Below are 72,089 nucleotides of genomic sequence, written 5' to 3' on the forward strand. Positions count from 1 at the left end.
GGTGAGTACATAGAGATTTCACAATGTTATACATACATACATACATATATATATATATATATATATATATATATATATATATATATATATATATATATATATATATATATATATTCACACAATATATGATTTCTCCATATATATAATCAACTCTTACCCCACCCCGTCAGTCCTCACAACGAGACTATCCATACTCACGGACCTTAAATTTTACCTCTTACTCTAGATCTAATCCATGCTCTCGAGTCCTTGATTATACCTATTCCATACTCTCGGATGAGGGACAATTGGTCTGTGTCTAAATCCATACTCCCGGATTAATGATAGATGACTACGTCCTGTCCATACTCCCGGACTAAGGACAACTGACCATGTCTTAATCCATACTCCTAGATTAAGGACAATTGACTATGTCTTAATCCATACTCCCGGATTAACGACGGTTGACTGAGTCCAATCCATACTCTCAGACTAGGGACAAATGACTATGTCTAATCTGTGCTTCTGGATCAATGACATGTTTAAGGGTTCCATTCCCCGTGTATATCTCACTCGTACTCATAAGGAGACCCTACCCAATGACCCTCATAACAAATTTTAGGTTTACTCATTAACCTAATTCATTATAAATAACCAGATATGTTCTTTAACACGTAATTCAGACAACATCAAATAATTCGCACATAAACATATAATTAATACATTCAATCAATACTTGTATTAAAATCATGTTCATGAAAGGGACTATGCACTCACCTGATAAGGTGGTGACTCAGCACTCGGACAGCGCTTCGATACTCTCAAAACAATTTTCCTTCGATAAAACCTAGTATCAATACCACTAGGGTTTAGTCTAACGATAACCGTGACAAATTAATAATCTGACTATTATTACTATTATATAAGCGTTAAATAACACTCAATATAACTCATAATAATAGCTCAAATAATTATTTTAAGGACCTAATAACATTACTATAATTATTTGAAAGCTATATTAAAAATTGTGTAAGCGTAGCTCACTTACAGCGGATTTTAAAGAAAACCGGGCTTTGCTCGGAGCAGCGTTTCTGAAACCGAAAGACCCTTTTTCTCGGGACTCCGGGAGCCTCAGGGCTTCCCTCGGGTGATAGGGGTTCACCTAGACTTTAGGGAGGGTTCAAAACCCTAGAGAGAGAAAGTTTTGAGAGAGAGATATGAGAAAGGTGTGAGAAATTCGGATGAATTTGCATGCTATTTATAGCCTCTGCAGCCTCGGACGTACGCTAGGCGTAGTCCTCGGCTACGCTGGGCGTAGTTCGCATCGGGCTTGCAGATGGCTTCGTATGAGACACGCGTTGGACATCGGCTGGAGCTACGCGGCTGCTTGTGGACCGAGGGGGGCAGCTGTACACGGCGTGTACCGAGCTTCGGACGCTGGGCGTAAGTGAAGGCGACATGTCGCAAATCCGAAGCGAGGCGTGATCATCAAGCAACGGCTAGGATCCGACCACGTTACCAAATCTCGCAAATTTCGCAATTTTCCTTCCCGACTTCTAAAAATCATAACTTTTGCATACGAGCTCCATTTTCGACGTTCTTTATATCCACGCATAGGCGGGAACTTACTCTGCAAGATTCGTTTAGACTCCGTCGGCTATTTTTGACTTTATTTTAAAAGTTATATTATTAACGGGTCGGGACAGGATTGGTCCGTTAAAAATTCATAACTTCTTCATCCGACGTCCGTTTTCGCCCATCTTTTTCTCTTTACGCTACTCTTAATGAGATCTTCGATTCTTGTTTAGGTTGTGTTAGGTTGTGTCGGCCAAAAACCTCTCGATCTAATATTTGAATTTTGGGTTGTACACCGCTAAGCCGAAACTTCGAAAAATCATAACTTTCTCGTACGAAGTCAGATTTGGGCGTTCTTTTTATGGACGCTCTCGGTTTAACGTATTCTATGAATTTCGTTTAGATCTCTAAGGCTAAATCTCTCTCTATCGTAAGTTCACTATTTACGCTTCCCGGTATCGTGCCGGTTCCATCGCGAAACTTCGACGGGTCATAACTTCTTCGTTATAACTCGGATTTCGACGCTCTTTATATGTACGGAAACCTTGTAACATATACTAAAACTTGGTTGAGATTATTTATTCTTAATAATATTTTGTCGAAAAGTCGTTTTCGACCCCTATTATCTCTAAATTGACTGGCCTGGATCTACGGGCGTTACAATTATCTCCCCCTTAGGATGATTACGTCCCGGAATCATCAACGAAACAGGGCTCGTATAATGACTCCATACGTCAACTCTTCATCCTAGGTAATAATTATAACTTCTAGATTCCTTCAAGTCTATCTCTTAGACTTATTGACTGTAAGCAGTACTCGATCGTACACCTGCTCTCTACCTCAGGTTAGACTCCAAATTATGACCTATCATCATGTGATGCACTTTTAGACTCAGGTCTCTTAGATTTAAATTCTAAAATAGACTATGGCTTCCTTCATGTTGTAATGTGATATAATCACACTTTAACATGTAGCATTTTTTAGTTACCAAGTTCTTTAACAACGAGCGTGATACTTCTATTGATCGCTTTTATTTCAATTGTTTGGTTTAAGTCGGACGCTACATCAAACTTGGTTCTCTGAACCACGTAACCTACTCATCATAGTCGGACTCAATGTGATATGACCACTAGGGTTGGGATAACAACAATTTTCTTAATCATTACCGAAATAATGGTAACGACATACTTGAATAAAATGAATTCAATTACTAGCTCATTGGTAACCTTGTGACTTTCCCTAATCCAAGTGTGAGTCATGTGCTTCTGGTAGTATAGGCCTCTACTACCTTTCACACCTACTCATACTCGTCCCAAGTATTGTCACGCAGTTTTCCAAGTCACCATACAAGAAATTCACATAACAACTTAACACATCAAATATCAAAACCAAGGTTTTATATTATTCCTTGAAAATGATTACATAGGTGTTCAAGTTCACCCTAGACTATGCCTCTAACAGGCTATATCACGTGGTACTATCTACACAACTACTTCATAACTCGTTCTCTTGATGTCAAGCCTTTACTCTTGAATCCTTGCATTGTCATATGCTTCGTCAATGATCATTTGAAATGCTCTTGCCTTTGGCTTTGGCGGCACATTTGGCTTCGTAGCCCCTTCTCTCTTTGGGCAGTCTTGCTTGAAGTGTCCCTCTTCGCCACACTTAAAGCAGACTTCTTTCTGGGTTTTGCATTCGCTGGCGTAATGACCAGTCTTCCCGCATTTAAAGCAGGTCATCTCTTTAGAGCATTTCCCGATGTGCTTCTTTCTGCACTTGTCACACCATTGCATTCCTTCTTCGAACTTCTTTGAACCAGACTTCAAGAATTTTCCCTTCCTCGGACTGCCCATCATTCAGTTCGGGCTGTTCAATAGGCATCGTAAGTTCCTCTCGAGTTTGTTGAAGTAAACGCCTTGTTTCCTCCATTTGACGATCCAACATCATCTGGATCAATGCTTGAACTCCGGCCATCGTGATTGGCTCAGGAGCGGCTACTACAACAGGTACTTGCTCAATCACTGGGGGCTGATCTTGGTTCCCATTTGCATTCACGTTTCCGCTATGGGTACTTGCCATCCTGATCTATGCACCGAATAAGGTGAATCTAGAGCTTTATTTAGGATTGACGTTTAAATCATCCTTATCACTCCGAAACATTTATATCCTAGTTCTAATATCGTAGTTAAACGCTTAGAATCCTAAACACATAAGGTTTCCAGATCCGTTCGGCAATAGACCATAGATCCGAACAAATAACAGCATATCAGGCACAAACATTTAGCACATAAAAGCATTTTAGGCACAATTCCTAAAATAAGCTAGTGCTCACACCTCTCAATCATTGCTTAGCATTCTAAGTTTAAGTCTAGAAATAAATCCATATTCCTAGTTCGCTTATACTAATGCTCTGATACCAACTGTGATATCCTCATTTTTACGGCCAGAAAAGACCGATTTTGTTTATGCTTTATAAAAATTAGAGTATCTCTTTTAATAAAAATGTTGCGGAATTTGTTCCCAGAAAAACATGATAATCGCGTTATCAAAACATTTCTAAAGAAATATATTTTTATTCACTTTTAAAACATTTGGGATGTCATCGTTAATACAGAAACATAAGAATAAACAGAACTTACATTTATCTACACTAGTGATATACATCTCTTTTAAATCTCTCAGTGTAATGTGACTTCATATCAACACCTGTGATATAAATAAACTGAGTGGGTCAGGTTGGGAAACCTGGTGAGTACATAGGGATTTCAATCCCACAATGTTATACATATATATATATATATATATATATATATATATATATATATATATATATATATATATATTCACACAATATACGATTTCCCCATATATATAATCAACTCTTACCCCACCCCGTCAGTCCTCACAACGAGACTATCCATACTCACGGACCTTAAATTTTACCTCTTACTCTAGATCTAATCCATGCTCTCGAGTCCTTGATTATACCTATTCCATACACTCGGATGAGGGACAATTGGTCTGTGTCTAAATCCATACTCCCGGATTAATGACAGATGACTACGTCTTGTCCATACTCCCGGACTAAGGACAACTGACCATGTCTTAATCCATACTCCTGGATTAAGGACAATTAACTAAGTCTTAATCCATACTCCCGGATTAACGACGGTTAACTGAGTCCAATCCATACTCTCGGAATAGGGACAAATGACTATGTCTAATCCGTGCTTCTGGATCAATGACATGTTTAAGGGTTCCATTCCCCGTGTATATCTCACTCGTACTCATAAGGAGACCCTACCCAATGACCCTCATAACAAATTTTAGGTTTACTCATTAACCTAATTCATTATAAATAACCAGGTATGTTCTTTAACACGTAATTCAGACAACATCAAATAATTCACACATAAACATTTAATTAATACATTCAATCAATACTTGTATTAAAATCATGTTCAAGAAAGGGACTATGCACTCACCTGATAAGGTGGTGACTCAGCACACGGACAGTGCTTCGATACTCTCAAAACAATTTTCCTTCGATAAAACCTAGTATCAATACCACTAGGGTTTAGTCTAACGATAACCGCGACAAATTAGTAGTCTGACTATTATTACTATTATATAAGCGTTAAATAACACTCAATATAACTCATAATAATAGCCCAAATAATTATTATAAGGACCTAATAACATTACTATAATTATTTGAAAGCTATATTAAAAATTGCGTAAGCGTAGCTCACTTACAGCGGATTTTAAAGAAAACCGGGTTTTGCTCGGAGTAGCGTTTCCGAAACCGAAAGACCCTTTTTATCGGGACTCCGGGAGCCTCGGGGCATCCCTCGGGTGCTAGGGGTTCACCTAGACTTTAGGGAGGGTTCAAAACCCTAGAGAGAGAAATTTTAGAGAGAGATATATGAGAAAGGTGTGAGAAATTCGGATGAATTTGCATGCTATTTATAGCCTCAGCAGCCTCGGATGTACGCTGGGCGTAGTCCTCGGCTACGCTGGGCGTAGTTCGCATCGGGCTAGCAGATGGCTTTGTACGAGACACGTGTTGGACATCGGCTGGAGCTACGCGGCTGCTTGTGAACCGAGGGGGCAGCTGTACGCGGCGCGTACCGAGCTTCGGACGCTGGGCCTAAGCGAAGGCGACATGTCGCAAATCCGAAGCGAGGCGTGATCATCAAGCAACGGCTAGGATCCAGCCACGTTACCAAATCTCGCAAATTTCGCAATTTTCCTTCCCGACTTCTAAAAATCATAACTTTTGCATACGAGCTCCGTTTTCGACGTTCTTTATATCCACGCATAGGCGGGAACTTACTCTGCAAGATTCGTTTAGACTCCGTCGGCTATTTTTGACTTTATTTTAAAAGTTATATTATTAACAGGTCAGGACAGGATTGGTCCGTTAAAAATTCATAACTTCTTCATCCGACGTCCGTTTTCGCCCATCTTTTTCTCTTTACGCTACTCTTAATGAGATCTTCGATTCTTGTTGAGGTTGTGTTGGCCAAAAACCTCTCAATCTAATATTCGAATTTCGGGTTGTACACCGCTAAGCCAAAACTTCAAAAAATCATAACTTCCTCATACGAAGTCAGATTTGGGTATTCTTTTTATGGACGCTCTCGGTTTAATGTATTCTACGACTTTCGTTTAGATCGCTAAGGCTAAATCTCACTCTATCGTAAATTTACTATTTATGATTCCCGGTATCTTTTCGGTTCCATCGCGAAACTTCGACGGGTCATAACTTCTTCGTTATAACTCGGATTTCGACGATCTTTATATGTACGGAAACCTTGTATCATATACTACAACTTGGTTGAGATTATATAGTCTTAATAATATTTTGTCGAAAATTCGTTTTCGACCCCTATTATCTCTAAATTGACTAGCCGGATCTACGAGCGTTACATCTCGCACCTCTGCGTAGACATGAACTGTCTGATATCCCTCTAGAGCATACTAAGATATCGAGACATATGAGCCTGCTCTGAAGCAAACTCAGTGAAAAACATCGTTCTTTTCATGAACATCCTGGTGATCTCTGTCACCGACTCTGAATCCTGCTTCAGCTCTAGGAGCTCCTGAGCCAACCGCTCTCTCTCAACTTGCGGAACATAACGAGTACTGAACATCTCGTGGAACTGATCCCATGTAACTGCATCCCTTTGCGCATCATAATACGATCTCGTAGTCAACCTCCACCAATCCTTTGCCCCGAGCCTTGAAAGGTTCAGAGCACACCTCACCCTCTGATCCGCAGGGCATGAACACGTGAAGAAACAACCCTCCATGTCCGACAACCACCTCATAGAAATGATCGGATCCTGTACTCCATCAAAAGTAGGGGGCTTCGTATTATCGAAGTCCCGATACTGAAACCCCCGACTGGCTCCTCCACCTGTCGCTGCTACAGCTTCCGCGGCAGCCGTCTCTACAAGAGCCGCATAGCGCTCATCAAAATACTCAACCATGGCGGTCTTGATCGACCCAAACATCTCCGGCATCTCTGCCCTGAACATAGCGGCAATCTCATCATGCAGTATCTCACGAATCCTAGCATCCAACTCATCCGTACTCATCTGACCAATGACCTTGGGTGGCGCTGATCCACCCTGATTGCCCTCTACTGCTCCCGATCATGACCCGGATCCACCCCCAGCATGCCCCGTAACCACCATACTGGAAATACACAGCCCGAAAATTAGATGCTTCCCCACTAACCTGGGAACCAACTCCCAACCCGACCCTAGGGGTTGTGACTTCCTTGATACGCGTATGGGTCCTGTGCTTTCAGTAGTATGGGCCCATACTACCTTCCACACCTACCCATATTTATATCAAGTATCACCATAACACCCTAGTGATAAACATATACATGGAAACACTCAATCCTCACCTCCAGAGGAACTGCTAACTACTCCACATAACAGGGAACCCTAGGCTAGCAGGCATTATATAATCAGGCAACTCTATCATGCAATTCTTGAAGATCCCTAGCCTAGTACTAGCATGTTGTTCTAACATATCACATAATCAAATAACTTGTATGGTATTTTAGGGTCTACTTATTGGCTCTGGCTGATCGTACCTCCGCATCCTCCTCTACTTATTTTTTGAAAACCATTTCAATTTCACTTTGAAAACTCTCCTTGATTTGAGACTGGATTCACACGAATGTTCTTCCAATTCACTCAAACCAAGGCTCTGATACCAACTTGTAACACCGTGAAAATTTACAACCAATTTAAACTTTTCAAAAACAACCCATATTCATTAAGTTATTACAAAAAGGTTTTCAATTCATTTATTATCAGGGTATCCCAGAAACATCAACAGAAAACTGAGGAGCGGTACGATTACACCTTCGCCTTGCCACGGTCTCCTGAAGTACCTGAAACAATACAATGAAACTGTAAGCCCGAAAGCTTAGTGAGTTACCCCCAAAATACCAACCACAATACCATACACATATCATATCATAAAAAGAACAACCATGCATATCGAGTCTACAGTGTGACTGGTCCGCCTGCACCCGGCCTTCAATCCACCCGGTCCACTCTTTCTCTGAGTCTACAGTGTGACTGGTTCGCCCGCACCGGGACTTCAGTCCACCTGGTCCACTCTCCATCCGAGTCTACAGTGTGACTGGTCCGCCTGCACCGGGCCTTCAGTCCACCTGGTCCACTGTCCGAGTCTACAGTATGACTAGTCCACCCGCACCAGGCCTTCAGTCCACCTGGTCCACTCTCCGAGTCTATAGTATGACTGGTCCGCCCACACCGGGCCTTCAGTCTATCTGGTCCACTCTCCGAGCCTCGGTATGTCTAGTCCGCCCTCTTGGGGCCTTCAGCCTATCTAGACCGCTTGTCGGGCCTTCGGACTAACCGGTCCGCCCTGGGTATGTTGGCCTACAACACAAAGCAGGACCTGCCTCAACCCAACCCCAGTCCAACAACCATGTGCACATAAACATATAATCATATAACAGTTCACATCTAATCAAACTGATCTAGCAGATCACATATCATAACAACATCCTAACCAGGATACCGACCTAACCGGTCACTAACATAGCACTATCCTATATACCAGGATACCGACCTTAACCAGGTCTCTAACATACACCATACTAATTACCAGGATACAAACATAGCAAGCAATAACATATCAAACAGATACCCAGATTTCAATCCGATGAAGGGCCGGCCTTGGTGCCTTAGACCCTATTGATATAGTGAGGATAACTCACCTGCAACTGTCGGCTGAAGAAATAAGATCATGCTGCACCAATCACAGACACAAACTCCCCCAATGGTCAACACCAATTCATTGAACTCATTAAATGCCAACAATTACCAAAATACCCCTGGAAGTCACTGGTCAACCCTTGGTCAAGGTCAAAGTCCTCAGTCAAAGTCAACCTTCTTGTGTGACTCTACTTGTTGAGTCACCCCGTTGACTCGCTGAGTCCCTATACTCAGAAACTCCCAATCCACGACTCAACTCGTCGAGTCGCCCCAAGACTCGCTGAGTCCAACAAACTCTGAGTCCCTTCATGCTCAACTCACCGAGTCATCCTTCGACTCACCGATTCACAGCTCAACCAAAAAAGGTTAGGACTCCACGACCAGACTCACTGAGTCCAAGAACAGACTCGCCGAGTCTAAGGCAATCTTCAACGGACTCGCCAAGTTGTTCTTCCAACTCGTCGAGTTTCTACCTATCTTCATCCAACTCGCCGAGTCCACCCATGCGACTCGCCGAGTATCTCAAGTTCTTAACCCATGCAGTGGCTTTCCGAGCCATACAGGGGTTCCAATCCATAGATCTACTCCTCTTTAGACCCTCCATCACATAAAGTGGCAACCTTTACGTGAATCCCAAGAGATCTAAGCCTAAAACACTCTAGGGCTAGGGTTTGGGACAAAGGAACTTCACCAAAAACTCATGGGCATAGACTTTATGGCTTCTTGGATCATTACCAACCTAGATCTAAGGTAGCATCCTCAGATCTAACTCCAAACTCGAGATGGACCTTATTTATGCCCCAAAACCCCACAAATGATAGATCTAGGTGCACAAAAGCTTCAAGAACAAATTATTACCTCCAATACAAGCTTCCACTGGATTAGATCTCGGATCTAAGTCCCTCCCTTGCTATAATCCCCTTGCTCTTCAAGTTCTCTTTCAAGATCCCCCTTCTAAAGCTTCAATCTCTCTATCAATGGTGATCCACTCAATTTCTAGGGTTTGTAGGCTCTCAAGGGTGGTAATGAGGCTAAAGAAAGGATGTTATGTTCTTTATATAGGGCACAACCCCTAGATTAGGGTTTACAAATTTCAAAAGTTATCTAATCTCTAAAACTAATATCATCCTTTAGCCCTATGCACCTCGCATGTTGAAGATGCTTAACCCTACCCAGTCCCTTCGCGAGGGGATCTGTTGGGTTCTCATCTGATGATACCCTCTTTGCCACGAGGAGTCCTTTTTCAATTCGATGTCTAATGAAATGGTATTTTCTGTCGATGTGTCTGAATCTCCTGTGATCCATTGGTTCCTTGGCTAAGGCATCTGCACTTTCAATATCACTATTAATCTCTATAGGCTCCTTTATAGTTGGTACTAATCCAAGGTCTCCAATGAAGTTCTTCAGCCATATAGCCTCCTTTGTTGCCTCGCTTGCTGCTATATACTCTTATTCGCAAGTTGAATCAGCCACTGTCTCCTGCTTGGAACTTTTCTAAGTAACTGCTTCTCCGTTTAAGGTAAAGACCCATCCTGACTGAGAGTGGAAATTATCCCTATCAGTATGGAAGCTAGCATCACTATACCCTACTACTCTCAAGTCATCACTCCCACCAAGGGTAAGGACCCAGTCCTTAGTCCTCCGTAGGTACTTGAGAATGTTCTTTACTGCAGTCCAGTGAGCATTGCCAAGGTTCCCCTGATATCTGCTGACCATGCTCAAAGCAAAGGTTGTTGGATAAGGTGTCTAAGTCCATAACTATTTCTGGTATGTACTTGACCCGACCCGGCATGGTCCATTTGGGTTGCATGGCATCATGTATTTGGATAGACTAAATGAGAGAAGTAACACTTATGGTTTATTAATATATTATAAGTTCTAATATATTAATAGTATTATTTAATTAGTATTGATCAAGAATTAATCTAGAATTAATTAAGTGATCAAATGGTGACTAATTAAATATATGGATTGATTATGTAAATCATCCATAACTTATATAGTGGGCTTAAAAGCTCCATGGATAATCAAGTTGGGTTAAACCCATTGGATGCTCCATGGAGGCTCCATTGGAGTTACAAACCCATGGGTCATGGAAATGAAGAGTCATGCCACATTAGGGTTTACATGGTGTAACCCTAGATGTGACACACTATATAAAGAACATCATACTCACCAAAATCGGCTACACATAGTGACAAGAGCGCTTGACCAATTTTTTAGTGTTACACATTCTCTCAAAGTTATTCCAAAGCATTTGGTGTTGTGTGAAGCATTTGAGGCATCACACTTGGGGTGCTAGGCTCTCAAGCTTTCAAGGAATAGTAACAACAACAAGGTATGTGTTTCTAGCTATCTTTTATATTATAAAGTTCCCCATGTATGCTAGATAGGTTTACGAACCTTGGAAAAAGTATTTTGCATGTATCTTAGACAAACATAGATCCAAGGTTTTCTAGGGTTGAATGTACACTTAGGAGTGTTAGAATTGCTCAAAACCCATCAAAGGCTACATCAGGACGAGTACAAGTCCTAGCATACATGATCGATCCTACAGCGGAAGCATACGGTACTCAACTCATCTCAGCTATCTCAGCCTCTATACTCGGGCTCTGATTCTTACTCAATCTGGCGTTACTCTGGATCGGTAACTCTCCTTTCTTGGAGTCTTGCATATATGGGTTGATTATGTAAATCATCCATAACTTATATAGTGGGCTAAAAAGCTCCATGGATAATCAAGTTGGGTTAAACCCATTGGATGCTCCATGGGAGTTACAAACACATGGTTCATGGAAATGAAGAGTCACGCCACATTAGGGTTTACATGGTGTAACCCTAGATGTGACACACTATATAAAGAACATCATACTCACCAAAATCGGCTACACATAGTGACAAGAGCGCTTGACCGATTTTTGAGTGTTACACATTCTCTCAAAGTTATTCCAAAGCATTTGGTGTTGTGTGAAGCATTTGAGGCATCACACTTGGGGTGCTAGGCTCTCAAGGTTTCAAGGAATAGTAACAACAACAAGGTATGTGTTTCTAGCTATCTTTTATATTATAAAGTTCCCCATGTATGCTAGATAGGTTTATGAACCTTGGAAAAAGTATTTTGCATGTATCTTAGACAAACATAGATCCAAGGTTTTCTAGGGTTGCATGTACACTTAGGAGTGTTAGAATTGCTCAAAACCCATCAAAGGCTACATCAGGACGAGTACAAGTCCTAGCATACATGATCGATCCTACAACGGAAGCATACGGTACTCGACTCATCTCAGCTATCTCAGCCTCTGTACTCGGGCTCTGATTCTTACTCAATCTGGTGTTACTATGGATCGGTAACTCTCCTTTCTTGGAGTCTTGCATGTTGAACCTATTCATGACCTTATCCAAGTAGGTACTCTGACTAAGTCCAACTAGTCTCTTACTCATGTCTCTCAAAATCCTTATCCCTAGGATATAGGCAGCTTCTCCAAGGTCCTTCATAGCGAAACACTTCCCAAGCCAGGACTTCACTTCCTACAGAGTTGGGATGTCATTTCCTATGAGTAGTATGTCATCCATATACAATACCAAAAATCTAACTATACTCCCACTAGCCTTGACATATACACAAGATTCATCTTCGCTCCTCGAAAAACCAAACTCTTTGACTTTCTCATCGAAAGAAAGATTCCATCTGTGAGGTGCTTGTTTAAATCTATAGATGGATTTATCAAGCATACACACTCTATTAGGGTACTATGTACTGACAAAACCCTCTGGTTGACTCATGTAAACATCCTTAGCCAACCTTCCATTAAGGAAAGTGGTTTTAACATCCATTTTCCATATTTCATAATCATGAAATACATCAATGGCTAACATAACCCTAATAGACTTAATCTTTGCTACTGGTGAAAAGGTCTTGTCATAATCAACTCCCAGATTTTGAGAAAATCCCTTTGCAACTAGTCACGTCTTATAAGTGTGTACATTACCATCCATGTCGGTCTTCTTCTTGAAGATCCATTTGCACCCGATTGTCTTACGACCTGGTACATTGTCAAACAAGTTCCAAACTTGATTTTCATGTATGCACTGTATCTTGTTGTCCATATCCTCTTTCCACTTGGCAGACTCAGGGCCTGCCATGGCTTCCCTGTAGCTGTTAGGTTCATCTAGACTTACCAGTGTATTATCATTGATAAGTGTATTATCACTGATAAGTGTATCACCTTCCACAGTAATATGGAAAACATAGTAATGCTCATGTGCATTGCCAACTCTCGAGGAACGCCTCAGAGGTACGGACTCGTCAGTCGGATCAACAGGAGTTTCCTCCACAGGTTGATTGCTAGGGTTTGAGGATCCTTCACCATTTTACTCTTGAATTTCTTCAAGGTCAATTTGTCTCCCACTGTTTCCTTGGCTTATGAACTCTCTCGTGAAAGACCCTTCTCCTTGCTACAAAGACCACATTATCAATGAGTCTATAGAAAAGATAACCAAAGGATTTATATGGGTAGCCGATGAAAATACACCTCTCACTTCGAGGTTCGAGCTTATCGTGAGTCTCGCACCTCACGAATGCCTCGCAACCCCAAATCTTGATGTGGTTCAGATTGGGAACTTTTCCAGTCCACATCTCGTGAGGTGTTTTGGCAACCTTTTTGGTAGAGACTAGACTAAGAATATGGGCAACAGTCTCTAAGGCATACCCCCAAAATGATATTGGTAGCAAAGCTCGATTCACGATGGAACGAACCATATCCAACAAGGTTCGATTACGCGTCTCAGCCACACCATTAAGTTAAGGTGTTCTGGGAGGTGTCAATTGTGAGACAATCCCACATTCTGTAGGATAGTCAAGGAACTCTGTACTAAGATACTCTCCACCTCGATCGGATCGAAGCATCTTAATGTTCCTGCCCAACTGATTCTCCACTTCCTGTTTAAACTCCTTGAAATTTTCAAAGGTTTCTGGCTTATGCTTGATTAAGTAGACATATCCATATCTACTATAATCATCAGCAAAAGTCACATAGAAGCGGTTAACATCCCTTGTGGCCGTTCTGAAGGGTCCACACACATCAGTATGTATGAGATCCAACAAACCCTCATCCCTAGCACAAGAACCAGTGAAGGGTGATTTTGTCATTTTTCCAAGTAAACAAGATTCATAACTATCATCCGACTTTAGGTCAAATGACTCCAAGACTCCATCCTTTTGGAGTTGGCTTATGCGTTTCTTGCTTACATGTCCAAGACGACAATGCCATAATGATGCTTTATCCAAGCTAGTGGAATAATCGATACACAACACATTATTTCCTAGGTTATCTACAACCGACACAGTTTCATACACACCATCACAAGGTAATGCTTTAAAATAAAGAGCATTATTAAAGAAAGCATTAATACCACCGCATTCATTATCAAACAAAAAGCTAAACCCTTGTTTGTACAAACCATGAAAGGAAATAATATTTCTCGCCATTTCAGACGAGTAACAACATTTATTCAAATCTAATGTTAACCCACTACTTAGCAACAAAGAATAAACTCCAATCTTGGTGACAGGTGAAGCTTTCCTATTCCCCATGATTAAGTTTATCTTTCTATGCTCCACATTCTCACTTCTTCTTAGTCCCTACTAATCAGAACATATGTGAATACCACAACCTGTATCAAGGACCCAAGAATTAGAATAGGGTGAGTTATTAGACAATATAGTGTAAATACCTGCATGGTTGGGTTTTACTTTCCCATCCTTAACATCTTGCAAGTACTCTAGGTAGTTTCGCTTCTAGTGCGCCTTTTCATGGCAATAGAAGCATTCGGCCTCTTTAAGGTTGGCAGAAGGAGTGACAGAACCAATTTGGTTCTACTTGAAGAGGATCCATCAAGAGACTTTCCCTTGGTACCCTTCGAAGGGCTCTTCCTCTTCTTCCCTTTACCTTGCCCGATAGCCAGAACAGGGGCGACGGTAGGAGTAGGATTGGTAACAACCGATTTACTTTTAAGACCACTTTCTTCGGTCCTCAAAAGTCCTTGAAGTGTGCTGAGTGTGACCTCCTCCTTGTTCATGTGATAGGTCATTCTGAATTGATCATAACAAGGAGGTAAGTAGTGCAATATGATATCAATTGCCAACTCCTCGGGGAAGTTCACATTCAATTTCAGTAAACGGTCCACGAATCTTTGCATTTTCTGCATGTGGCCCGTGATGGGCTCACCATCCTTCATTTGGGTTGTTATCATGGAGGAGATGATTTCATACCGCTCTTGACGAGCACTCTGATGGTATTTGTCCATCAAGTCCTGGTGCATCTCAAAAGGGTAATAATCCTCATAGGACTTTTGGAGCTCGACTATCATCATAGATAAGTCCATGCCACTTTGGTAGCATCTCTCTCATGTGCCCTAAAGTCAGCGATCTCCTCGGGAGTAGCAGTAGACTCATCAAGATCCTTAAGCTCCTTGTCGAGGACATATTCCTTGTCCTCATATCGCGTGACCATCCTGATGTTCCTGATCCAATCATTGAAGTTGGATTCATCGAAGATGACTCTCCCACAAAGGTTCATGAGAGAGAAGGAGTCGATAGGGTTTAAGCTAGAAGCAGCATTGTTGGAAGACATCTGAAAAAGAAGCAAGACAAGTTTAGATTAGATATAAAGATAGTCCTTGAGAAGACACCCAAATGTAATATTAAGGCTAGGACCCAACACAATATTTTATAACTTAGAAGAGGGATGCCGTCATCCAAGCTACAAAATATTTAAAGGTAGGTGAATGACGATTCACCAATTTCCACCATGAAAACGAAATGTATTATTAGGTTTTAATTGGTTTTGAAACTCCTATATTCTTTTGAGATTCATTGAACTTTTCAATGGCATGTTTCAATCTCGAATGTTCCCTTCAAGTTTTGTGACTGGGATACCGATGATCACATAACAAGGTGTGAATAACCATGCAAATTACTTGGTACTCTTAGTGTTTATCACCTAACCAATGTACTGGTTAACCACATGCGCTCCACCAATCTATGATAAACCTTAAGCAACCCTGTGTGTATCTTGTTAAATCCAAGTTAGTGTGTCGGTTAACCACACACACTCCACTAACGACTTAAGAAAAGTGCAAAGTGTAATTTCATGGGTTGGCACCAAATTCACATTTTCCAAAAGTAACTAAGATTGGGAATTTAATAAACATTTAGTTATTTTATAATCATTATACTTTTAATGAGGATTAATGTCATTGTCCTACCCGTTCGGCTAACGACCCTCCACTAGTCAAGGAAGCGATGGGTGAGAGTGGACACCCATTAAGCTGCCATTTTATAGGCAACAACCTTATACCCCCCTTATAGACCGGCTTCGTGAATGAGGCCTACTAACGGTAAAACGACTTGATCTTATACATATATATATATATATATATATATATATATATATATATATATATATATATATATATATATATATATATATATACATAGAGAGAGAGAGAGAGCGCTAGGTTCAGGTATTTAAACTAATTATTGTGTTATTGTATAAATAAATGTAGGCCAATCATTTCAAAAGGGTAAATATGTAATCATACATTTAATTATTTATGGTAAATATATAAATCAATTAATATTCCTTTAATTTAGGAATATCAGTTTTAAAACCCCCCTCCCCCCTAAGAGAGAATACAGATCCATTACCACCACCTCTACGTACCACTCCTTAAGTCGTGCTCGGCCAAACCTATGGCTCGTGAGCCGATGACCACCTTCATAATCGGCGTCCGTAACGTTTGGCTAGGTTCAGGGGTAGACGTCGGAGTTTCAAGGAGAATAGATGAGGGACGCAGATCCGAAGAGACTTTATGGGTTGTCGGGAAATGATTTATCCCCTTTTCACGATCCAGATATGATTTTCAATTAGGGTTCTTATTATATCAATTTGGGGTTGTTGGAAATCTTTTTCACACACACAAATCGGGAATTCCTTGAACATCAACTTGAAACCCGTTTTCTTATTCTCTCTTGCGATACCACTTCTCGATCAACATAGCTTGTATGAGAATCCATGGACTATTCCTCGTTCTCACTCTCAGCTTCTCTCCCTCTCTCGATTCTAGTCGCACGCAAAACACACACACAATCCACCCATACCCTCTCTCTAATTCTTCACGGTTATTAGGGGAGAAAAAGGAAGGTGTTTGACTCCTAAAAAGGCATAAATAATCGAGAATGGCAGGAATCATCTAACTTTTGGAAGTATTTCATCTAGTAGGTTTAAAAGGGTAAGAAGGCAAGTCTCCCTCTGATGCGTCGATTTCAGTGGAGAAGAAGTTATTAAAGCTGATTAATTGTTGCAATTTAATACAGTTTGATTTAAAATTGATTTTTAAATGCCTTAAGTTGTTAGGAACTTAGGATAGTTTGATCTTTATCTTGAATTTTACTAGAGTTCATGGGCATTATAGAGAAATGTTTGAGTTGATTGTTTGTGTTGGTTGAAATGTTCTGTTTATCGCAACTGAATTCATGAAGACTTATGCAGGGATTGTGGCCATATTCCACAAGCATAAAGAAAGCTGAAAAAGATGTAAAGGAAATGGCCAAAAGGATCAACGATTTATGTGGTAAGCTAATTCTATCGGAATAGAATCACGAATTCAAATTCTATTGCAATGGAAACACGGTTTCTAATTCTGTTGGAATGGAATATGGGTTTTTTCTCATTGATTATACATTTTCTATAATTTTTGGTTATTGGTTTTGGTGCAGTTAACAAATCCGTTTTTTTTCAAAGGAATATAGTTTTTTATTTATCATTTGCTAATGCGTTATTGGATTCTAAACTACACTTGGATTTGTTTTCACAGAAGTTGATGCTTGAAGAAGTTGATGCTTGAAGAACAGACAACAAAATTAAAAGTGTTTCTTAGCAACATTATTCTTTTAGAATGAATTAGTGTATTTGTTAGATTTTGATGTTTTTTTTCCCGATTTGAAGGTTTTTTAGTTTTATTCTTTAACAATATATGTAATTCTTAACAATTGTTACATGTATTCTATAAGAATTAATGTAATTTTTGTTTTAATTCTTCAATTGCTGGTTCGAGAATTTGTTATTCTACAAAAAAAAATTAAAGTCATGATCAAGAAAATTTTATTCTAGAATATTATTAGTTTTGAACATACTCAAACATATTCTATCAGAATGTCTGAATTAAAAACCTTATAATTAGTAAGAATCAGATTTTTAAAATTAATATAATCTATGATCCCTTAAAATATGCAAATTTCCTTTATTAAATATGTATTAATTAACTAAAATACTCTTCTAGTTAAATTGGATGGTATTTTTCAATTATTTTTAATTCAATAATATGTATTAATCACTTTCTTAAAATAAGTAAAATGATTGGCCTACACTTATGCATACAATGCCCCGATTCTCAGGTATTGATTTAAATAAAAGGTTCTTTGGTTTTAAGTCTTACTCGACGATTTGGTTGCCCAACTCGTCGAGTAGAAGCGGGGTGGGACCGCATGTTTAGTGACCTACTCGCCGAGTCTAGGGAAGGAATCGACGAGTAGGAGATGGCAGAGGAAACCCTAAATCTCGAGGTTTTTCACCCTATTTAAGGAGGCTTAAGCCTCTTTTGGCCTCTTTACAGTCTGGGAGAGCTCAGTAAAACCCTAATTCGTGTGGTACTCTCTTTAGTGTGTTTTAAGCCTTGGAAAGAAGGTTGGCTAGGAGGGAAAAGCTTGAAGAGCAAAGGGGTTGAAGCAAGGAAGGTGTCGGAAACAGAACTTACCTCAGCTAGCATCTTTTGGAGGTATCAAGTTGCAATCTTTACTCCCCTTCTCTTCTAGATCTCTTCGTGGTTGAGTTTTAGGGTTTTATGGATTTTTGGAGTCAATTTGGTGAGCTGTGGGCTAGATCTGAAGTTGTAACTTCAGATCTGGACCCTTCTCAAGTTCTAGAATCATAAAGTTTTTGTTTTAGTCGTGGATGAGGCCCTCCTTGTGCATGAAACCCCATTAAGATCTTAGACTTGGCATTAAGATCCTTTTCAGTCATGCATGCACGTAAAGTCTGCAGCTTTACGTGAAAAGCATGCCCTAGAAGCTTGGATCTGTAATTTGGAGCCATTGCATGGCTTAAATGAGTCTGTATGGCTTAAGGACTGAAGGAAATCGCCGAGTCTCAAGGTTGACTTAGCGAGTCACATGAAGATGGCCATGAACTCGACGAGTTGGATGAACAACTCGACGAGTCCGATGAAGATTTCCATAGACTCGACGAGTTGTATGAACAACTCGGTGAGTTGGATGAGTTTTCCCCAAGTTATGAATGCGTGTGTATCTGTCGTGTTGCCAGAAGGAAACTCGACGGGTGGTCTTAGGGTTTTGATCGAAAATTGTAGGAACTCGATGAGTCACCCCGGTGACTCGGCGAGTGGGAAAGAAATTCAAGGAACTCGGCGAGTAGCCGAGGGTACTTGGCGAGTCAAGGTCAACATGGACTGTTGACCTTGACTGAGGACTTTGACTTTAACCAGGGGTTGTCTACCTGGTTTATGGAGTACCTTGTGAGGTTGAGGACTTATGAGTATATTCTTACTATGGTAATAGGTGGTGGAGTCTTTGGCAAGTGATCCAAGAGTTGGGATTTATCTATCAAGTCGACAACTGCGAGGTGAGTTATCCTCCATGTATCAAAAGGTTCTAAGGCACTAAGGTCGGCCCTGTAGTTTTTATTGTTATGATATGATATATGTGATTATGATCTGATAGATTGAAATCAGGATAGACAGCATGTTATGTTTTTTGATCCTCAGGGATTGGTATGTTAGTGGCCTGCTGGGCCTGTGCTCTAGTCATGAGAGATTGTCATGATTGATGATCCGTAAGATAAATATATTTGATGTCTGTATATGCCAGTATATGGTAGTTATGCGCACATGATTACTTGCTTGTTGGTTGGGTTGAGGCGGTCCTGCTTTGTGCTGAAGGCCAACATACCCTATGAGCGGTCCGGGGAGACTGTAGGCCCACGTGGGGGCCCAGTCATGTCGATGGCACGGTATATATTCAATTAGACTGTAGGCCCTATAGGGCGGTCCAGTTAGGCCGATGGCCCAGTATGCATATTAATTGATTGATTATTACTGATACGATATTATCAATGTGGTATTTGTATTTTGGGGGTAGCTCACTAAGCCATCGGGCTTACAGTTTACAATTATGGTTTCAGGTACTTCGGGAGATCATGGCAAGGCGAAGGCGTGACCGTATCGCTCTTCATCCTTATGATCTGACTTTTGGGACGCTCTGATTGAATAATGATTTGAAAACATTTTTGTAAACAATACTATTGGGGTTTTATTTGTGATTGAAAAAGTTTAAATCTAGCGTAAAATTTATGGATGTTACAAGTTGGTATCAAAGCCTTGGTTTGAGTGAATTGGAGGAACACTCGTGTGAATCCAGTCTCAAATCAAGGGAATTTTCGGAAAATTATTTTTTTAATGGTTTTCAAGGTAAAGGATGGAAGATGCAGAGGGTACTATCAGCCGGAGCCTGTAAGTAAACCCCAAAATACCATACAGTTATTTGATATTATGATATGTTAGAACAACATGCTAGTGCTAGGCTAGGGATCTTCAGGAATCGCATGATAGACTTTCCTGATCATATGATGCCTACTAGCCTAGGGATTCTTGTATATGGAATTGACATCATTACTGTAGTTGTTATTGTATGCATCACGGTTGTGCGTAATCAAGATCTTATAGCCTGAGAATGTTGGATTCAGTCTTCGGATAGGATTGGATATTCGAAAGTCTATTGGGTCCAGTGTTATGTGCGACTAGCATGCACTAGCACTGCAGGGGTTGATGGAAGTTTCATGGATGTGTGAGTTGTGGGAGCAGTGAGGTCAGTTGCAAGGTAGGCGATGCTCCCCTAGGAGCGAGGGTTGACCACATATTATGTTGATGATAATATTAGGGTGTTTTGGTGATACTTGAGACAAATATGGGTGGGTGTGGAAGGTAGTATGGGGCCCTACTACTGAAAGCACAGGACCCATACGCGTAGCAAGGAAGTCATAACCCCTAGGGTTTGTGGGTTTTGCTCTCTCGATATTATGTTGTTATCTGATGTCTTGAGTGTATCTTTCAATATGGTGGTGACGAGATGTTTTGCTGCTGGGTCCGGATCAGGTTCAGGGTCGGGAGACGGAGGGTCAGAGGTGCCAGTAGCACTTGAGCCCATGGTTCAGATAGGGACAGAGGAGTTGGATGCCAGGATCCGGGAGATTCAGCACGATGAGGTCATTGTGGCCTTTCAAGCACATCTGTCGGAGATGTTTGGGTCGATTAAGACCGCAATGGTCGAGTATTTTGATGAGCGATATGTAGCTCTAGTTGAGACAGTGGCCGCTGCAGCCACACCGGCTGTAACCGCGGCAAGGATCAGAGGAGGAGCAGGCCGGGCTCTCCAGTACCGGTACTTCGATAACACGAAGCCCCCGACATTTGATGGTACACAGGATGCGATCAGGGCTATGAGGTGGTTGTCTGACGTGGAGGGTTGTTTCTTCACGTGTTCATGTCATGCTGATCAGAAGGTCAGGTGTGCCCTGAACCTGCCGAGGCTTAGGGCAAAGGATTGGTGGAGATTGATGACAATGTCATACACTGATGACCAGCAAGCTGCTGTTACTTGGGAGCAGTTCCGAGATATGTTCCGCACCCGCTACGTTCCACGTGTTAAGCGGGAGCGGCTGGCTCAGGAGTTTTTGACTTTAAGACAAAATGGGGAGTCTGTGATGGAGATTACTCGTATGTTCACGGAGAGGGCTATGTTCTGCCCGGAGTTTGCCTCAGAGCAGTCTCAGATGCCTCGTTAGCTGAGTATGCTCAAGACGGATATTCGACTGTTTCTGGCTATGCAGCGTTCTGATACCCTCCTGGATCTTCTAGAAGTCCCGAGGCGGCGTGAGTAAGAGATTGAGCTGCAGTTGAGGTGGTAGCGTCAGGTTCCGGCATAGTCTCAGCCGGCACCGAAGCGGTCTAAGACCGTTGATACTCGGACCGGGGGTCAGCAGTGCCGCGCTTGTGGAAAGTGTGGTCGGGGTCATTCCGGGGTTTGTCGAGCAAGAGGTGGTTCCCACAAATGTGGCAAGGAAGGGCATTATGCCAGGGACTGTCGTCAGTCCTCCCCTCCAGCAAATATGAGGATTTGTTTCCATTGTCATCATGTTGGTCATGTGAAGACCAACTGTCCGCAGCTTGCCGCCAAGCTGGCGCTGGGTTTCGCATCGACTACTTTGAGGATTGGGGATGGGAGGCCAGTCAAGGTGGAGCCTCCGAAAGCTCAGGGGCGCCCCTTCCAGCTTACGTCCGAGGAGGCCAAGGTAGCACCGGATGTGGTAGCTGGTATGTTTCTATTTCTCTATTTCAGTTATTATATCTGTGTTATGCTTATTGGTTGTACCTGTGTTTAGGTACGTTTTTAGTAAATTCTTTTTCTGCTTTGGTATTATTCGACTCGGGGGCGAGTCGATCGTTTGTATCTCAGGCTTTCAGTAGAGGGTTCAGTGTGTCAGTGGATGAGCTTGAGTTTCCGTAGCGAGTGTCGATCGCCAACGAGCACGGGGTTTCTGCTTCTTCGGTCTACCGTGGATACGAGTTGGAGATTTTCGGGGTATCCTTCCCGATATACTTGATCCCTATTCCCATGAGGGAGGTATGCGTGATAGGAGGGATGGATTGGCTCAGTCGATTTGGTGCCATGATTGACTGTGAGGGACATCGAGTGGTGGTTCGAACCCCAAGTGGGGGAGAACTGGTGGTATATGGCGAGGGCACAAGGATCGGATCAGGGTTTTGTTCGGCAGCTAGGGCTCGACAGTATATTCAGCATGGGTGTGCCGGTTATTTAGCGTATGTGGTGGATACACGGGATAGGGGCAGCCCTCAGTCTCAGAGGTCCCAATGGCTAGGGAGCTTGTTAACATGTTTCCGGAGGAGTTGCCCGGAGTGCCTCCGGAGAGGCAGGTTGAGTTCAGGATTGATCTAGTGTCGGGTTCAGCCCCTATCGCCAAGGCACCGTACCGTCTGGCACCACCTAAGATGCATGAGCTATCATCTCAGCTGCAGGAGCTGCTGGGTAAGTAATTTATTCATCCGAGTAGTTCACCTTGGGGAGAACCGATCCTCTTCGTCAGGAAGAAGGATGGTTCGCACAGGATGTGCATTGACTACAGGGAGTTGAACAAGTTAACGGTGAAGAACTGTTATCCACTCCCGAGGATAGATGATTTTTTTGACCAGCTGCAGGGTGCATCTTGGTTCTCCAAGATCGATTTGAGATCCGTATATCACCTGGTCAGGGTGAGGGAGGAAGATGTGGAGAAGACCGCATTCCGGACTCGTTATGGTCATTACGAGTTCGTGGTGATGCTGTTTGGGCTCACCAACGCGCCGACTGTGTTCATGGATTTGATGAACCGAGTCTGCAGACCGATGCTCGATCGCTTGGTTATTTTGTTCATAAATGATATCTTGGTGTATTCCAAGACCCGAGAGCAACACGAGGAGCATCTCAGGGATCTGCTGGAGATTCTGCGGTGAGAACGGTTGTATGCCAAGTTCTCGAAGTGCGAATTTTTGTTACAAGAGGTCCAGTTCCTCGGACATCTCGTTAACCAGGAGGGGATTTTGGTCTATCCGGCCAAGGTGGAGGCGATTATGCAGTGGGAGATTCAGAAATCTCCCTCAGACATCAGGAGTTTCTTAGGTTTAGCAGGGTACTACCGGAGATTCATTTGAGATTTCTCCAAGATTGCAGTACCCCTCACTTGTTTAACGAGGAAAGGGGTGGATTTCCGGTGGGGCTCTGAGTAGCAAAGGGCGTTTGAGACCCTCCGGTAGTATTTATGTGAGGCGCCGGCGTTGACACTCCCCGGGGGAGTTGAGGATTTTGTAGTATTTTGTGATGCATCCATCTCGGTTTTGGGGGCAGTCCTTATGCAGAGGGGATGAGTGATAGCTTATGCATCACGGCAGCAGAAGCCGCATGAGACGAGATACCCTACGCACGATCTTGAATTGGGAGCGGTGGTTTTTGCTCTCAAGATTCGGAGGCATTATCTGTACGGTGTCCGTTGCACTATATATACGGATCACAAGAGTTTGAGACACCTCATTGATCATCCAAACCTGAACATGAGGCAGCGTAGGTGGCTGGATGTGGTCGAGGACTATTATTGTGAGATCCTTTACCATCTTGGTAAAGCGAATGTGGTTGCGGATGCTTTAAGCCGCAAGTCAGCTGGGTCTTCTACCCCAACAAGGTGTATGAGGATAACGGTGTATTCCCCTCTTGTGAGCTTGATTAAGGATGCTCAGGTTGAGGGTATGAGACCGGAGAACTGGAAGTTGGAGAGAATTAAGGACGAGAGTGCCCAGTTTGTTCAGGATAGTCGCGGGTTGTTGACCCGATACATGGAGGAGGCCCATAAGTCTCACTTTTCTATTCATTCGGGGGCCACCAAGATGTATCGTGATTTGAGTTTGAGTTATTGGTGGCCCGGAATGAAGCAAAAAATCACTGGGTATGTTGAGAGGTGCTTGACCTGTAGGATGGTCAAGGTCGAGCATCAGAGGCCGCATGGTAAGCTGCAGCCTCTGGAGATTCCCATGTGAAAATGGGAGCAGATCACGATGGATTTCATTACGAAGTTGTCGAGGACGGCGAAGGGGTTTGATGCTATATGGGTGATCGAGGATCGGTTGACCAAGAGCGCCCATTTGTTGGCCATATGGGAGAGTTTGCCGGCTGAGAAATTGGCCGACATGTATGTCAGCGAGATTGTCTCTTGCCATGGGGTTCCATCTTCTATCGTTTCCGATCGGGATGTCAGGTTTACTTCCCGTTTTTGGCAGAAGTTCCATGAGGAACAGGGTACGCGACTGCATTTTAGTACAACATTCCATCCGCAGACCGATGGGCAGAGTGAGCGGACCATCCAGACCCTCGAGGATATGTTAAGGGCGTGCGTCATTGACTTTGGTGGGAGATAGGATTCCCACCTACCGCTTGCGGATTTCGCCTACAACAACTGTTGGAATAGTGTCTAAGGCTGCAACTATATTAGGCAAGTATTTGACCCGGTTGTGCATGGTCCTTTTGGGTTGCCTTCACCATAGCAACTTGATAGGATGATTTATTAAGAGAGAATAAATATTATTAATATATTATGAGAATAATATAAAGAATAATAATATTGTTATTTGATTAATATAACTGATAGAATTAATTAGAATTAATTTGGTGACTTAAAGAGATTAATTAAATAAGAGGGTATAAACTGTCAATTGTTTGATAGTTAAACTTTAGACTGTAAATCCATATTGGATAGGGGTGGACGGATTATAGAAGCTAAGGATAGCTTAAATCGTCCAAGTCTATCTAAGGAATGCATTTGGATTGCTTTAAGAGAAGATTATCCAACTAGGGTTTAAGCTGTAACCCTTAAGGAGTCTACAAGTATAAATAGACCCTATGGCAAAGGGAAATCGGCACTTCATCTAAAGTAGAGAACCCCTGGCCGAATTCCCTCCCCTCTCCTCTCTCCCAAATCATCCTCCTTGCTATTTGGTGTTTGTAAGCCATTAGAGGAGTGACAATTGTGACTCTAGAGCTCCAAGACAACAAGATCAAACAAGAGATTCAAAGGTATGATTCTAGATCTGATTTAGTATTGTTCTTATAGCTAATTAGTCATTAGAAGTCTTGGATTCAAAGCATGTTTAATTAGAAAGCCTAGATCCAAGCATTAGGGTTTTGCATGCACACATAGGAAAGTTCTTATTGCTAAAACCCATCAGTGGTATCAGAGTCCAGGTTTGGTTTTCATTAAATTGTTGCTTATTTGTTTGAAACTTAACTGCAAAATTCAATTTTTGTGTTTCTGAGTCATGGACTCAGCGAGTTCCATAGTGGACTCGGCGAGTCACTTGGTGCACTCGGCGAGTCCAAGCGTCAGGAATGGCCAGATTCGGGATTTCTTCATGATTATCTTATGGAAACTTACCTTAATCATATTAGATCAACCCTAATCCGATTTTTTGATATATATAACTATTATCTTGATCTAATTAAAGATATTTATCAACTAATAAAATATTTAATTTCCTTATATGATAATTAATTAATTATTTTGATTATTTGGTAATTATCTTGGAAGAAATCTTGAATAAATCAAATATAGATAACTAGGAAATTAATTGTTAATTAAAATTATTTGTTATTTGATCCTCCATGTTTTAAATGTTTAAAACTTGTCCTCAAGTTTTGAAATTTATATTTTGTGATTAAAAGTTTTAATTTAGACAATTTAAATCTCAAACCCTAGATTTTTAAAAGGTTTAAAAAACAACCCTATACTAATATAATATTACAAGAATAATATATATATATATATATATATATATATATATATATATATATATATATATATATATATATGTATAACTAAAATGCTAGTCTTACCGTTAGTAGGCCTCATTCACGAAGCCGATCTATAAGGTGGGTATAAGGTTGCGGCCTATAAAATGGCGCTTAATGGGTGTACACTCACACCCACCGCTTGCTTGATCGGTGGAGGGTCGTTAGCCGAACGGGTAGGATAGGGCAACCTCATCCTCTCATTAAAAGTATAATAGGAAATACAAAGTAACTACACATATTTTAAAATTTCCCAATCTTAGTTACTTTAGGAAAAGTGAATTGATGCAATCCCATGAAATTACACTTTGCACCCTTGCTAAGAAGTTAGTGGAGCGTGTGTGGTTTACCGGCACACTAATTGGTTCTAAGCAAAGATGGCAAAGGGTGATTCATTGTTTATCATAGTTCGATGGAGCGTGTGTGGTTTACCGGCACATCGAATAGGTGATAGTTACAACGAAGGCACCATGTGAATTTGCATGGTAATTCACACCCGCTTTATGATCCTCGGTATCCCAGTCACAAACTACAGGGGCATATCGAGATTTAAACATGCCGTTGAATAGTTTCAATGAATCTCATCCAATCCTAGGATTTCTCAATACATTTAGGACTAATAGTTAGGTTTTATGGTGGAGAATTAGTGAATCGTCATTCACTTACCTTCAATTTATTTGCATGTTAGATTACGGCATCCCTTTTCTAATATGTAAATATTGTTGTTGGATCCTAGCCCTAATTTTTCTTATTGGGTGATAATTAGGGATTCATATTCTAATCTATCTTTGTCCTTTCTATTTGTAGATGTCGAACGCCAACAACGCTGCTGCTAGTTCTTTCACGTTGATGAGCCTTTGCCAAAAGGTCACCTTCGATGGAACGAACTTTAGCGAATGGATAAGATTCATTCGCACCATTGCTCGCTATGAGGATAAGGAGTATGTCCTCGATGAGAAGCTCGAGAAAATCAACCCTGAAATTGCTACTCCGGCTGAAATTACCGCTTTCGAAACTCATGAGCGAGATGCAACGAAGGTACATTGCATCATGATAGCCACCATGAACTCTGAATTCCAAAAGTCCTACGAGGACATGTACCCGTACGAGATGCATCAAGACTTATTGGAGAGATACCACCAAAACGCGAGACAAGAGTGTTATGAGATTTTCACTAACATGATTTCCGCTAAGATGGGTCATGGAGAGTCTCTTACCGTTCACCTGCAAAAGATGCAAAGGTATGTCGACCGCCTTCGCAAGTTAAATGTTGACTTTGGGGAAGACTTGGCGATCGACATGGTGCTTCACTCTTTGCCTCCGGTGTACAATCAATTTAGGATGACCTACCACATGAACAAAGAGGAGTTCACCCTAAGCAAACTCCAAGGTCTCTTGAGGGTCGCTGAGAGCAACTTCAAAGACAAGTCTGTTGCACCAACTCCCAATCCACCCGCTGCTCCTGTCTTGGCTATTGGTCAAGGAAAGGGAAAGAAGAGGAAGGCTTCGTCTAAGAACTATCGCAAGGTTAAAGCCTGAGATGGTGCCTCTTCTAGTGGGACCAAAGTTGATCCCGCTAAGCCCTGCCCTAACCCTAAGGAGGCAGAGTGCCACCACTGCCACAAGATAGGACATTGGAAGAGAAGCTGCCCAGAGTACCTACAAGCCATCAAGGAAGGAAAGATCAAGCCGTCTTTCGCAGGAATATACACAATTAAATCTAACGATTCTAATCATGCTATTTCTTGGGTTCTTGATACCGGTTGTGGTTATCACATTTGTTCTAATGTGCAGGAACTAAGAAGAAGTAGGGATGTGGAGCAAGGAAGGATCAATCTAATCATGGGGAACAGAAGATCGTCGCCTGTGACCAAGATTAGAGTGTATTCTTTAGTGCTTAGGAATAATTTGTGTTTAGATTTGAACAATTGTTGTTACTCGCCAGAAATGGCTAGAAATATCATTTCATTTAATGGTTTGTTTAGACAAGGTTTTAGATTTTCTTTTAATAATGAGAATGGTTCTATTTTGGCTTATCTAAATGGTGTCTTTTACTTTGAAGCTATACCATGTAATGGAATATATGAAACCGTTATGATTGTTGATAACTTAGGAAATAATGTTTTAAACATAGATTCTTCCACTAGTATGGATAAAGCATCCTTGTGGCATTGTCGTCTTCGACATGTCAACAAGAAATGCATAGCTCAGCTCCAAAAGGATGGAGTGTTGGAGTCATTCGACCTTAGGAAAGATGACACGTGCGAGTCTTGTTTGCTTGGAAAGATGACTAAATCACCCTTCATGAGTACATGTGAAAGAGGTGAGGGTCTATTGGACCTAATACAGACCGATGTATGTGGACCGTTTAGATCAACCACGAAGGATGGGAACTGCTTCTATGTGACTTTTACTGATGATTATATGGGTATATTTATTTAATCAAGCAAAAGTCATAAACCTTTGAAAAGTTCAAAGAGTTCAAGAATGAAGTGGAGAATCAATTGGGCAGGAAAATCAAGATGCTTCGATCCGATCGAGGAGGAGAGTACCTAAGTCTTGAATTCCACGATTATCTCAAGGAGTGTGGAATAGTTTCACAATTGACTCCTCCTAGGACACCGCAGTTGAATGGTGTGGCAGAAAGGCGTAATCGAACCTTATTGGATATGGTTCGCTCTATGATGAGTCGTGCTTCACTACCTATCTCTTTTTGGGGGTATGCCTTAGAGACTGCCGCCCATATCCTTAACCGAGTCCCTACTAAGAAGGTTGACAAAACACCTCACGAGATGTGGACAGGGAAAGCTCCCTCGTTGGCACATATCAAGGTTTGGGGTTGCGAGGCTTTCGTAAGACGGGATACTCACGAAAAGCTCGAACCTCGAAGTGAGCGATGTATTTTCATTGGCTACCTACAAAAATCCTTTGGATATCTCTTCTATAGACCAAAGGACAATGTTGAATTTGTTGCGAGGAAAGGAGTTTTCCGAGAGCGAGAACTCATAGGCCAAGGAGACAGTGGGAGGCAAATCGAGCTTGAAGAGATTCAAGAATCGATAGATGAAGGAACCTCTACCGCTGGCACTCAACCCGAGGAGGAAACTCCGGTTGAACCGATTGACGAGTCCTTACCTCTTAGACGTTCCGATAGAGTTAGAGTTCATCCACAATTTTATGGTTTTCATATTACTACCGAAGGGGACACGTATATTAGTGATGGTACACTAATAAATCTTGACGAACCTAATAGCTATAAGGAAGCCATGGTAGGCCCGGAGTCTGCGAAATGGAAAGAGGCAATGGATAGAGAGATCCAATCCATGTATGATAACCAAGTTTGGAATTTGGTTGATAATGTGCCCGGACGTAAGACCGTTGGGTGCAAATGGATCTTCAAGAAGAAGACCGACGTGGATGGAGACGTACACACGTATAAAGCGCGATTGGTTGCGAAGGGCTTTACTCAAACTCCCGGAGTTGACTATGATGAGACCTTCTCACCAGTTGCGAAGATAAAATCTATTAGAGTGATGCTAGCAATTGCCGCATTTCATGATTATGAGATTTGGCAAATGGATGTCAAGACCGCTTTCCTTAACGGAAAGTTGGCTGAGGATATTTACATGGCTCAGCCAGAGGGGTTTGTAGATCCGAAGCATCCGAATAGAGTGTGTAAGCTTGAAAAGTCCATTTATGGACTTAAGCAAGCGTCTCGCAGATGGAATCTTTGCTTCGATGAGAAAGTCAAAGAGTTTGGATTTGTACGAAGCGAAGATGAATCATGTGTATATGTCAAAGCCAGTGGGAGTGTAGTTAGCTTCCTCGTTCTATATGTCGATGACATATTACTCATAGGAAACGACATCCCGACTCTGCAGGAAGTTAAGTCCTGGCTCGGGAAGTGCTTCGCTATGAAGGACCTCGGAGAGGCTTCTTACATTTTGGGAATAAGGATAGTAAGAGAAAGAAGTAAGAGACTAATTGGACTTAGTCAGAACACTTACTTAGAGAAGGTACTAAAACGTTTTAGTATGGAAAACTCAAAGAAGGGAGAATTACCGATACAAAGTAATGCCAAGTTGAGTAAGACTCAAAGTCCGAGTATCAAAGCTGAAATAGCAGAAATGAGCCGAGTACCATACGCTTCCGCAGTTGGCTCAATCATGTACGCTATGACTTGTACTCGCCCTGATGTAGCCTTCGCTTTGAGCATGGTTAGTAGATATCAAGGGAATCCTGGCAGAGCCCATTAGATTGTGGTGAAGAATATCCTTAAGTACCTTCGGAGGACGAAGGAATGGTTCTTAGTGATGGGTTTTATCCATAAGAACTTTCCTATGTGCGCATGCAAAACCCTAATGCTTGGATCTAGGCTTTCTAATTAAACATGCTTTGAATCCAAGACTTCTAACAACTATTTAGGTGTAATAACAATATTAAAACAGATCTAGAATCATACCTTTGAATTCCTTGTTGATCTTGTTGTCTTGGAGCTTCTAGAGTCACAATTGTCACTCCTCTAATGGCTTACAAACACCAAATAGCAAGGAGGATGATTTGGGAGAGAAGAGAAGGGAGGAAATCGGCTAGGGGTTCTCTACTTTAGATGAAGTACCGATTTCCTTATTCCATAGGGTCTATTTATACTTGTAGACTCCTTAAGGGTTACAACCTAAACCCTAATTGGATAATCTTCTCTTAAGGCTATCCAAATCCATTCCTTAGATAACTCTTGGACGATTTGAAGCAATCCTTAGCTTCTAGAATCCGTCCAATCCATATCTATATGGATTTACAGTCTAAAGTTTAACTATCAAACAATTGACAGTTTATACCCTCTTATTTAATTAATCTCTTTAAGTCACCAAATTAATTCCAATTAATTCTATGACTTATATTAATCAAATAACAATATATTATTCTCATAATATACTAATAATATTTACTCTCTCTTAATAAATCATCCTATCAAGTTGCTATGGTGAAGGCAACCCAAAAGGACCATGCACAATCGGGTCAATTACTTGCCTAATATAGTTGCAGCCTTAGACACTATTCCAACAGTCTCCCACTTGGATAAGTCTAGTAACCATATGCACAAGTACAATTCGGTTTGCAATCGTAACTCTCAAAGACGCTGTCAAACTCTGATCTAATCAATCTTGTCCTTTAGGTAAGGGATCGTACAGTCCTCTGTTAGATATCATGCTGACAATTCTATGGAATGATTAGTCAAGCATTTAGGTTTCTCGATCTCTGATTTATTCAACATAGAACTTAATCGAACACATCAATTCAGTTCTGACCGGGCCCGGCACATAAGTCAAATCAAATCATCGAGCGGCCGAGATATCGCTTTTACCTTCTTAGATAAAAGTTACAGATAAACTTCGACTTATATGCATTTACTTATTCTATAATCAACTATACACAACAATGCGTTTTATAACATTGAGTTACCAATGCGTTTTCGCATTATCAATGTACAATCAATTAGCAAATAATAAACCATATATCTAGGTTTTAAGACTATATGATATTATCGTCTTGCGATACCCCTTTTATATCATATTCCATAAGGTGATTCCAGCAAGTGCGGGTTTGTTCCAATGCTCAAAACCAGTTCATAAGCACTCATGAACGTCGCAGCAAACCTTTGCTATGTCTAATACCATTTAGACAATCTACGCACCGATTCATGACAATCTTCATTCATATCTACTTCCAACATATGAACGATTGTGGAAAATTTGAACAATTCGATTATTCCTAATAAACTCAATTATTCTGGAAGTCAAAACATGCAAAGTGAAACAATAGCTAAACAATTAACATAAGATAGTAACATTACTCATAAATAAAACTCCTTTATTTAATCATCAAATGTTAATTACATTTATCTATTATACGTTTCTAATACTATCTAATCTATGCTAATATCATCCTTCAGCCCAATACTCCTAGCATGCTGCAAGTGCTTAACCCTACTCAGTCCCTTCGTAAGCGGATCTGCTGGGTTATCTTCTGATGATATCCTCTTCACTACGAGTTGTCCTTCTTCTACACGATGTCTAATGAAGTGATATTTTCTGTCGATATGCCGTGATCTACCATGATCCCTCGGTTCCTTGGTCAAGGCAACCGCTCCTTCGTTATCACAGAAAATCTCCATGGGCTCCGTTATGGCAGGTACAACTCCTAGATCACCGATGAAGTTCTTCAGCCATATTGCCTCCTTCGACGCTTCGCTCGCTGCAATGTACTCTGATTCGCACGTTGAATCAGCTACGGTTTCCTGCTTGGAACTTTTCCATGTCACTGTTCCTCCATTTAGGGTAAAGACCCAGCCCAACTACGAACGGTAGTTGTCCCTGTCGGTCTGAAAACTGGCGTCACTATACCCTGGCACCTTTAAGTCATCACTCCCTCCTAGGACTAAGAACCATTCCTTTGTCCTCCGAAGGTACTTAAGGATATTCTTCACCGCAATCCAATGGGCTCTGCCAGGGTTCCCTTGATATCTGCTAACCATGCTCAAAGCGAAGGCTACATCAGGGCGAGTACAAGTCATAGCGTACATGATTGAGCCAACTGCGGAAGCGTATGGAACTCGGCTCATTTCTGCTATCTCAGCTTCGGTACTCGGACTTTGAGTCTTACTCAACTTGACATTACTTTGTATCGGTAATTCTCCCTTCTTCGAGTTTTCCATACCAAAACGTTTTAGTACCTTCTCCAAGTAAGTGTTCTGACTAAGTCCAATTAGGCTCTTACTTCTTTCTCTTACTATCCTTATTCCCAAAATGTAAGAAGCCTCTCCGAGGTCCTTCATAGCGAAGCACTTCCCGAGCCAGGACTTAACCTCCTGCAGACTCGGGATGTCGTTTCCTATGAGTAATATGTCATCGACATATAGAACGAGGAAGCTTACTATACTCCCACTGGCTTTGACATATACACAAGATTCATCTTCGCTTCATACAAATCCAAACTCTTTGACTTTCTCATCGAAGCAAAGATTCCATCTGCGAGACGCTTGCTTAAGTCCATAAATGGACTTCTCAAGCTTACACACTCTATTCGGATGCTTCGGATCCACAAACCCCTCTAGCTGAGCCATGTAAACATCCTCAGCCAACTTTCCGTTAAGGAAAGCGGTCTTGACATCCATTTGCCAAATCTCATAATCATGAAATGCGGCAATCGCTAGCATCACTCTAATAGATTTTATCTTCGCAACTGGTGAGAAGGTCTCATCATAGTCAACTCCGGGAGTTTGAGTAAAGCCCTTCGCAACCAATCGCGCTTTATATGTGTGTACGTTTCCATCAACTTCGGTCTTCTTCTTGAAGATCCATTTGCACCCAACGGTCTTACGTCCGGGCACATAATCAACTAAATTCCAAACTTGGTTATCATACATGGATTGGATCTCGCTATCCATTGCCTCTTTCCATTTCGCAGACTCCGGGCCTGCCATGGCTTCCTTATAGCTATTAGGTTCATCAAGATTTATTAGTGTACCATCACTAATATACGTGTCCCCTTCGGTAGTAATATGAAAACCAGAAACTGGGGTAGAACTCTAACTCTATCGGAACGTCTAAGAGGTAAGGATTCGTCAATCGGTTCAACCGGAGTTTCCTCCTCGGGTTGAGTGCCAGCGGTAGAGGTTCCTTCATCTATCGACTCTTGAATCTCTTCAAGCTCGATTTGCCTCCCACTGTCTCCTTGGTCTATGAGTTCTTGCTCTCGGAAAACTCCTCTCCTCGCAACAAAGACAACATTGTCCTTCGGTCTATAGAAGAGATATCCAAAGGATGTCTACGGGTAGCCGACGAAAATACATCGCTCACTTCGAGGTTCGAGCTTGTCGTGAGTATGTCGTCTTACGAAAGCCTCGCAACCCCAAACCTTGATATGTGCCAACGAGGGAGCTTTCCCTGTCCACATCTCGTGAGGTGTTTTGGCAACCTTCTTAGTAGGGACTCGGTTAAGGATATGGGCGGCAGTCTCTAAGGCATACCCCCAAAAAGATATTGATAGTGAAGCACGACTCATCATAGAGCGAACCATATCCAATAAGGTTCGATTACGCCTTTCTGCCACACCATTCAACTGTGGTGTCCTAGGAGGCGTCAAATGCGAAACTATTCCACACTCCTTGAGATAATCGTGGAATTCAAGACTTAGGTACTCTCCTCCTCGATCGGATCGAAACATCTTGATTCTCCTGCCCAATTGATTCTCCACTTCATTCTTGAACTCTTTAAACTTTTCAAAAGTTTCTGACTTTTGCTTGATTAAATAGATATACCCATATTTACTATAATCATCAGTAAAAGTCACATAGAAGCGGTTCCCATCCTTTGTGGTTGATCTAAATGGTCCACATACATCGGTATGTATTAGGTCCAATAGGCCCTCACCCCTTTCACATGTACTTGTGAAGGGTGATTTAGTCATCTTTCCAAGCAAACAAGACTCTCACGTGTCATCTTCCCTAAGGTCGAATGACTCCAACACTCCATCCTTTTGGAGTTGGGCTATGCGTTTCTTGTTGACATGTCCAAGACGACAATGCCACAAGGATGCTTTATCTATACTAGTGGAAGAATCTATGTTCAAAACATCATTTCCTAAGTTATCAACAATCATAACAGTTTCATAAATTCCATTACATGGTATAGCTTCAAAGTAAAAGACACCATTTAGATAAGCCAAAATAGAACCATTCTCATTATTAAAAGAAAATCTAAAACCTTGTCTATATAAACCATGAAATGAAATGATGTTTCTAGCCATTTCTGGCGAATAGCAACAATTGTTCAAATCTAAACATAAAGTATTCCTAAGCACTAAAGAATACACTCTAATCTTGGTCACAGGCGACGATCTTCTGTTCCCCATGATTAGATTGATTCTTCCTTGCTCCACATCCCTACTTCTTCTTAGTCCCTGCACATTAGAACAAATGTGGTAACCACAACCGGTATCAAGAACCCAAGAAATAGCATGATTAGAATCGTTAGATTTAATTGTATATATACCTGCGAAAGACGGCTTGATCTTTCCTTCCTTGATGGCTTGTAGGTACTCTGGGCAGCTTCTCTTCCAATGTCCTATCTTGTGGCAGTGGTGGCACTCTGCCTCCTTAGGGTTAGGGCAGGGCTTAGCGGGATCAACTTTGGTCCCACTAGAAGAGGCACCATCTCAGGCTTTAACCTTGCGATAGTTCTTAGACGAAGCCTTCCTCTTCTTTCCCTTTCCTTGACCAATAGCCAAGACAGGAGCAGCGGGTGGATTGGGAGTTGGTGCAACAGACTTGTCTTTGAAGTTGCTCTCAGCGACCCTCAAGAGACCTTGGAGTTTGCTTAGGGTGACCTCCTCTTTGTTCATGTTGTAGTTCATCCTAAATTGATTGTACATCGGAAGCAAAGAGTGAAGCACCATGTCGATCGCCAAGTCTTCCCCAAAGTCAACATTTAACTTGCGAAGGCGGTCGACATACCTTTGCATCTTTTGCAGGTGCACGGTAAGAGACTCTCCATGACCCATCTTAGCGGAAATCATGTTAGTGAAAATCTCATAACGCTCTTGTCTCGCGTTTTGGTGGTATCTCTCCAATAAGTCTTGATGCATCTCGTACGGGTACATGTCCTCGTAGGACTTTTGGAATTCAGAGTTCATGGTGGCTATCATGATGCAATGTACCTTCGTTGCATCTCGCTCATGAGTTTCAAAAGCGGTAATTTCAGCCGGAGTAGCAATTTCAGGGTTGATTTTCTCGAGCTTCTCATCGAGGACATACTCCTTATCCTCATAGCGAGCAATGGTGCGAATGTATCTTATCCATTCGCTAAAGTTCGTTCCATCGAAGGTGACATTTTGGCAAAGGCTCATCAACGTGAAAGAACTAGCAGCAGCGTTGTTGGCGTTCGACATCTACAAATAGAAAGGACAAAGATAGATTAGAATATGAATCCCTAATTATCACCCAATAAGAAAAATTAGGGCTAGGATCCAACAACAACATTTACATATTAGAAAAGGGATGCCGTAATCTAACATGCAAATAAATTGAAGGTAAGTGAATGAAGATTCACTAATTCTCCACCATAAAACCTAACTATTAGTCCTAAATGTATTGAGAATTCCTAGGATCGGATGAGATTCATTGAAACTATTCAACGGCATGTTTAAATCTCGATATGCCCCTCTAGTTTGTGACTGGGATACCAAGGATCATAAAGCGGGTGTGAATTACCATGCAAATTCACATGGTGCCTTCGTTGTAACTATCACCTATTCGATGTGCCGGTAAACCACACACGATCCATCGAACTATGATAAACAATGAATCACCCTTTGCCATCTTTGCTTAGAACCAATTAGTGTGTCGGTAAACCACACACGCTCCACTAACTTCTTAGCAAGGGTGCAAAGTGTAATTTCATGGGATTGCATCAATTCACTTTTCCTAAAGTAACTAAGATTGGGAAATTTTAAAATATGTGTAGTTACTTTGTATTTCCTATTATACTTTTAATGAGAGGATGAGGCTGCCCTATCCTACCCGTTCGGCTAACGACCCTCCACCGATCAAGCAAGCGGTGGGTGTGAGTGTACACCCATTAAGCGCCATTTTATAGGCCGCAACCTTATACCCACCTTATAGATCAGCTTCATGAATGAGGCCTACTAACGGTAAGACTAGCATTTTAGTTATACATATATATATATATATATATATATATATATATATATATATATATATATATATTATTCTTGTAATATTATATTAGTATAGGGTTGTTTTTTAAACCTTTTAAAAATCTAGGGTTTGAAATTTAAATTGTCTAAATTAAAACTTTTAATCACAAAATATAAATTTCAAAACTTGAGGACAAGTTTTAAACATTTAAAACATGGAGGATCAAATAAAAAATAATTTTAATTAACAATTAATTTCCTAGTTATCTATATTTGATTTATTCAAGATTTCTTCCAAGATAATTACCAAATAATCAAAATAATTAATTAATTATCATATAAGGAAATTAAATATTTTATTAGTTGATAAATATCTTTAATTAGATCAAGATAATAGTTATATATATCAAAAAATCGGATTAGGGTTGATCTAATATGATTAAGGTAAGTTTCCATAAGATAATCATGAAGAAATCCTGAATCTGGCCATTCCTGACGCTTGGACTCGCCGAGTGCACCAAGTGACTCGCCGAGTCAGGCCAACTCGCCGAGTCCACTATGGAACTCGCCGAGTCCATGACTCAGAAACACAAAAATTGAATTTTTCAGTTTAGGTTCAAACAAATAAGCATCAATTTAATGAAAACCAAGCTAGTGTCTGATACCACTGATGGGTTTTAGCCATAAGAACTTTCCTATGTGCGCATGCAAAACCCTAATGCTTGGATCTTGGCTTTCTAATTAAAGATGCTTTGAATCCAAGACTTCTAACAACTATTTAGGTGTAATAACAATATTGAAACAGATCTAGAATCATACCTTTGAATTCCTTGTTGATCTTGTTGTCATGGAGCTTCTAGAGTCACAATTGTCACTCCTCTAATGGCTTACAAACACCAAATAGCAAGGAGGATGATTTGGGAGAGAGGCGAGGGGAGGAAATTGGCCAGGGGTTCTCTACTTTAGATGAAGTACCGATTTCCTTATGCCATAGGGTCTATTTATACTTGTAGGCTCCTTAAGGGTTACAACCTAAACCCTAATTGGATAATCTTCTCTTAAGGCTATCCAAATCCATTCCTTAGATAACTCTTGGACGATTTGAAGCAATCCTTAGCTTCTAGAATCCGTCCAATCCATATCTATATGGATTTACTGTCTAAAGTTTAACTATCAAACAATTGACAGTTTATACCCTCTTATTTAATTAATCTCTTTAAGTCACCAAATTAATTCCAATTAATTCTATGACTTATATTAATCAAATAACAATATATTATTCTTTATATTATTATCATAATATACTAATAATATTTACTCTCTCTTAATAAATCATCCTATCAAGTTGCTATGGTGAAGGCAACCCAAAAGGACCATGCACAACCGGGTCAAATACTTGCCTAATATAGTTGCAGCCTTAGACACTATTCCAACACTTAGTCCTCGGAGGTAGTGATGACTTGAAGGTGCGAGGGTATAGTGACGCCAGTTTTCAGACCGATAGGGACAACTACCGTTCGCAGTCGTGCTGGGTCTTTACCCTGAATGGAGGAGCAGTAACATGGAAGAGTTCCAAGCAGGAAACCGTAGCTGATTCAACGTGCGAATCAGAGTACATTGCAGCGATCGAAGCGTCGAAGGAGGCAATATGGTTGAAGAAATTCATCGGTGATCTTGGAGTTGTACATGCCATAAAGGAGCCCATGGAGATTTTCTGTGATAACGAAAGAGCGGTTGCCTTGACCAAGGAACCGAGGGATCATGGTAGATCTAGACATATCGACAGAAAATATCACTTTATTAGACATCGTGTAGAAGAAGGACAACTCATAGTGAAGAGGATATCATCAGAAGATAACCCAGCAGATCCGCTTACGAAGGGACTGAGTAGGGTTAAGCTCTTGCAGCATGCTAGGAGTATTGGGTTGAAGGATGATATTAGCATAGATTAGATAGTATTAGAAACGTGTAAAAGATAAATGTAATTAACATTTGATGATTAAATAAAGGAGTTTTATTTATGAGTAATGTTACTATCTTATGTTAATTGTTTAACTATTGTTTCACTTTGCATGTTTTGACTTCCAGAATAATTGAGTTTATTGGGAATAATCGAATTATTTAAATTGTCCACAATCGTTCATATGTTGGAAGTAGATATGAATGAAGATTGTCATGAATTGGTGTGTAGATTGTCTAAATGGTGTTAGACATAGCAAAGGGTTGCTGCAACGTTCATGAGTGCTTATGAACTAGTTTTGAGCATTGGAACAAACACGCGCTTGCTGGAATCACCTTATGGAATATGATATAAAAGGGTGATCGCAAGACGATAATATCATATAGTCTTAAAACCTAGATATATGGTTTGTTATTTGTTAATTGATTGTACATTGATAATGCGAAAACGCATCAGTAACTCGGTGTTATAAAACGCATTGTTGTGTATAGTTGGTTAATGAATAAGTAAATGCATATAAGTCGAAGTTTATCTGTAACTTTTATCCTAAGAGGGTAAAAGCGATGTCTCGGCCGCTCGATGATTTGATTTGACTTATGTGTTGGGCCCGGTCAGAACTGAATTGATGTGTTCGATTAAGTTCTATGTCAAATAATTCAGAGATCAAGAAACCTAAGTGCTTGACTAATCATTCCATAGAATTGTCAGCATGATATCTAACAGAGGACTATACGATCCCTTATCTAAAGGACAAGATTTATTAGATCAGAGTTTGACAACGTCTTTGAGAGCTACGATTGCAAATCGAATTATACTTGTGCATATAGTTACTAGACTTATCCAAGTGGGAGACTGTTGGAATAGTGTCTAAGGCTGCAACTATATTAGGCAAGTATTTGACCCGGTTGTGCATGGTCCTTTTGGGTTGCCTTCACCATAGCAACTTGATAGGATGATTTATTAAGAGAGAATAAATATTATTAATATATTATGAGAATAATATAAAGAATAATAATATTGTTATTTGATTAATATAACTGATAGAATTAATTAGAATTAATTTGGTGACTTAAAGAGATTAATTAAATAAGAGGGTATAAACTGTCAATTGTTTGATAGTTAAACTTTAGACTGTAAATCCATATTGGATAGGGGTGGACGGATTATAGAAGCTAAGGATAGCTTAAATCGTCCAAGTCTATCTAAGGAATGGATTTGGATTGCTTTAAGAGAAGATTATCCAACTAGGGTTTAAGCTGTAACCCTTAAGGAGTCTACAAGTATAAATAGACCCTATGGCAAAGGGAAATCGGCACTTCATCTAAAGTAGAGAACCCCTGGCCGAATTCCCTCCCCTCTCCTCTCTCCCAAATCATCATCCTTGCTATTTGGTGTTTGTAAGCCATTAGAGGAGTGACAATTGTGACTCTAGAGCTCCAAGAAAACAAGATCAAACAAGAGATTCAAATGTATGATTCTAGATCTGATTTAGTATTGTTCTTATAGCTAATTAGTCATTAGAAGTCTTGGATTCAAAGCATGTTTAATTAGAAAGCCTAGATCCAAGCATTAGGGTTTTGCATGCATACATAGTAAAGTTCTTATGGCTAAAACCCCTCAACAACAACTATCATTCTAGTATTGGCGCCCTGCCTTTCGAGCTGTTGTATGTTCGGAAGTGTAGAACCCCAGTCTGCTGGGGTGAGATTGGGCACATGGAGATGGGGCGGACAGAGGTACTTCTGCAAACTACCAAAAAGATACAGCAGATTAGACAACGTTTGCAGACCGCTCAGATTCGGCAGAAGAGTTATGCCGACAGACGCCGATCTGAGTTGAAATTTCAGGTGGGTGACATGGTACATCTGAAGGTCTCACCTTGGAAGGGTGTGATTCGCTTCAGGAAGAGGGGAAAATTGGGTCCCCGTTATATTGGGTCATTCAGGATCATTGCCAGGGTTGGCAAGGTGGCTTATAGGCTCGAGCTCCCGGAGGAGCCTAGCCGGATCCGCAGCACGTTCCATGTTTCGCAGTTGCGAAAGTGCATTATGGATCAGGAGGCAGTAGTATCATTGGACGACATTTAGGTCAATGAACGCCTGAATTATGTGGAGGGGTCGGTGGCCATTTTGGAAAGGAAGAAGAAGATTCTTTGAAACAAGGAAATACCTTTGGTGAAGGTGCAGTGGGAACATCGGAGGGGATCCGAGTGGACATGGGTGTCAAAGGCGGAAATGCGTGAGCATTACCCGACATTGTTTATTTCAAGGGACTTCGAGGGAGAAGTCTAGTTCAAGTGAGGGAGAATTGTAACGCCCTGATTCTTAGGTATGGATTTAAATAAAAGGTTCTTTGGTTTTAAGTCTTACTCGACGAGTTGGTTCCCCTAGTCGTCGAGTAGCAGCGGGGTGGGACCGCATGTTTAGTGACCTACTCGCCGATTCCAGGGAGGAACTCGACGAGTAGGAGCTGACAGAGGAAACCCTAAATCTTGGGGTTTTGCACCCTATTTAAGGAGGCCTAAGCCTCCTTTGGCCTCTTTACAGTCTGTGAGAGCTCATTAAAACCCTAATTCGTGTGGTACTCTCTTTGGTGTGTTTTAAGCCTTGGAAAGAAGGTTGGCTAGGAGGGAAAAGCTTGAAGAGCAAAGGGGTTGAAGCAAGGAAGGTGTGGGAAACAGAACTTACCTCAGCTAGCATCTTCTGGAGGTATCAAGTTGTAATATTTACTCCCCTTCTCTTCTAGATCTCTTTGTGGTTGAGTTTTAGGTTTTTATGGATTTTTGGAGTCAATTTGGTGAGCTATGAGCTAGATCTAAAGTTGTAACTTCAGATCTGGACCCTTCTCAAGTTCTAGAATCATAAAGTTTCTGTTTTGGTTGTGGATGAGGCCCTCCTTGTGCATGAAACCCCATTAAGATCATAGATTTGGCATTAAGAGCCTTTTTAGTCATGCATGCACGTAAAGTCTGCAACTTTATGTGAAAAGCATGCCCTAGAAGCTTGGATCTGTAATTTGGAGCCATTACATGGCTTAAATGAGTCCGTATGGATTAAGGATTGAAGGAACTCGCCGAGTCGCAAGGTTGACTCAGCGAGTCACATGAAGATGACCATGAACTCGACGAGTTGGATGAACAAATCGGCGAGTCCGATGAAGATTGCCATAGACGCGACGAGTTGTATGAACAACTCGGCAAGTCGGATGAGTTTTCCCCAAGTTATGAATGCATGTGTATCCGTCGTGTTGCCAGAAGGAAACTCGACGGGTGGTCTTAGGGTTTCGATTGAAAATCGTAGGAACTCGACGAGTCACCCCAGTGACTCGGCGAGTGGGAAAGAACTTCACGGAACTCGGCGAGTAGCCGAGGGTACTCGGCGAGTTAAGGTCAACATGGACTGTTGACCTTGACTAAGGACTTTGACTTTGACCAGGGGTTGTCTAGCTGGTTTATGGAGTACCTTGTGAGGTTGAGGACTTATGAGTATATTCTTACTATAGTAATAGGTGGTGGAGTCTTTGGCAAGTGATCCGAGAGTTGGGATTTATCTACCGAGTCGACATCTGCGAGGTGAGTTATCCTCACTATATCAAAAGGGTCTAAGGCACCAAGGTCGGCCTTGTAGTTGTTATGGTTATGATAAGATATATGCGATTATGATCTGATAGATCGAAATCATGATAGACAGTATGTTATGTTTTGCGATCCTTAAGGATTGGTATGTTAGTGGCCTGCTAGGCCTGTGCTCTAGTCATGAGAGATTGTTATGATTGATGATTCATAAGATAAATATATTTGATGTCTGTATATGCCAGTATATGTTAGTTATGCGCACATGATTACTTGCTTGTTGGTTGGGTTGAGGCGGTCCTGCTTTGTGCTGAAGGCCAACATACCCTATGAGCGGTCCGGGGAGACTGTAGGCCCACGTGGCGGCCTAGTCATGCCGAAGGCTCGATATAGATTCAGTTAGACTGTAGGCCCTGTAGGGCGGTCCAGTTACGTCGGTGGACCAGTATGCATATTGATTGATTGATTATTACTGATATGATATTATCAGTGTGGTATTGGTATTTTGGGGGTAGCTCACTAAGCCCCCGGGCTTACAGTTTTACAGTTATGGTTTTAGGTACTTCGGGAGATCATGGCAAGGCGAAGGCGTGACTGTACCGCTACTCATCCTTGTGATCTGACTTTTGGGAAACTTTGATTGAATAATGATTTGAAAACATTTTTGTAAACAATACTATTGGGGTTTTATTTAGGATTGAGAAAGTTTAAATTTGACGTAAAATTTATGGATGTTACAATATATATATATATATATATATATATATATATATATATATATATATATATATATATATATATATATATATATATATATTAACTTATAATATTATAAAGTATAAGGGTTAAATTTTAACTTTTAAAATTCTAGGGATTGGAACTAAAGTTTTTAAGGTGACTTTACATGTTCCAAAACTTGAGGGCAAGTTTTGTAACTTTCAAAACTTTTCAACTTCATACTTACGAGTTAATGGTTTATTAAAATGAAAGACTCTTCATTTTATGTAACGTATGTGTTCATAAATGGAATTTAAAAGGAAGACTTTTGGTAATCCATAACTTGAGGACAAATTATGGATTCCATTAAATCACATCAAGAATTAAACTAACAAACTATTTGCAAATAAATCCTATGATCGACTATACTCATAAGTGTATGAACATTCATATCTACAATTTCAAGAATCATAAAAACACATATAAAACTTGAGATTTTGATAATTACCATTGTAAATGGATTATCATAATCATTACCACATCAAAAAAAACAAGTTTTATAAGTCCAAAACAGTTAAGGGTAATGATTCTAGTCCATTTCCAGCAGCAAAACTCGAAAAACTGCAAACTGGAAGACAAACTCGTCGAGTTTTATAAGAAACTCGTCGAGTTCATGCATTAACTCCTGAAATCGCCGAGTTCTTGGCCATAACTCGCTGAGTTTTCCATTCTGGGCAGATTCTTGGTTTTGAAAAACAAGTTTGCATCAAGTATCAAGAAAGCAAGCCTAGGCTCTGATACCACTGAAGGGTTTTGATCATTCTAACACTCCTAAGGTGTACATGCAACCCTAAACCTTGGATCTATGTTTTACTAAGATACATGAAAATTTGATTTTCCAAGGTTCTTAACCTAACTAGCATGGCATGGGAACATGAAACATAAAAGCTAGTAGAAGAACATACCTTTTTGTTTCTTGGATTCCTTGAGAACTTTGTGAGCCTAACACCCCAAATATGATGCCTCAAATGTCTCACACAACACCACAAATCTTGGAATAACTTTGAGAGAAGTTCACACACACTCAAAATCGGCTAGCCCTCTTAGTTCTTCACTTAATGCCGATTTTGGTAGCCCATGTGGTCCTTTTATAGTTGTGTCACAAGTAGGGTTACATCATGTAAACCCTAATTGACATGGCTTTTCATTTCCTCCATGATCCATGGGTTTTAACCTCCATGGACTATCCATGGAGCAACCTATGGGTTTTATCCCAATTCAATAAACCATGGATCGTTAGCCCACTATAAAAGAATAGATGATTTACACAATCAACCCCATATATTTTATTAGTCTCCTTTTGATCACCAAATTAATTCTAAATTAATTCTTGATCAATACTAATTAAATACTATTATTAATATATTAGAACTTATAATATATTAATAAACCATAAGTGTCATTTCTCTCATTTTGTCTATCTAAGTGTCATGATGCCATGCAACCCAAATGGATCATGCCAATCGGGTCAAGTACATTCCAGAAATAGTTATGAACTTAGACACCTAATCCAACACTTCTATCCCTTCCATGCAAGAGTTGTGATGTCTTAATGGATTAATAAGTTAGGATTTTAGCTTTTGGACCTTATCTAGCCATGGAAAGTCATAAAGGTGGAAACTTTATGACTTAAGACAATGTTTTGAGGCTAGATCTAAGTGTGGGTGAAAAGTCCTTAAGGGATTAAGTGCTTAACGAAAAGGATGGAACCAGCTCGTGTACGTTTGCGTTAATTTCATACGTTGGGTGTACTAAACCATCCCATATTTGTTGGGATTAAGTTGAGTATGCAGGGCGTACTCAACCAACCTTGGAATTTGACTTTTGTTGACTATGTTGACCGTTGACTTTTTGACAAAGTTTGACTTTAGGTTAAACTTGAGGGTTTTGACTGATGATTAAGATTTCATATGGTTCTGGTGTTAGTGGATCTGCAGGAGCAAGCGGTGTAGCAAGAAGTGTATCGTAGTGTTCTCGGGTTTCTTCATTTCAGGTGAGTTTTCCTCACTGTATCTGTGGGTTGAGGGCACCAAGGCCACCCCACTAGATTATTTATCTTGTTTAGGATAGTGCTATGCTAGTATGTAGTTGATTAGTAAAACTGTAAGATTATCTGTTTTTTCTGTTACATATGTCGACATATTGAGTTTGGGTTGAGGCGGTCCTGCTTTGTGTTGTAGGCCAAGACACCTAGGGGTGTCCGAATAGGTTTTAGGGCATGTGAGGCACTCCATTCAAGCAGGCAGCCCGTAGAGCAGTCCGGATAAGTTGTAGGCCCTGCAAGATGGTCCAGTCATTTTGAATGCTCGTAGAGCGATCCAAATAGGTTGTAGGCCCTGTGAGGCGGTCCAGTCAGGTTGGCTCCTTATATTTGTATGCTTTTTTGTCATGTGGTGTGTTGGTACTTTGGGGGAACTCACTAAGCTTTGGTTTATAATTTTAGTTTATTGTTTCAGGTACTTCAGAAGATCGTCGAAAAGCAAAGTTATGATCGTGCACATTTTCCTATTTTTATGACATTGGATCTTGGGATACTCTGATGTAACACCAGTCAAATTCAGGTTAAAAATGATATGTTCAAAAAGCTCAGTTTGAGTATAATAAGTGGTAGATATCGTAACAAGGTTTCCAAAAATATAAAGAACACTAAAATTCGAGTTATAACGAAGAAATTGTGACCGATCGAAGAAACGCAACAAAACCGGTAAAAACACTGTTAAGCAAAAAATACGATATTCCAATAAACTACTTTTTAGCCTTAAGTATCTAAATGAAAGTCGTAGATATCATTAAACTGTGAACATACATAAAAAGAACGCCCAAATCTGACTACGTATGAGGAAGTTATGGTTTTTCGAAGTTTCGGATATAGCGGTAGACAACTAAAAACTCGAAATAGAGATCGAGCGATTTTTAGCCGACAAAACCTAAACGAGAATCAAATGTCTCATCAATATTAGTACAACGGTAAAAAGACTGACGAAAACGGACATCGGATTAAGAAGTTATGGATTTTTAACGGACTTTTCCAGTCCTGGCCTGTTAAAAATATATTATTAAAAATAAACTCAAAATTAGCCGACGGAGTCTAAACAAGAGTTGTAGAGTATATTCTCACCTCCGCGTGCATATAAAGAACATCGAAAACGGAGCTCGTACGCGAAAGTTATGTATTTTACAAGATCGAGGCACAAAACCCGAGGCAGGTCTGAGGGAACGCACTGCCTTCCCCCAGGGAACGCACTGCGTTCGGGGCACATAGCCAGTCCCATCCGTCTGTCGAATCAAGAGTACGTAAGCCATGACGACTTAGTGGAACGCCCTGCATTCGTGAGTGCCCCCAGCACTATAAAAGGGAGACTAGGGCTCCGGGTTTGGTTGTTATTCTCTCACTATTTCCTCCACCGAACACCTCTCGAGTCCCTCTAAGATTAACTAGAAGCCCCGGTATTATCCCTAGCACGCAACACAAGTCCTGACACTCTCGAGAATTCCTGAGAATCCCGAGAAATCAGCTTTTCTAGTCGAAGTTCTGCTCGATTTATTGTCTCAACTTCTTCAAGCCACCACTTCAATCAAGTGAGTTCATACCCCTATAACTACGTTTTCAAATGTTTTGTAAATGCTTTTATACACTTTTAAGGGGGGGGGGGGGGGTACAAGTACACACACGGTTATCCTCGTGTGAAAAACATCAATCTTTTGCTATAGTTTTGTTATATAATAAATCATATGTGATTTATAACTATCATACGAAAACATTCTCATACAACATATCATGATAACACATTGTCTTTTTGGAATGAAACATGTTGTTATATAAATATCAAACACTTTATTTATATTTTGAGTATAAATGTTCAATAATGTTATTACAAATGTTATACTTTACATACAAAGTCGACACTACACTAGGGTTTATCATACAAACGAATCACACATTTGGAAAAACTATAATAGGTATAGTTTACTATATATTCATGAGATTTTACGTACTATAAGTACTATATCAAGGAAATAATTTCATATACAAGAATAATTGGACTTTTCATACGTAAATCTATTTGATACTAATTTTTGTGAGACATTCAACTTCACGTACTTTCAAGTATGCAGTTAAAGTCCTGTATTAGATACTATAATATCTTGTAGGGAGAGCGTGATACTTATGTATAGATCTATACGGGATTAACAATCCCACACCTAAATTGTTAGCTACAGTTAGACTGGCAGGTCTGGGGTGACAAACGTCATAACATTCCAACGCCTGAAGAACGTTGTTACAGGCAGTCTGGGTCAATAGCATGGTTATAAAACTCACATGGAGTATTAAAAACATGTTGATTTACGGGGTTATCAAATGTCTTAATGATTTTATACATACATAAATCTACTATTCTAGGCATGAAAAACACTATTGCATTACAATTTTGGAACTTTTAAACTACCACACACTTATGGAAAAATATTGGATTTCTAGAAGCAAAACTTTCAAAAACAGTCGGGTCTTGGTAGAAGACTACTTTTATACTAGTAGGAAATATGGGATTTTCTAGGAGTTTTCAAACATCTACAAACAATTTCATTCAAATTTATACAAACATTGACATTAAATACTTATGAACTCACCAGCTTAAACGTTGATCTACTCTTTCAAATTTACTTGTATTTCTCAGGGATTCAGTAATACAAGTAAACTTCAGCTTTTGGAGAAGTGACGCTAAGGCGTCAGTTTAAAACTCATTTTGTCATCATATTGTAATTTGTTTCGAAACAAGTATCATTCAACAATGTAACTTTTAAATTATATATATGATGGTTGTTTTACTTTCTTTACTATGTATTCAACTGTTACGATACTACATGAAGTCATCCGCCCTCGAACGATTCCGCCGTTCTGGTTTGGGGGTGTGACAGATTGGTATCAGAGCATTGTTTATAGTAAATCGAGTATATCAAACCATAAAATATATACAAACTATAAACACAACGGGATTAAAATACTCTGACCAATAGTTTATACTTTTAAATAATAAAATATTTAACCAAGTATACATACCTGCATTCATACTAAAATCAGTGTCACTAGGACAGAACAAAAGTATTACGATTGTTGGGCAACACGATTAGACTTAGAGACATATAGTCAAACCTGGGAAGGATATAGCCTGATCAACTATATTTTCTGAGGAGTGACTAGCATGTGCCTAAGAGTGGTTGTGAGGTTGCAACAAGTCTAAAAACTTACCAACACTACTACAAAACATTAGAACAAAACATAAACCTAAAATACTATAAGAGTATTTTGTGTTACTATAATTACTTATTTGAGAACTAAAAAGGTCTTTCTTGGTAGGTCAATAGTTGCTAAGTAGATACACTAAGGTTATATGTGTGACTAGGATATCATAGACTTAGAATATGTGATCTTTGCTTTACTACATGTTCCTTGTTTGGTTGTGGATTTGGAGTTAGGGTCACTTATTCGAAGGTCTATCCTGTTTTGATTACATGTAACTGGTATGCACTATGCAAGCATTGAAGTATGTAACATCCCCCTCTGGCACGTATCACAATATTGTCCGCTTTGGGCCACTCGGCACGAGGACTTCCCAGGGGGTCACCCATCCTGGTACTACTCCCGCCCGAGCACGCTTAACTGCAGAGTTCTTATGGGATCTGCTGCCCTCACGACTTTAAAACGCGTTGTGACAAGGAAGGTATCCACACCCCTTTATAAGGAAATGTTATGTTCTCCTTCCAAGCCGATGTGGGATCAGATCAAACCCACTTTCACACCCCCCCCCCCTTATAGGGTTCGACGTCCCCGTCGAACACATCGACCCATGCCCTAGCTCTGATACCAGTTGTAACATCCCCCTTTGGCACGTATCACAATATTGTCTGCTTTGGGCCACTCGGCACGAGGACTTCCCATGGGGTCACCCATTCTGGTACTACTCCCGCCCGAGCACGCTTAACTACAGAGTTCTTATGGGATCTGTTGCCCTCACGGCTTTAAAACGCGTTGTGACAAGGAAGGTATCCACACCCCTTTATAAGGAAATGTTTCGTTCTCCTTCCAAGCCGATGTGGGATCAGATCAAACCCACTTTCTAACCAACTGTGACATTCCGAAAATCTCGTCCAGAAAAGACCGGTTTCATTTATTCTTTTTAAACATTTTCAGAGTAAATCCTTTTGATTTTAAAAGAGATGCGGAATTTGTTCCCAAAAACAGAACATGATAAAATAGATTTTTATCAAAACATTTCATGAAGAAATATAATTTCATTCCATAATCAAAAACCCGGGATGTCATGTTCCGATACAGACCATAAAGCATAAACGATAACATTACAAGTCATTCAACAAATATATGCATATACAGACTTGTAAACAAAACAACTTGATGATTATCCATCTTATGCCCTCGCGTCACTTCCTGTAATACAAAGAAATTGAGTGGGTCAGGCTTGGGAGCCTGGTGAGCATATAGGGTTTTCAACCCACAATAAATAATTAAATTAATTTTCATCAACCAACAATAACCCAATTACCCATTCCCGTTATTCTCACTTTATGTCCCTAAAATAACTAACACAAGGGACCTAGTCTAAGAATATTTCATCGGGGCGACAACACATGCATTCGGGTATAGTATAGTGAGAAGACTCACCTCGTAAAAGCTGAAAGCTAGCAAATCCCGAAATGACTCGTGCACAATCCGACGAGCTACAACCTCCCTATAACATCACATATCTCATTAACACTTATATCTTCTAAGTGTGACTATCCCTAAGAAGTCAGACTTAGGTCAACTCTGGTCAACGGTCAACGGTCAACTCGACCGGACTCGGCGAGTGCCATGGCGACTCGGCGAGTCTAGACGTCCTCCAACTCTCTGAGATTCCCTATCTACTCGTCGAGTATCCTCCTCGACCCGACGAGTTACTCCTGGAAGAATCGCGGGGCCACCCCGACTCCACTCGTCGAGTCTGAAGAACAACTCGGCGAGTCCCAGTAAATCTTCAAGCTACTCGCCGAGTCTGAAGAACAACTCGGCGAGTCCATGCCATGCAGGCGAGCAACTGCTTCCTAAATTACGTATGGTCCCGAGATATATAATCATGGGACTTTCTGGACTTCTAAACATCTTATTACTGGGGTATAAACGTCTGGGTAATAACATAATAACCCATCTAATCACTAAGTGGGTTTCATAAACCCTAGATTCGTATACACATCAAAATAACAGAAATGGTCCGAGTATTACCTGAAAACGCACTCTCTGTGTCCCCCAAACCTCAAGACTCGATCCTCTTTGATATTCCTTTGGCCAAATTCTTCTTCTTCTTGCCTAACAAGTTCCTCCAAGTTCTAATAGCTTTCTCTCCTGCCCTAGACGTCCACAACGATTAGGGTTCTTCTCAATCGACCAAAAGACGGATAATGACGGCCTAAGAGGCGTTATATACGATCCAAAACCGAACGGTTAGGGTTTCTGCTGAACAGCGTCGACTCGCCGAGTCCATATCTGGACTCGTCGAGTCCAGTCGCGAACCCACGACCAAGTCTGCGATCCTACTCGGCGAGTCTAGGCTCCAACTCGCCGAGTCCCCTCTTAAATCACCCCCAAAAACATAATTTAATAATACCTGAGATTCCGGGCTGTTACAATAATTTCATTCCATAATCAAAAACTCGGGATGTCATGTTCCGATACAGACCATAAAGCATAAACGATAACATTACAAGTCATTCAACAAATATATGTATATACAGACTTGTAAACAAAACAACTTGATGATTATCCATCTTATGCCCTCGCGTCACTTCCTGTAATACAAAGAAACTGAGTGGGTCAGGCTTGGGAGCCTGGTGAGCATATAGGGTTTTCAACCCACAATAAATAATTAAATTAATTTTCATCAACCAACAATAACCCAATTACCCATTCCCGTTATTCTCACTTTATGTCCCTAAAATAACTAACACAAGGGACCTAGTCTAAGAATATTTCATCGGGGCGACAACACATGCATTCGGGGGTTTCCCGACAATATATGTCAAATAAGGCAACCATGGGGGATGGAGTACAGCGAATGAACCCCCAAGTTCATTAACACCTACAGGTGGCGAGCCTGCTAGTGTTCCACACGACTGTCTAGAAAAGTCTGTGGTCGTCATCTAAACTCCGCTAGATGACTAAATCAAAACAACATCGAGGCCTCTCATCTGTTTATTACACACCAACTATCTAACCATGTTCTATCCAACATATTAGAAGATAAAAATATACATTTTTATACATAGTTTAAAACCTGTATAGCATGCTTTAATCAATACATATTCCACATAACAGATGAGGCACACACACAACACATATTTCATAGAGAATAAATCATATCTATGAGATAGAAGAGAGTGGATATACATTCACACATATAACAACAAAATATATACACATAGCACGTATTTTATATAAAATACTTCATAATAATGTGTTGGAAGAAAGTAACTACACACTCACTTGATCAAAAGATGATCGGACAGCACTACGGCTTGCAGAAGTAGTGTTTCTCCGTAGATCTGGAAGATTTTCACAAAAACCGGGCTCCTCGCAGGCAGGGCTTCGGCTCGGGAATAACGCTCTTCGGGATCCTCGGGACTTCGGATCTTGCTTCGGGGCTCGGGAATGATACCGGGGCTTCGGGATATGATTGGCACGCAAATCGAGGCAAAAACTAGAGAGAAGAAAGAGTTTGAACAAGAGAAAATGGCTTATCTCGGTTTCTATTTATAAGCTGGTGGGTCTGGGATTACGCTGGGCGTAATTTCAATTGACGTTGGGCGTACTTTGACGTCACTGCATGCGTCAGTTGGTGGCACTCGAGTATTGGTCAGGCAACTTGCACCTTTCTGAGTACGCTGGGCGTACTCAAATTACGCTCGGCGTAATTTGACTCGTCAAACTTCTAATTTGCGTAACTTTCACATACGAGCTCCGTTTTCGACGTTCTTTATATCCACGCATAGGTGAGACTATGCTCTACAACTTTCGTTTAGACTCCGTCGGCTAATTTTGACTTTATTTTTATTATTTAATTTTAGTAGGCCCGGACAGGAAAACTTCGTTATAAAATCATAACTTCTTCGTCCGACGTCCGTTCTCGCCTAACTTTTCATCGTTTCGCTACTAACAACGAGATCTTCAATTCCCGTTTAGATTCTTTCGACTATAAACCGCTCGATCTCAAATCGAGGATTCGGGCAGCATACTGTCAAGTCGAAACTTCAGAAAATCATAACTTCCTCATACGAAGTCAGATTTGGGCGTTCGTTTTATGCACGCTCTTGGTTTAATGAACTTTACGACTTTCGTTTAGATAACTAAGGCTAAATATTGCACTAACATAAATTTCACTTTTTACGTCATTCAGCGTTGCCGGTTCTGTCGCGAAACTTCAACACGTCATAACTTCTTCGTTATAACTCAGATTTCGGCATTCTTTATATATTCGGAAACCTCGTTTCGACCACTACATCTTTATGCAAAGATATCGGGCTTATCTCATACTTTAATTTTGGCGCTTATTTTATTCTTAATTCATTAAATTATAATAATTAAGAAAATAAACACATGATTCACATAATTCACATAATACTCAAATAATAAATTTTTTTATTTCAAATTGGGTTACATAGGTTAACCTAGACTATTACATCAAGGATAATGCCTAGCCTGGAAACGCGGGCGTTACAATTCTCTCCCCCTTAGGATTATTCCGTCCCCGGAATCACACATCGACAAACAAATTCGGATAGCGACTCAACATGTCACTCTCCGTTTCCCATGTGAGATTTGGCCCATTCGAATGTTTCCAACGAACAAGCACTAATTCGACCATCTTGCGTCGAAGCTTCTTAGTCTTTCGGTCAAAAATTGCCTCTGGTTCTTCAATTAACCTCTTGTTTTCATCAATTATCAATTCAGAAATTGGAATTATATCAGGAACTTCTCCCGTGAACTTCCTCAAATAACACACATGGAAAGTGTTATGAATACCACTCAGTTCTTCTGGTAGTTCTAGCTTGTAAGCTTGGTTCCCAATCCTCTGAAGAACTTTAAACGGTCCAATAAACCTTGGACTTAACTTTCCCCTTTTACCAAATCTTATAAGTCCCTTCCACGGCGATACTTTAAGCAAAACCGAATCTCCTACCTCAAAAGTCATCGGTCTTCGCTTCTTGTCAGCATAACTCTTTTGACGATCTTGAGCTGCTAACATTCTTTCCCTGATCACTTTCAACTTCTCAGCAGTTTGATGGACCATCTCAGGACCCATAAACTGCTTTTCCCCAGCCTCAAGCCAACAAGACGGCGTACAACACTTTTGTCCGTACAAGGCTTGATAAGGTGCCATCTTTATGCTCGAGTGGAAACTATTATTGTAGGAAAATTCTACCAAAGGTAAATGTTCATCCCAGTTACCTAGGAATTTCAGGGTACATGCTCTCAACATATCTTCAAGTGTTTGTATCGTTCTTTCACTTTGACCATCAGTATGTGGATGGTAGGTTCTACTTAAGCACAACTTGGTACCCATTTCCTCTTGTAGACTTTTCCAAAACCTTGAGGTGAAACGGCTGTCACGATCTGACACAATAGTTAACGGGACACCGTGAAGCCTCACAATTTCTTTCACATAAGAATTTGCAAGCTTATCCATAGACCATTTCTCCTTGGCTGCTATGAAATGCGCACTCTTAGTGAATCGATCAACGACCACCCAAATCATGTCGTGACCACTTTTCGTTTTGGGTAGTTTAGTGACAAAATCCATATCAATATCTTCCCATTTACCCATAGGCACAGGTAAAGGCTCTAAACTCCCATATGGTTTTTGATGTTGTGTCTTGACTCTCGCATAGGTCACACACTCGGCCACATATTTTGCAACATCAAGCTTCATCGTTGGCCACCAGTAGTAGGGTTTCAGGTCCCTATACATTTTAGTGCTACCAGGATGAATCGAGTACATGGTTTTGTGAGCTTCTTCCATTAGAAGATCTCTTATTCCTCCTGACCTAGGTACCCAAATACGATCTTGGAATACCTTCATTCCATGACCGTTTGTACCAAACACCAACGTTTTGCCCAAACGTTCCTCCTTCCGGTCATTCTTTTCAGAAGATTCTTCTTGAGCTTTCTTTATACTCTCCACAATTGTCGAGACAACTTCTATTCTCAATGCTCTTGGCCTTTTTCTCTCAACATTGACTTTCCGACTGAGAGCATCAGCAACAACAATAGCTTTACCGGGGTGGTAAAGTATCTCACAGTCGTAGTCCTTAAGTAACTCTAGCCAGCATCGTTTCCTCATATTTAACTCTTTCTGATTAAAGAGATATTGGAGACTCTTATGATCAGTGAAAAGTTTACGCTTTGTGCCATAGAGGTAATGCCTCCATATTTTCAGAGCAAAAACTACCGCTGCCAACTCCAAGTCATGAGTAGGGTAGTTCCTTTCATGCTCTTTCAGTTGTCGAGATGCATACGCGATCACCTTATCTCTTTGGGTCAAAACACAACCTAATCCAACTCCAGACGCATCGCTATAAACAGCGAAGTCTTCAACTCCATCGGGTAGAGATAAAATTGGTGCCTCGCATAGCTTCTTCTTTAGTTTCTCGAATGCTTCTTTATGCTTATCACTCCAAGCATAAGTAGATCCTTTGTGGGTCAAAGCTGTTAATGGACTAGCGATCGAAGAAAAGCCTTGGATAAACCTTCGGTAATATCCGGCTAATCCTAAAAAGCTTCGGATCTCCGTGGGACTTTTCGGTTGTTCCCACTTCATCACAGCTTCAATCTTTGCTGGATCAACCATTATTCCTTCTTGCTTGAACACGTGACCCAAGAATTGGACTTCTCGAATCCAAAAAATACATTTGGAGAACTTTTCATACAACTTCTCCTTTTTTCAAGACTTCTAACACTTCTCGCAAGTGTCTGCCATGCTCCTCTTGGCTTTTCGAGTAAATCAGAATGTCGTCTATGAATACTATCACGCATTTATCAAGGAACGGATTACAAACCCTATTCATTAAATCCATGAATGCTGCCGGAGCATTGGTTAGTCCAAACGACATAACCAAAAATTCGTAGTGTCTGTATCGTGTTCTGAATGCAGTCTTCTCTATATCTTGCTCTCTTACTTTCAGCTGATGATATCCTGACCTAAGATCGATCTTCGAGAAATAGCTCGAACCTTGCAATTGATCAAACAAGTCATCAATCCTTGGCAACGGGTATCTATTCTTTATTGTTGCCTTATTCAGCTCTCTGTAATCAATGTACATTCTCATGCTTCCATCTTTCTTCTTCACGAATAACACCGGAGCTCCCCAGGGTGATGAACTAGGTCTAATGAAACCTTTGTCCAATAACTCCTGAAGTTGCATCATCAGCTCCTTCATCTCCGTCGGTGCTAATCGATAAGGTGCTTTTGCTATTGGCGTGGTTGCTGGTAGCAAGTCTATTCTGAACTCCACTTGTCTATCAGGTGGTAATCCAGGAAGATCTTCGGGAAATACTTCCGGATAATCACACACCATTGGTATACTCTGCATCACCTTCTTTTCCTTCTTAGCATCGATCACGAATGCTTGACATGATGTACATCCCTTGGTCAAACACTTTCTGCCTTTCATTAGGGAAATGATTCCAGAATTCACTCTGCGTTTATCCCCATACACCATAAATGACTCTTTCCCTGGCGGGTTTACTTTTACTATCTTCTTCTTGCACAATATTTCAGCATCATTGGCGCTAAGCCAATCCATTCCCAACACGATGTCGAAACCATTAAGTTCGATAGGTAATAATTCCTCGGTAAACTTATTCCCATTAAGGTCGATTAAGATGTTTTTCATACGATGGCTAACAGGTACAAACTTGCCACTAGCTACTTCGACTAATAAAGCATTATCTAGTCTATCAACAGGCAAGGCTAGTTTTCTACCAAACTCATGCGAAATAAAGGAGTAGTTGGCTCCAGAATCAAACAAAATTTGAGCAGTAATTCGTTAACAAGAAAGGTTCCTGAAGCGACATCAGCTTCATCTTTCGCAGCCTTAAGTGTCATCTGGAAGGCTCTCGCCTTCGGCTTTGGTGGAATGTTGGGCTTCGCTGCCTCCTTCTTCTTCGGACAGCCCTTCAAAATGTGACCCTCTTCATTACAATCAAAACACATCCTTTTGTTGTTCGGACACTCATTGGCAAAATGCCCAGTTTTTCCGCATTTGTAGCAGGTTACATCCTCACTATATTTCCCAAAGTGCTTTTTCTTACATTTATCACACCATTTCGCTTCGCCTCCATTTCCTCCAAACTTCTTCGAATTTGACTTCGAAAATTTACTTTTCTTATTGGAACTTGAAGTTCCTTCAATTTTTCTCTTTTCGCCAACTTCAACCTTGTCGGCGGTCCTTCCCTTGATCATGTCCTCAACAGACTTGGCAACCCAAATAGCTGCCTCTAGAGTAGGTGCCTGACGCACCGGCACTCCAGGGAAGTCCTTTTGCGTATCGGTCAACCTTTTTCAGCTCATCTGGAATGATGCGCAAAGCAAACTCCATCTTATCGGTGAAAGCGTTTGTGTATTCATCAACTGACATGCTGCCCTTTGTCAATGTCAAAAACTTATTCTCCAACTCCAACAGATTTTGAGCCGAGCAGAACTTGCGCTTGAACTGCGCCAAGAACTCTGCTCATGACAACTGCAGTGGCTCATTAGGGCTTAAAGTCTTTCCCAGAGTGTTCCACCATCGAACGGCTCCACCTCGGAACTGACGCACTGCATAGATAGTCTGCAACTTGCCTCTGCAGCCACAAGTCATGAACGCTAACTCCATTTCTGAGATCCAATCCATAACTCCAATCGGATCCTCCTTTCCATTGAAGGTCGGTGGTTTGCAAGTTAGAAAGTCCTTGTACTTGCATCCCATTCCATCATTCCTTCCATCACGGTTGTTTTGCCTAACTATCGGTGGGTTGGATTGACCAACAGACCCACAGAAGTTTCCACCTTCCGAGTGCCCTTCATTCAATTCAGGCTCTTCCACTTGAATAGACGTACGCTTAGAATCCTACACACATAAGGTTTCCAGATCCGGTCGGCAACAGACCATAGATCCGAACAAATAATATCATATATGGCAAACATATAACATTAGCACATAAAAGCATTTTAGGCAATTTTCCTAAAATAAACTAGTGCTTGTGTCTAAAATATAATAGACACACATCTCAAAATTTCACTTAGCATTTTAAGTTTAAGTCTAGAAATCCTACAAATTCCTAGTTCGCTTAAACGAATGCTCTGATACCAACTGTGACATCCCCAAAATCTCGGCCAGAAAAGACCGGTTTCATTTATGCTTTTTAAACATTTTCAGAGTAAATCCTTTTGATTTTAAAAGAGATGCGGAATTTGTTCCCAAAAACAAAACATGATAAAATAGTTTTTTATCAAAACATTTCATGAAGAAATATAATTGTAACAACGCAAATTTTCAAAAAAAATTTTCATTTTAAAAATATATTTATTTCCATTCATAACAAGGCATAAATAGTTTAAGTATTCTGTCAAATACAAATAATCAAAATCCCAAGATCATAAAAGCATTCTTCGGTGTGTATCGATCACGCCGGCGCCTTCCCACGGTCCTCGCTATTACCTGAAATACATGCACAACAACTGTAAGCATAAATGCTTAGTGAGTTCCCCAATATACAACTTACGCACATACGCCTTTCCAGGCCCCGACCTTCCGGTCCATGTGTCTCAGGGGACTTCCGTCCCTGCTGGGTAAACCTTCCGGTCCTACCCACGCCGACCTTCCGGTCCATCACACAACATATCGCCTTCCGGCCCATAACATATTGCCTTCCGGCCATAATATAATCGTCTTCCGGCCCATAACATACATAGCACATATAACAAATAACTTACCACATATAGCATACATATCACATATCATATCCGACCTTCCGGTCACACAGTCAAACCCTTCCGGGTATAGTATAGTGAGAAGACTCACCTCGTAAAAGCTGAAAGCTAGCAAATCCCGAAATGACTCGTGCACAATCCGACGAGCTACAACCTCCCTATAACATCACATATCTCATTAACACTTATATCTTCTAAGTGTGACTATCCCTAAGAAGTCAGACTTAGGTCAACTCTGGTCAACGGTCAACGGTCAACTCGACCGGACTCGGCGAGTGCCATGGCGACTCGGCGAGTCTAGACGTCCTCCAACTCTCTGAGATTCCCTATCTACTCGTCGAGTATCCTCCTCGACCCGACGAGTTACTCCTGGAAGAATCGCGGGGCCACCCCGACTCCACTCGCCGAGTCTGAAGAACAACTCGGCGAGTCCCAGTAAATCTTCAAGCTACTCGCCGAGTCTGAAAAACAACTCGGCGAGTCCATGCCATGCAGGCAAGCAACTGCTTCCTAAATTACGTATGGTCCCAAGATATATAATCATGGGACTTTCTGGACTTCTAAACATCTTATTACTGGGGTATAAACGTCTGGGTAATAACATAATAACCCATCTAATCACTAAGTGGGTTTCATAAACCCTAGATTCGTATACACATCAAAATAACAGAAATGGTCCGAGTATTACCTGAAAACGCACTCTCTGTGTCCCCCAAACCTCAAGACTCGATCCTCTTTGATATTCCTTTGGCCAAATTCTTCTTCTTCTTGCCTAACAAGTTCCTCCAAGTTCCAATAGCTTTCTCTCCTGCCCTAGACGTCCACAACGATTAGGGTTCTTCTCAATCGACCAAAAGACGGATAATGACGGCCTAAGAGGCGTTATATACGATCCAAAACCGAACGGTTAGGGTTTCTGCTGAACAGCGTCGACTCGCCGAGTCCATATCTGGACTCGTCGAGTCCAGTCGCAAACCCGCGACCAAGTCTGCGATCCTACTCGGCGAGTCTAGGCTCCAACTCGCCGAGTCCCCTCTTAAATCACCCCCAAAAACATAATTTAATAATACCTGAGATTCCGGGCTATTACAACTCTCCCCCGCTAGGATTTGACTTCGCCCTCGAAGTCTCATTCTGAAAATAGTTCCGGATGCTGCTCCCGCATCTCACGTTCCGGCTCCCAAGTCATTTCCGATCCCTTACGGTGTTGCCATTGAACCAACACCAGAGGTACCTCCTTGTTCCTCAGAACCTTGATCTTCCGATCCCTGATAGCCACTGGTCTCTCCGCATAATTCAGGCTCGCATCCACCTGAATATCCTCTAATGGAACCACCGCCGACTCATCGGCTATGCACTTCCTCAATTGCGACACATGAAAGGTGTCGTGGATCTGTCCCAACTCCGCTGCCAACTCCAACCGATAGGCTACCCGGCCTATCCTTGCACGCACACGAAATGGCCCAATATACCGGGGACCCAACTTGCCCCTCTTCGTGAATCGAATCACTCATTTCCAAGGAGAGACCTTCAGGAGAACGAAGTCGCCAACCTGAAATTCAAGCTCGGATCGGCGCCTGTCTGCATAACTCTTCTGCCGGCTCTGGGCGGTCAATAACCTTTGTCTCACTTGCTGAATCTGCTCTGTCGTCTGGAGCACGATCTCCGTGCTGCCCATCACTCTCTGTCCCACCTCTCCCTAGCAAATGGGGGTCCGACACCTCCTACCATACAACAGCTCAAAAGGTGGCATACCAATGCTCGAATGATGGCTGTTGTTGTAGGAAAACTCTGCTAAGGGTAAATATGCATCCCAGCTACCCCCGAAGTCTAACACACACGCTCGAAGCATGTCCTCCAGTGTCTGAATCGTCCGCTCGCTCTGACCGTCTGTCTAGGGATGGTATGCGGTACTAAAATGCAATTTGGTACCCAGCTCCTCATGGAATTTCTTCCAGAACCTGGAAGTGAAACGCACATCACGGTCTGAAACAATCGAGATCGGCACCCCATGCCGAGATACCACCTCTCTCACATATATCTCCGCCAACTTCTCCGCTGAAGAACTCTCACTGATGGCAAGGAAGTGTGCACTCTTCGTCAACCTATCCACAATCAACCAAATTGCATCAACTCCCCTAGCAGTCCTTGGCAATTTGGTGATAAAATCCATAGCGATTTGTTCCCACTTCCACTCGGGGATCTCCAATGGCTGTAACTTGCCATGCGGTCTCTGGTGCTCGGCCTTAACCCTACGACAGGTCAAGCACCTCTCAACGAACCATGCGACGTCCCTCTTCATACAGGGCCACCAATACTCTTTCCTCAAGTCCAAATACATCTTCGTAGCACCGGGATGGATCGAGAATTTCGATCTATGAGCCTCTTCCATCAAAGTAATACGTGTACCGTCCACGAACGGTACCCAAATCCGGCCCTGAAATGTCATAAGCCCTCGACCATCCTGAACGAACTCTGAAATTAGCCCCACAACCCGCTCTTTCTTCTGCATTTCTGGTCGCACCGCTTCGGCCTGTGCCCCACGAATAGCATCCAATACAGGAGTCATCACAGTCAGTCTCAAGCATACATCTCGCAATGGAGTGCTCTCCGCCTTGCGGCTCAACGCGTCGGCCACCACATTAGCCTTACCTGGGTGGTACAGGATCTCACAATCATAATCCTTGACCACATCCAGCCACCTCCTCTGACACATATTTAGATTGGGCTGATCCATCAAATACTTCAAGCTCTTATGGTCCGTATATATCGTACATCGAACCCCATACAGGTAGTGACGCCAAATCTTGAGAGCGAACACTACTGCTCCCAACTCTAAATCATGCGTAGGGTATCTCGCCTCATGAGGCTTCAGCTGCCTCGACGCATAAGCTATCACATGACCCCTCTGCATCAACACTGCACCCAGTCCCGAAATCGATGCGTCGCAATATACCACAAAATCTTCCATCCCTTCTGGGAGAGCTAATACCGGGGCTTCGCACAACCTCTGGCGAAGTGTCTCAAAGGAGGTCTGCTGTTCGGGCCCCCATGAGAATGCAACACCCTTCCGGGTCAATCTGGTGAGTGGCACTGCGATCTTGGAGAAATCCTTGATGAATCTTCGATAATACCCTGCCAACCCAAGGAAGCTCCTGGTCTCAGAAGGTGACTTCGGCACCTCCCAATTCATCACCGCCTCAACCTTGGCCGGATCGACCAATATCCCTTTCTGATTGACAACATGTCCTAGAAATTGGACCTCTCGCAGCCAGAAGTCACATTTGGAGAACTTTGCATAAAGCTTCTCCGACCTCAATACCTCGAGGACCTCCCTCAAATGCTCCTCATGCTGCTCTCTAGATCTAGAATACACCAGAATGTCGTCGATAAATACAATCACTGACCGATCCAACATCGGTCTGCATACTCTATTCATGAGATCCATGAACACAGCAGGGGCATTGGTGAGCCCGAAAGGCATCACCACAAACTCATAATGCCCATATCGCGTCCTAAACGCTGTCTTCTGGACATCCCCCTCTCGTACTCTCACCTGATGGTACCCTGACCTCAGATCGATCTTAGAAAACCAAGACGCTCCCTGCAACTGATCGAATAAATCATCGATCCTCGGTAATGGGTAACGGTTCTTGACCGTCAACTTGTTCAACTCCCGGTAATCAATACACATCCGGTGTGAACCATCCTTATTCTTGACGAACATAATAGGTGCTCCCCACGGCGAGCTGCTCGGCCGAATGAATCCCTTCCCCAGCAACTCCTGGAGCTGCGAGGACAACTCTTGCATCTCTGGAGGTGCAAGACGATAAGGCACCTTAGCAATAGGCGCGGCCCCCGGAACCAGATCGATACCAAACTCTACTTGCCTCACAGGAGGTACTCCCGGCAGCTCCTCGGGGAAAACATCTGGGAACTCACGCACCACAGGGACCTCCTCAACTGATTTCGGTCCCTCGGAAACCTCCCGCGTATCCATCACATACGCCACAAAACCCTTACAGCCCTGGTGTAGACACTGCCTCGCCCTAGCGGCCGAACAAAAAGCTGATCCCGAATGGGTACCCTCGCCGTACACCGAAAGAACTCCCCCACTATGGTCTCGTATAGTCACCAACTGACGCTCACAGTCGATGACAGCGCCGAATCGGCTCAACCAGTCCATGCCCACGATGACACAGACATCACCCATCGCAATAGGAATCAGGTCAATCGGGAATTCAACCCCGAAAATCTCTAGTACACATCCCCGAAGAACTTCCGTGGCACAAATCACTTTCTCGTCAGCTATAGAAACTCTCAAAGGTCGACTCAACGACTCACGACTAACGCTGATATGCTGACTAAAGGCTAAGGACACAAAGGACCTACTCGCACCCGAGTCAAATAACACTAAGGCAGGCACAGAGTTCACAAGGAAAGTACCTACGCATATAATAACATAAGCATAACATCTCGACATTTAAAATAAATACATGAATTACAACATACCTGCCACGACATCGGGCGCAGCGCGGACCTCTTCCACAGTCAGCTGAAAGGCTCTTCCCCGAGCCCTCGGGGCCTCGGCCTTCACCGGTCGAGTCGCAGTAGCTCCGGCAGCAGGTGCAGATCCCTGAAGAAGCTGAGGGCACTCGGCCTTCCTATGGCCTGTCTGGTTGCAATGAAAGCAAACCGTAAATCCCTTGGGACACTCCCTAGCAATGTGCCCCTCCTTGCCACACTTGTAGCAAGCACCAGATCGACACGCCCCCTCATGACCCTTGCCGCACTTTCCGCAAGTGCGGCCCTTCGAACCTCCTTTGCTCGCATCGGCGGACTTTACCCGCTTGGCTGCCGGCTGGAACTGAGCCGGTCGCCGGTCCACCCGCTGAGACTCGGCCTCCTCCCTGGCCTGGGTCTCCAACTCGATCTCGCGCTTCCTGGCATTCGCCTGAAGCTCAGCAAAAGTATGGTAAGTGGAGTTTGACACAAACTCCCGGATATCCCTCCTCAACACTCCCAAGTACCGGCTCATCCGAGCCTGATCAGTGGACACCAGCTCGGGGCAGATCATCGCCCTCTCATGAAACTTCCGCGTGATCACCGCGACAGAATCAGTACCCTGCTTGAGGGTTAAGAACTCCTGAACCAATCGTTCCCTCTCCACCGGGGGAACGTACTCATCTCTGAACATGGCAGTAAACCCCTCCCATGTTACTGCTGTAGTCTCTGCCAAAGTGAAGTTCGCCGTCATGAACTTCCACCAGTCCTTCGCTCCCAGACGGAGCTGGTTCAATGCGAACCGTACCCTCAGGTGCTCCGGGCATGAACAAGTGTAGAAGCACCCCTCTATATCCGCGATCCACCTCATCCCATCAATCGGATCCTGCGTCCCATCGAACTCTGGTGGCTTCGTGTTGCTGAACTCTCGGAACAGCAACGAATCACCCCCCTGTGGCCTAGCAGCGGCCATAGCTGCGGTAGCTGCAGCGGTTGCAGCCTCAGTCAATGCGGCGTACCGCTCATCGAACGTTTCCATCAGTGTGGTCTTAATAGACCCAAACATCTCCGGGATCTCAGCCCGGATCGCCGCCGCTACCTCCTCGTGAATCATTTGACGAATCTCCTCGTCACTCACACCGCTCGAACTCGCTCCGTGGCGCGGTCTAACCATGATGTCTCTGAAATACAACATAAAACTATCAGAGACTCCACCGAGTATAATCGTACTCGATACGCAACCCTACTCAGTCCCCGATGTCCAGGGATTCTTACTTGGGTCTCCCACTGACCCGGTGTCCTCGGTAGTACAGGCCCAATACTACCGACCACACCGCATCAGCGTTCATCCCAAGTCCTCCTCCCCAAACTCCGGATAGTGAGTACTCTACTTCTGATATGCACTATCTACCCGCATACTAGAAACGCATCTCATATAGGAAAATTTCCCTAGACTAAGGCATCACAAATCAGGCCACTCTAGTCCTATCATCAATACCTAGTCTTCTAGCATGCATAACAATTCATATCATATAATATTGTAAGGTATTTTGGGGATCTTTACCGTTCGGGCGCTGACTGATCGTACACACTGCTTCTTTCTTGCTTACCACGAAACCATTTACAAAAGTTTATGCCTTTATTTAAAAAGTTTTCCTCAAATCCTCGGTTTGAGTTCAGGTACTCTCGAAGGTGCACCCGAATCCCTCAAACCAAGGCTCTGATACCAATTGTAACAACGCAAATTTTCAAACAAATTTTTCATTTTAAAAATATATTTATTTCCATTCATAACAAGGCATAAATAGTTTAAGTATTCTGTCAAATACAAATAATCAAAATCCCAAGATCATAAAAGCATTCTTCAGTGTGTATCGATCACGCCGGCGCCTTCCCACGGTCCTCGCTAGTACCTGAAATACATGCACAACAACTGTAAGCATAAATGCTTAGTGAGTTCCCCAATATACAACTTACGCACATACGCCTTTCCAGGCCCCGACCTTCCGGTCCATGTGTCTCAGGGGACTTCCGTCCCTGCTGGGTAAACCTTCCGGTCCTACCCACGCCGACCTTCCGGTCCATCACACAACATATCGCCTTCCGGCCCATAACATATTGCCTTCCGGCCCATAATATAATCGCCTTCCGGCCCATAACATACATAGCACATATAACAAATAACTTACCACATATAGCATACATATCACATATCATATCCGACCTTCCGGTCACACAGTCAAACCCTTCCGGGTATAGTATAGTGAGAAGACTCACCTCGTAAAAGCTGAAAGCTAGCAAATCCCGAAATGACTCGTGCACAATCCGACGAGCTACAACCTCCCTATAACATCACATATCTCATTAACACTTATATCTTCTAAGTGTGACTATCCCTAAGAAGTCAGACTTAGGTCAACTCTGGTCAACGGTCAACGGTCAACTCGACCGGACTCGGCGAGTGCCATGGCGACTCGACGAGTCTAGACGTCCTCCAACTCTCTGAGATTCCCTATCTACTCGTCGAGTATCCTCCTCGACCCGACGAGTTACTCCTGGAAGAATCGCGGGGCCACCCCGACTCCACTCGTCGAGTCTGAAGAACAACTCGGCGAGTCCCAGTAAATCTTCAAGCTACTCGCCGAGTCTGAAAAACAACTCGGCGAGTCCATGCCATGCAGGCGAGCAACTGCTTCCTAAATTACGTATGGTCCCGAGATATATAATCATGGGACTTTCTGGACTTCTAAACATCTTATTACTGGGGTATAAACGTCTGGGTAATAACATAATAACCCATCTAATCACTAAGTGGGTTTCATAAACCCTAGATTCGTATACACATCAAAATAACAGAAATGGTCCGAGTATTACCTGAAAACGCACTCTCTGTGTCCCCCAAACCTCAAGACTCGATCCTCTTTGATATTCCTTTGGCCAAATTCTTCTTCTTCTTGCCTAACAAGTTCCTCCAAGTTCCAATAGCTTTCTCTCCTGCCCTAGACGTCCACAACGATTAGGGTTCTTCTCAATCGACCAAAAGACGGATAATGACGGCCTAAGAGGCGTTATATACGATCCAAAACCGAACGGTTAGGGTTTCTGCTAAACAGCGTCGACTCGCCGAGTCCATATCTGGACTCGTCGAGTCCAGTCGCGAACCCGCGACCAAGTCTGCGATCCTACTCGGCGAGTCTAGGCTCCAACTCGCCGAGTCCCCTCTTAAATCACCCCCAAAAACATAATTTAATAATACCTGAGATTCCGGGCTGTTACAATAATTTCATTCCATAATCAAAAACTCGGGATGTCATGTTCCGATACAGACCATAAAGCATAAACGATAACATTACAAGTCATTCAACAAATATATGTATATACAGACTTGTAAACAAAACAACTTGATGATTATCCATCTTATGCCCTCGCGTCACTTCCTGTAATACAAAGAAACTGAGTGGGTCAGGCTTGGGAGCCTGGTGAGCATATAGGGTTTTCAACCCACAATAAATAATTAAATTAATTTTCATCAACCAACAATAACCCAATTACCCATTCCCGTTATTCTCACTTTATGTCCCTAAAATAACTAACACAAGGGACCTAGTCTAAGAATATTTCATCGGGGCGACAACACATGCATTCGGGGGTTTCCCGACAATATATGTCAAATAAGGCAACCATGGGGGATGGAGTACAGCGAATGAACCCCCAAGTTCATTAACACCTACAGGTGGCGAGCCTGCTAGTGTTCCACACGACTGTCTAGAAAAGTCTGTGGTCGTCATCTAAACTCCGCTAGATGACTAAATCAAAACAACATCGAGGCCTCTCATCTGTTTATTACACACCAACTATCTAACCATGTTCTATCCAACATATTAGAAGATAAAAATATACATTTTTATACATAGTTTAAAACCTGTATAGCATGCTTTAATCAATACATATTCCACATAACAGATGAGGCACACACACAACACATATTTCATAGAGAATAAATCATATCTATGAGATAGAAGAGAGTGGATATACATTCACACATATAACAACAAAATATATACACATAGCACGTATTTTATATAAAATACTTCATAATAATGTGTTGGAAGAAAGTAACTACACACTCACTTGATCAAAAGATGATCGGACAGCACTACGGCTTGCAGAAGTAGTGTTTCTCCGTAGATCTGGAAGATTTTCACAAAAACCGGGCTCCTCGCAGGCAGGGCTTCGGCTCGGGAATAACGCTCTTCGGGATCCTCGGGACTTCGGATCTTGCTTCGGGGCTCGGGAATGATACCGGGGCTTCGGGATATGATTGGCACGCAAATCGAGGCAAAAACTAGAGAGAAGAAAGAGTTTGAACAAGAGAAAATGGCTTATCTCGGTTTCTATTTATAAGCTGGTGGGTCTGGGATTACGCTGGGCGTAATTTCAATTGACGCTGGGCGTACTTTGACGTCACTGCATGCGTCAGTTGGTGGCACTCGAGTATTGGTCAGGCAACTTGCACCTTTCTGAGTACGCTGGGCGTACTCAAATTACGCTCGGCGTAATTTGACTCGTCAAACTTCTAATTTGCGTAACTTTCACATACGAGCTCCGTTTTCGACGTTCTTTATATCCACGCATAGGTGAGACTATGCTCTACAACTTTCGTTTAGACTCCGTCAGCTAATTTTGACTTTATTTTTATTATTTAATTTTAGTAGGCCCGGACAGGAAAACTTCGTTATAAAATCATAACTTCTTCGTCTGACGTCCGTTCTCGCCTAACTTTTCATCGTTTCGCTACTAACAACGAGATCTTCAATTCCCGTTTAGATTCGTTCGACTATAAACCGCTCGATCTCAAATCGAGGATTCGGGCAGCATACTGTCAAGTCGAAACTTCAGAAAATCATAACTTCCTCATACGAAGTCAGATTTGGGCGTTCGTTTTATGCACGCTCTTGGTTTAATGAACTTTACGACTTTCGTTTAGATAACTAAGGCTAAATATTGCACTAACGTAAATTTCACTTTTTACGTCATTCAGCGTTGCCGGTTCTGTCGCGAAACTTCAACAGGTCATAACTTCTTCGTTATAACTCGGATTTCGGCATTCTTTATATATTCAGAAACCTCGTTTCGACCACTACATCTTTATGCAAAGATATCGGGCTTATCTCATACTTTAATTTTGGCGCTTATTTTATTCTTAATTCAAAAAATTATAATAACTAAGAAAATAAACACTTGATTCACATAATTCACATAATACTCAAATAATAAATTTTTTTATTTCAAATTGGGTTACATAGGTTAACCTAGACTATTACATCAAGGATAATGCCTAGCCTGGAAACACGGGCGTTACAGACATATTCCTTGTGTTAAATGGTATATGTTTGCCATAGATCCGAACAAATAATATCCTACAGGAGCACTAGTTTATTTTAGGAAAATTGCCTAAAATGCCTTTATGTGCTAAATGTTATATGTTTGTCATATATGATATTATTTGTTCGGATCTATGGTCTGTTGCCGACCGGATCTAGAAACCTTATGTGTGTAGGATTCTAAGCGTACGTCTATGATATTAGAACTAGCATGTAAACGTTTTGGAGTGATAAGGATGATTTGAATATCTATCATGAATGAGGATCTAATTTCACCTTATTCGGTGTGTAGATCAAAAATGGTGAGAACAAGAAGTGGAGTTGGAAATGCTGATGAAAACAGGAATCAACCACCAGTGATTGAGCAAATACCTGTCATAGCTGCAGCACCTGAGCCGATAACAATGGCTGGTGTACAATTGATGATTCAAACGATGTTGGATCGTCAAATGGAGGAGACTAGGCGGTTGTTTCAATAGAATCGTGAAGAACTATCAATTCAAGTGGAAGAGCCTGAATTGAATGAAGGGCACTCGGAAGGTGGAAACTTCTGTGGGTCTGTTGGTCAATCCAACCCACCGATAGTTAGGCAAAACAACCGTGATGGAAGGAATGATGGAATGGGATGCAAGTACAAGGACTTTCTAACTTGCAAACCATTGACCTTCAATGGAAAGGAGGATCCGATTGGAGTTATGGATTGGATCTCAGAAATGGAGTTAGCGTTCATGACTTGTGGCTGTAGAGGCAAGTTGCAGACTATCTATGCAGTGCGTCAGTTCCGAGGTGGAGCCGTTCGATGGTGGAACACTCTAGGAAAGACTTTAAGCCCTAATGAGCCACTGCAGTTGTCATGGGCAGAGTTCTTGGCGCAGTTCAAGCACAAGTTCTGCTCGGCTCAAAATCTGTTGGAGTTGGAGAATAAGTTTTTGACATTGACAAAGGGCAGCATGTCAGTTGATGAATACACAAACGCTTTCACCGATAAGATGGAGTTTGCTTTGCGCATCATTCCAGATGAGCTGAAAAAGGTTGACCGATACGCAAAAGGACTTCCCTGGGAGTATGCAGTGCCAGTGCGTCAGGCACCTACTCTAGAGGCAGCTATTTGGGTTGCCAAGTCTGTTGAGGACATGATCAAGGGAAGGACCGCCGACAAGGTTGAAGTTGGCGAAAAGAGAAAAATTGAAGGAACTTCAAGTTCCAATAAGAAAAGTAAATTTTCGAAGTCAAATTCGAAGAAGTTTGGAGGAAATGAAGGCGAAGCGAAATGGTGTGATAAGTGTAAGAAAAAGCACTTTGGGAAATATAGTGAGGATGTAACCTGCTACAAATGCGGAAAAACTAGGCATTTTGCCAATGAGTGTCCGAACAACAAAAGGATGTGTTTTGATTGTAATGAAGAGGGTCACATTTTGAAGGGTTGTCCGAAGAAGAAGGAGGCAGCGAAGCCCAACATTCCATCAAAGCCGAAGGCGAGAGCCTTCCAGATGACACTTAAGGCTGCGAAAGATGAAGCTGATGTCGCTTCAGGTACCTTTCTTGTTAACGAATTACTGCTCAAATTTTGTTTGATTCTGGAGCCAACTACTCCTTTATTTCGCATGAGTTTGGTAGAAAACTAGCATTGCCTGTTGATAGACTAGATAATGCTTTATTAGTCGAAGTAGCTAGTGGCAAGTTTGTACCTGTTAGCCATCGTATGAAAAACATCTTAATCGACCTTAATGGGAATAAGTTTACCGAGGAATTATTACCTATCGAACTTAATGGTTTCGACATCGTGTTGGGAATGGATTGGCTTAGCGCCAATGATGCTGAAATATTGTGCAAGAAGAAGATAGTAAAAGTAAACCCGCCAGGGAAAGAGTCATTTATGGTGTATGGGGATAAACACAGAGTGAATTCTGGAATCATTTCCCTAATGAAAGGCAGAAAGTGTTTGACCAAGGGATGTACATCATGTCAAGCATTCGTGATCGATGCTAAGAAGGAAAAGAAGGTGATGCAGAGTATACCAATGGTGTGTGATTATCCGGAAGTATTTCCCGAAGATCTTCCTGGATTACCACCTGATAGACAAGTGGAGTTCAGAATAGACTTGCTACCAGCAACCACGCCAATAGCAAAAACACCTTATCGATTAGCACCGACGGAGATGAAGGAGCTGATGATGCAACTTCAGGAGTTATTGGACAAAGGTTTCATTAGACCTAGTTCATCACCCTGGGGAGCTCCGGTGTTATTCGTGAAGAAGAAAGATGGAAGCATGAGAATGTGCATTGATTACAGAGAGCTGAATAAGGCAACAATAAAGAATAGATACCCGTTGCCAAGGATTGATGACTTGTTTGATCAATTGCAAGGTTCGAGCTATTTCTCGAAGATCGATCTTAGGTCAGGATATCATCAGCTGAAAGTAAGAGAGCAAGATATAGAGAAGACTGCATTCAGAACACGATACAGACACTACGAATTTTTGGTTATGTCGTTTGGACTAACCAATGCTCCGGCAGCATTCATGGATTTAATGAATAGGGTTTGTAATCCGTTCCTTGATAAATGCGTGATAGTATTCATAGACGACATTCTGATTTACTCGAAAAGCCAAGAGGAGCATGGCAGACACTTGCGAGAAGTGTTAGAAGTCTTGAAAAAAGGAGAAGTTGTATGAAAAGTTCTCCAAATGTATTTTTTGGATTCGAGAAGTCCAATTCTTGGGTCACGTGGTCAACCAAGAAGGAATAATGGTTGATCCAGCAAAGATTGAAGCTGTGATGAAGTGGGAACAACCGAAAAGTCCCACGGAGATCCGAAGCTTTTTAGGATTAGCCGGATATTACCGAAGGTTTATCCAAGGCTTTTCTTCGATCGCTAGTCCATTAACAGCTTTGACCCACAAAGGATCTACTTATGCTTGGAGTGATAAGCATAAAGAAGCATTCGAGAAACTAAAGAAGAAGCTATGCGAGGCACCAATTTTATCTCTACCCGATGGAGTTGAAGACTTCGCTGTTTATAGCGATGCGTCTGGAGTTGGATTGGGTTGTGTTTTGACCCAAAGAGATAAGGTGATCGCGTATGCATCTCGACAACTGAAAGAGCATGAAAGGAACTACCCTACTCATGACTTGGAGTTGGCAGCGGTAGTTTTTGCTCTGAAAATATGGAGGCATTACCTCTATGGCACAAAGTGTAAACTTTTCACTGATCATAAGAGTCTCCAATATCTCTTTAATCAGAAAGAGTTAAATATGAGGAAACGATGCTGGCTAGAGTTACTTAAGGACTACGACTGTGAGATACTTTACCACCCCGGTAAAGCTATTGTTGTTGCTGATGCTCTCAGTCGGAAAGTCAATGTTGAGAGAAAAAGGCCAAGAGCATTGAGAATAGAAGTTGTCTCGACAATTGTGGAGAGTATAAAGAAAGCTCAAGAAGAATCTTCTGAAAAGAATGACCGGAAGGAGGAACGTTTGGGCAAAACGTTGGTGTTTGGTACAAACGGTCATGGACTGAAGGTATTCCAAGATCGTATTTGGGTACCTAGGTCAGGAGGAATAAGAGATCTTCTAATGGAAGAAGCTCACAAAACCATGTACTCGATTCATCCTGGTAGCACTAAAATGTATAGGGACCTGAAACCCTACTACTGGTGGCCAACGATGAAGCTTGATGTTGCAAAGTATGTGGCCGAGTGTGTGACCTATGCGAGAGTCAAGACACAACATCAAAAACCATATGGGAGTTTAGAGCCTTTACCTGTGCCTATGGGTAAATGGGAAAACATTGCTATGGATTTTGTCACTAAACTA

The 72,089-nt window shown here is 41.8% G+C and overlaps 2 long non-coding RNA genes across 2 annotated transcripts; both read left to right on the forward strand.

Moving 5' to 3' along the window:
- Positions 1 to 18,515: 18,515 nt before the first annotated feature.
- Positions 18,516 to 20,236, forward strand: LOC122195562 (uncharacterized). The gene is made up of 2 exons (XR_006185900.2): positions 18,516 to 18,662; positions 20,084 to 20,236. It is a non-coding gene; the product is annotated as an uncharacterized LOC122195562 (long non-coding RNA).
- A 21,353-nt stretch (positions 20,237 to 41,589) lies between these two features.
- On the forward strand, positions 41,590 to 43,197 carry LOC128127780 (uncharacterized). The gene is made up of 3 exons (XR_008225554.1): positions 41,590 to 41,730; positions 42,530 to 42,593; positions 43,153 to 43,197. It is a non-coding gene; the product is annotated as an uncharacterized LOC128127780 (long non-coding RNA).
- The last annotated feature ends 28,892 nt before the right edge of the window (positions 43,198 to 72,089 follow it).

This window comes from Lactuca sativa, chromosome 8 (genome assembly GCF_002870075.4).
Source record: "Lactuca sativa cultivar Salinas chromosome 8, Lsat_Salinas_v11, whole genome shotgun sequence".
Classification (NCBI taxonomy): Eukaryota; Viridiplantae; Streptophyta; class Magnoliopsida; order Asterales; family Asteraceae; genus Lactuca; species Lactuca sativa.